The 72089-nt window shown below is 42.9% G+C and overlaps 2 protein-coding genes across 2 annotated transcripts; both read right to left on the reverse strand.

The window, feature by feature from the left end:
• Positions 1 to 1888: 1888 nt before the first annotated feature.
• Positions 1889 to 5186, reverse strand: dipk1ab (divergent protein kinase domain 1Ab). The gene is made up of 4 exons (XM_062996507.1): positions 5049 to 5186; positions 4416 to 4523; positions 3184 to 3360; positions 1889 to 2704 (listed from the first exon to the last, which is right to left on the reverse strand). The coding sequence occupies exons 1-4, from the start codon at positions 5160 to 5162 to the stop codon at positions 1889 to 1891; spliced, it is 1215 nt and encodes a 404-aa protein (XP_062852577.1). The 5' UTR covers positions 5163 to 5186.
• A 44542-nt stretch (positions 5187 to 49728) lies between these two features.
• zbtb11 (zinc finger and BTB domain containing 11) lies at positions 49729 to 69754 on the reverse strand. The gene is made up of 10 exons (XM_062996508.1): positions 69281 to 69754; positions 60661 to 60911; positions 59609 to 59840; positions 58496 to 59487; positions 56128 to 56424; positions 55687 to 56047; positions 54408 to 54525; positions 54152 to 54310; positions 51938 to 52113; positions 49729 to 50643 (listed from the first exon to the last, which is right to left on the reverse strand). Exons 1-10 carry the CDS (start codon positions 69588 to 69590, stop codon positions 50123 to 50125), a joined length of 3417 nt encoding a protein of 1138 aa, XP_062852578.1. The 5' UTR covers positions 69591 to 69754; the 3' UTR covers positions 49729 to 50122.
• Between the last annotated feature and the right edge of the window lie 2335 nt (positions 69755 to 72089).

The raw sequence follows: 72089 nt of genomic DNA on the forward strand, positions 1-72089 counted from the left end.
GTCAGTAATTGTAGAACTACAAAGTGCTTCTCTATGGTAAGTGGAGCTGATAACATGGACAGTGAGTGTAGAAACAAGGAGGTGGTTTTAATGTTATGGCTGATCGGTGTATATTGCTTATGGATTATTCTAATTTTGCAGTAACACTGGACTTAATTATTTGGACACACTGAAGTCAGCAGCTGTAGTCAAACAATCACAACAAAAATTATGATGAAATGACGAGGCCAAACCATAACAGACGTACAGGTATGAGGTTTTATCATCATTGCAAAATCCTTCAAATCCCAAATGACACATGTACAGTATACATGTATGTAAATGTTTACCTTAAACTGAACACATTTAAAACTCTTGATGCTTTGGCAGTGGCACAGGCTATAAAACTATTAAAGTTAAACCAGTAAGATGTGTGTGGTTCGTTCTATAGTGTTAATTTTATCTCTTTATACAATAAAGCACCAATCCTGAACGCTCACAAACACGTGTGTAGCAAACTAATGATGAATTATTCCTGTTTGTGGTTCTCAGTGTCGAGTCAAACACACTTCTAGCAGCATTTCCTTTCACAGCAACAGTAAATCAGACTCGACATGAGAAATCACATCTTGGGTGCCCACAGCTGTTCAAAACTCAACAATGATGGTACTCATCTCGGCCGGTCAGCTGTTGCTGCGTTAAGGCCACTTGCTTAAACGACTCGAGTGTCGCAGTTCGCGTTACGAGGAAACATCCATGGTGGTGTGGTGTGAACATGCAGACCAGGAACTCCTTCAGGAACCGGGCGCGCCGAAGAAGTACAAACCCTGTGTACAGGAAACAAGCTTTCAAGCACCTTTGTGTTATTAAATACAGTATAATATAATATAAATACACTAATCAGCCATAACATAGAAGCACTTTGTAGTTCTACAATTACTGACTGTAGTCCATCTGTTTCTCTACATACTTTTTTTGCCTGATTTCACCCTGTCCTTCAATGGTCAGGACCCCCACAGAGCAGGTATTATTTAGGTGGTGGATGATTCTCAGCACTGCAGTGACACTGACATGGTGGTGGTGTGTTAGTGTGTGTTGTGCTGGTATGAGTGTATCAGACACAGCAGCGCTGCTGGAGTTTTTAAACACCTCACTGTCACTGCCGGACTGAGAATAGTCCACCAACCAAAAAATATCCAGGCGACAGCGCCCCGTGGGCAGCGTCCTGTGACCACCGATGAAGGTCTAGAAGATGAGCGACTCAAACAGCAGCAATAGATGAGCGATCGTCTCTGACTTTACATCTACAAGGTGGACCGACTAGGTAGGAGTGTCTAATAGAGTGGACAGTGAGTGGACATGGTGTTTAAAAACTGATCCACTCATACCAGCACCATGTCAGTGTCACTGCAGTGCTGAGAATGATCCACCACCTAAATAATACCTGCTCTGTGGTGGTCCTGTGGGGGTCCTGACCATTGAAGAACAGCATGAAAGGGGGGTAACAAAGTATGCAGAGAAACAGATGGACTACAGTCAGTAATTGTAGAACTACAAAGTGCTTCTATATAGTAAGTGGAGCTGATAAAATGGACAGTGTGTGTTTTAATGTTATGGCTGATCAGTGTATATGTTTAACACTTCATTTTGCTTTTTTGTTCATTTCCTAAGTCAAAATATGATGTAAATTTGAAGTGATGTAATTATGAACTGGACGTACATTAAAGTGTTTGAACATTTGTTTCCCTGTATATGAGCTATAAGAAGATCAGGATTGGTCAGATTTTGTCTGACTGATGGGAAGAGGAAGCGTGTCGTTCCCACCCTGACAGCAGGACCAATCACGTTCTTCTGAAACTGTCATTATTTGATTTGAACTACCTAAGAGTCTTATACAACAGAATGATCTTCACTTGGAGTCCTTCGTGTGTGAGATCTTCTTCCACAGCAGCGTCTTCAGGTTGTTGAGAATGAGCGAGTGCTCCATCTCCATCTGCTCGCTGTTCCCTCTCAGCGCCATGCAGGCGTACAGCTGCTTCTCCAGCTCGTCCTTCATGTCCAGCGGTGCTCTGTAGAGCAGGTAGTCCTTCAGCGTGCCGCACACCTTGGCCAGGTTGGGCTGCGTCACCTCGGTGGTGCAGCGGTGCTTCGTGAGGTCGCAGGAAGTGTAACAGTCTGCACCGTACACGCAGTCGTCGTCCAACTCGCACCGCTGCTCGCGCATCACCTTGTGAAAGGCGGCTTCGGGAACGATGCGCCGGGCGTCCAGCACCTTCAGGTCGTGCCGCTCGGTGTACCCGAAGTGCCCGGCGCTCACGTCGCACATCAGGAAGCTGCCGAACGGCCCGTGGAAGACGTCCTCTACCAGTTCTAGCAGGCCGATGGAAATCTTGGCCTTGCGAGGCCACGACGGCGCCGCCCACTGATCCACGCTGCGCCGCAGACCCGCCGGGAGCCAGACTTCCACCACCCAGGGCAGGCTGACGCCGTACAGCGGGGCGTATGGCACCTTCTCCACGACGTACAGGTCCCCGCAAAATCCCAGCAGCCGCGGGGTGTGTTCTCGCCCCTGGAGGACGATCGCCAGCAGAAACTCGTTCAGCTGCAGCAGGGCCCAGGACGACCGCGCCTCCGCCAGGGAGATCTCGCCGTCTTTGTTGGCATCAGCCACGCCCAGCACAAGAGTCACCAAATCCTGGAGGTTGGCCTGCTCGCCCACCTTTGCCTAAATTATAGAGAACAGATCAGAATAATTATGACAGATAGATAAACAGACAGACAGACAGATATTATAGATAGATAGATAGATAGATAGATAGATAGATAGATAGATAGATAGATAGATAGACAGACAGTCAGATATTAGAGATAGACAGATACACAGATAGATAAATACAGACAGACAGACAGAATGATTGATAGATAGACATACAGACACAGACAGATATTATAGATAGACATATAGATAGATAGATAGATAGATAGATAGATAGATAGATAGATAGACAGACAGACAGACAGATAGATAGATAGACAGACAAATAGACAGATAGATAGATAGATAGACAGACAGACACAGATAGATAGACAGATACACAGATAGATAGACAGACAGACAGATAAAAATTACTGCACAAAACAATAAAATCACTTGGTTATATGTGAGAGTGAATCAGAATTATAAATGTATTCCTTTATTTTCACCTTTAAATGGTTGAGGATCATCTCCTTAAACTTCTCCACAGACGTTCCTTTAATGGGTCGGTTGAAGGCCGCAGCTTCTCTCCTCGGCTCCAGCTCTGCGTCCAGGTCGTAATGAGGAACGTCCTCCATGTGGCACTTGATGATGCCCTCCAGGTCACCCCACATACCAGAATAAACCTGAAACGTTACGAGGACGCCGTGTTGATCTAGAACATTACTTCTGTACTGTCTTTGTATAAAACATGAGTCTCTATATACCACAGTATTTGTCATTATAGTCTTGCATCAACTGATATGATCTCGTAATGAAAGTGAACTAACGTGTTTGCAAAAACTATCTAAAAGCCCCTCGGTTTCTACACAAACCGCTTTGTGCACAGGAGCACAATCATGCTGAAACATAAAGCGACCTTCCCCAAACTGATGCTGAGGGGTGATCATATGATTTGTGTAGCTTGTTTAGTATTAATTTATATTTATTCATTTTAATTATATATATATATATATATATATATATATATATATATATATATATATATATATATATACATTTTTATTTATTATGTTTTTATATTCATATATATAAATATATGAATAATATATGAATAAATATATTTCATACATGTTTTATATTTATATTATTTATATTATGTATTTTTATTTATATTTTTATATTTTACATATTGTATTCAGTATTTAATTAATTTTTATTTATTTGTATACATTATAAGTTTATATATATTATATATTTTATATTTATTTATTTAATTGATATTTATTAGAATTAATTTAATTTATTAATTAATTAATTTATTTGATATTTATTCATTTAGTATTAATTTAATTGATATTAATTTTTATATTTTATATTTATTTATTCTGTATTTATTTAATATAATTTTTAACATTTTAGATTTTAATAGTTATAGTTATTTATATTATATTTATATATTATTATTAATTCAGTATTTAGTTATGTTATATTTATTTTTAATGTTATTATTTTAATCAGTATTTATTTAATATATACTTATTTTAATATTTTATATTTATTTATTTAGTATGTATATTATTTCTATTCATTGTAATATTTATATTTATTATTTCTGTATTTATCTAATTAGAGAAACACAACCAGCCAGCAATGTTCTGACATGTTAAACTGAACAGAGTAACAGAGTAAAACTCTAATCTGGGTGCAAGAATACGTGGTGATCAGGGTGCAGACTGACCTGGTTACTGGATTTGGCAGACAGGCATTTCCCAAAATACAGGGTGTCCTTCTCACATAAGCTGCTACAGGCTGAACCATCGATAACCCCCTTCTGGAACTGATCACACTGCAATACACACACAAAACCTGAAATAAGCTCTGAAATCCATGTTCACTGTGCAGCACATTTTACTATCACATTGTTTAAACAGGTAAAAAAGCAACTATAAAAAGAAAAGAACGAATAAAAACACTAACTATATATATAATATACATATAGACATGATTTGCTGAGTCTAAAGGGGGGTGGCAATGTTGCTGCACTGCGCCCAGTGATTCCAGCGACCCTGACCAGGACAAAACGACGGTCATTACTCGAATTCTTGAACGAGCACGTTTGTATACAGTCGTGTTCCAGCAGATGGCGCTCTTGTATTATTTACTACCTCAGATTAACACGTGTAAGCATCATGGATGAAGGACGCATGGTGGCATGTCTGATATCCTGGTTAGAACCCTCGTTATGTACAGGGTGGCCACTTCCATAACCCCAAACAGGAGGGCATGACAGTGGTTAGTCAGAATGTTGCTGGGTGGTTTCAGACCAGGATGAAATAAATAAATGAATGAATAAAAACACATCAGGACTCACGATGGCATTTTTGCACTCGTGACCTCGGCACAGCTCGGTGTAGGACGAGTACTCCACGTACACCACCCAGCTCCCCACAAACACCGCCAGCCAGGATAAGAACAGGTACTTCATGTGCAGGTACGAGAACCGGGCCTGTACGTGACACATAATCAACAGGAAAAGGGAAAGGTTATTATGGGATGGCACGGCTAACTTTCATTCTTAATAAGGAGACGTTTTACATCTTGCACATCTTTGCATTTGATACAAACACAAACGTGAAGTTTGCAGATGACACAACAGTGATGAGGCTGATCAGGGCCGCCAGTAATGAAGCAGCATGCAGAGCAGCCGTGCAGTGCAATTTATATTTAGTTATTCAGTATGTATTTAATTTATATTAATTCTTATATTTTATAGTTATTTATTCAGTATTTATGTAATTTGTACTTTTTTATATTTATTTATTTATTTATGTATTCAGTATGTATTTAATTTATATTTATTTAATATTCATTTATCCAATATTTACATATTGTATATATTTATATTTATTTTTTTATACAGTTTGTGTTTAATTGGTATTTATTTTTATATTTATCCTGAATTTGTCATTTATATATTTATATTTATTTATTTATTTATTTATTCAGTATTTATTTATTTTATATTTATTTTATATTGTATATTTATTTATCCAGAGTTTATGTAATTTATATATTTATTTCTTTATTCAGTATGTATTTAATTTATATTTATTATTATGTTTTAGATTTATTTATCCAGTTTTTATGTAATTGATATATTTGTATATTTATTTAATTATTTGATATGCACTTAATATTAATATTAATTTTTATATTTTTTTATATTTGAATATTTACATTTAAAATTTAGTTTTATTTATTCAGTGTTTATTTCATTTATTTTTATATTAAATTTTTTGTATTTACATTCTATATTTTTATATATTTTAAAATGTTTTGTATAAATGATGATTACGCTCCAGTCTTCACCGACGATACAGTGGAGAGGGCATCCAGCTGTATTTTAGAGGACCTCACACGGACTAACACTGCCGTGACACTGAAGAAAGCCGGTCGGCACCAAAGGCTGTTGATGACTAAGTAGCATCGCACTGCAGAGAGAGTCCTAGCTTCCTGTATCTCTGAGGGGTATCGCAGCGGCACGGCGGGTGACCGGAGAGCTTTGCAGTGGGTCGTCCTCGGCTCACAGAAGATTACTGGGATGCAGCTTCTCGCCCTGGAGAAGATTTAGAGCTTACACCGCCTCAGGAAAACAAACAGCATCTGCCGGGACTCCACACACCCTCGTCATCGTCTGTTTGTCCTTCTGCTATCTGGCAGACAGTACAAGGTCATCTGTGTAAGCACCTCAAGACCGAGACCAGACGTTTGTTCCAAGTCTTAATGGCTCTGAACCAGTCCTCCGAGACTCCAGGACTTTATCTTATCTAGCAGAACTGAAACACTGGCCTGTTTACACTTACACACTCATTACACTAAATATGCCAAGCGTAAGGGACCCAGGTGGCACAGCGGGATACTCGGCTAGCACACCAGCGCTGGGATTCTGAATCTCAGCTCTGCTACCGGTCGGCTGGACGCCCATAGTGGGCATGATTGGTGGTGCCTGCAGCAGACAAAATCAGCCACTAGTCTGCTGGGTGGAAAAAGACAGGAGTAATAAAGAGGTGGGGTCTTCGATGCTGTGTAAGGACCCTGGTTAGTAGTCCAAGGCGCCTGTATAGAAGTGAAGGAACATGAAAATCAGCCTTTTAAAGTACGAGTGAATAAGGAGGAGCTGGTGTACTGTGCATGTGTTAGAGGGTGTTATTACCGAGCCGCACAGAAAGAATAAATACGATTTTTTAATCCGTTTTATTGGCGCATGGCTCGGTGGGTCCTGGTCCTTTCTGTGCGGAGTTTACATGTTCTCCCCGTGTCTGCGTGGGTTTCCTCCGAGAGCTCCGGTTTCCTCCCACAGTCCAAAAACATGCAGTCAGGTTAATTGGAGACACTGAATTGCCCTATAGGTGACTGTGTGTGTGTGTGCCCCGTGATGGACTGGCGCCCCGTCCAGGGTGTTACTATGTGCCTTGCGCCCATTGAAAAGCTGGGATAGACTCCAGCACCCCCCCCCCCCCCCCCACACACACACACACGACCCTGATTGGATAAATGGTTAAGAAAGTGAGTGTTTTATTGACAGTTACACTCTGAAAGATGATTTATTTTATAAAACCGGATTCTCTTGATAATAACATCCGTCTGTTCCTCTTGACATGTTTGAGACGTATCTATTTCAGTCATGTGATACTAAAAAATTAAGCCCACAAGTTTGCAAAAATGAGCAAAAAAAGCTCAGGGTTCCCACTGATTTCCCATTATTGGTGAGTAGTATTGTTATGCACTTTGTGTTTTTTATTATGCTGGTCGTATCATTTTATTTTAAATCCTCCCACTTCTGCCTGTCCATGAAATTATATGTTATATGAAACCAATCCGTGGCGCAAAAAAGGTTGGGGAGCGCTGTTCTACCGGACATATGGACACCCCAGCTACGCAGTATCTGTATACGAGACAAATAAATTCAGGACCATTTTCTTAAGCAGAGATTAGATCAAACAAACAGTGAACAGTTTGCGAGACGATTTCCCACATGGCAGAAAAAGCCTCTGTACTCCGAGACGTCCTTATCTGAAAAATCCGAGCTGACAGTCTGTCTCCTCCAGCACAGAGGGAAGGAAGAAAATCCTTAGATGTAGATGTAGATGTAGAGGTGATGATGACCTGATGTGGATGCAGTGTGGCTGGATTGTTTATGTTCCTCGGTGTACACTGTGAGCCGAGATCTCACCGCCACCGGCTGCATTCTCATATTTATGAAAAGGAAATAAATTATAAATCATAACTTTCACATACAGCATCTCGAACTGACACGTGCTCCCTAGAGCTACTTGTTTGATACAAACTCACTGTCCATTTAATCAGCTCCACTTACCATATAGAAGCACATTGTAGTTCTACAATTACTGACTGTAGTCTTTTTTTTAGCCTGATTTCACCCTGTTCTTCAATGGTCAGGACCCCCACAGGACCACCTGGTGTGTTAGTGTGTGTTGTGCTGGTATGAGTTTTTAAATACCATGTCCACTCACTGTCCACTCTATTAGACACTCCTACCTAGTCGGTCCACCTTGTAGATGTAAAGTCAGAGACGATCGCTCATCTATTGCTGCTGTTTGAGTCAGTCGTCTTCTAGACCTTCATCAGTGGTCACAGGACGCTGCCCACGTGGCGCTGTTGGCTGGATGTTTTTGGTTGGTGGACTATTCTCAGTCCAGCAGTGACATTGAGGTGTTTAAAAACTCCAGCAGCGCTGCTGTGTCTGATCCACTCATACCAGCACAACACACACTAACACACCACCACCATGTCAGTGTCACTGCAGTGCTGAGAATGATCCACCACCTAAATAATACCTGCTCTGTGGTGGTCCTGTGGGGGTCCTGACCATTGAAGAACAGGGTGAAAGGGGGCAAACAAAGCATGCAGATAAACAGATGGACTACAGTAAGAACTACAAAGTGCTCCTATATGGTAAGTGGAGCTGATAAAATGGACAGTGAGTGTAGAAACAAGTAGAGACCTTCAACCCAGACCTTCTTGCTGTGCCACCCTGCAAGTATTAATGATTCGAAAAAAAACAGCAACACAAATACAATTTTTTAGATGGAGCTCTATAGTCACTAGTGCTATTTTTAGAACATCTCACATGGTCCCTGCGGGCAACCACATACCCGTGGGCACCGAGTTACCCCTGCTCTAGAGAGACTGAATGCTAAGACATACACTATACGAATGAACGAATCCAGAGGTGTATGTTTTGTGTTGTAGTTTACAAAGCTGAAGTAAATAAACGCTATTATTTATGTAAATCTACTTCTAGTGCACAGTGTAGTGGTTTCAGATTTTGCAGTTTGGTTCAAGTCCAGAAGAAACACTCGGTATTATTACGACTCCTCCTGCTGCATTAAAATCACCGTGTGCTGTAAATGTTCTGCAACAAACGCTCTCAGCCCGAAGGAACCGCGCCTCATTATTACTCGCCTCCCAATTATGCTTCTGACAGAGAAACAACAGACAAATCACAGCCCTGACGGAGCCTCTTTTATTTACCCGTTTACCATGATCCGTCCCAAGTCTGACACTGATGAACAGCTTGTTCTTTTCCTTTGTTCTGGCTTCGTGCTGCATCCGAGGATATTAATCAAGTCCTGGTGCTGCCATTGTATCTGCAGAAACATCGAAGCCTTTTAATCAGGCCCCTGTTTGCGAGGGACGCGTCCGGCTGTGATTTAATTGCCACTCTGTGATAATGTACTTTTCTTGGAGACTCGAGATGCTCGTGTGCTCTCAGCCCTGAGTGATGCCAGATTATTTTAACCCTCGTGTTCTGCTGATTTACTTTACTGCCTCCTTCTTTGGGGTCCAGGAGAGCGCAGTATTAAATATAATCACAATGAGTTGAAAATGAACCAAATTAATTAACTAAATTGAGTGAGGGGAACTAAAACACATGAAAATCTGAAAATGTAGACTGCCTTTAATCAAGTGTATAAATCAGGGGGTGTTTGGATCACGATATCTATATAAAATATTGTTTATTTGCGGTGTCCATAAAATTAGTCATTAAGTATCAAGTAGAAAAGATTAAATATATTTTGTGAGGTGTTAATGAGGCTTTGGGGTCTCAGGGACTGATGTTGCACCATACATTTTTATTGAGAGACAGATATGGACTGCAGACAGGCCAGTCAAGCACATGCACTCTCTTTCTTTGTCTCTGTCTTTGGCACAGAGAACTCAACGTCTTGGAACATGGACTCATCTGACCACATCATGTTTCCACTGTCTTTCAGTTCATCAGAGGTCTGATTGATTTTTTCTCTTTGTTCAATCGAGTTCAGGTTGCATTTCTTGATGCAGCGGCGTACAGTGTTAAATGACGATGGTTTTCCGAAGTGTTCCTGAGCCCATGTGGCTTTATTTATTCAATACCATGCAATACCATATGATGGCTTGAACTTCACACATATTCAACATTGGTTTCCAGTCTTATCCTACATAGACAGAGATTTAACTTTTCACAATATTATGCACGGTAGATGGTGAAAGACCTAAATTATTGTAATCTTGCATTCAAAGATGTTCATTTTGACAGGACTGACAGTTCTCTTATGAAGTTTGGCACAAAGTGGTGAACCACGACCCATCTCTGAGTGCAAAGACTGAGACTAACACACCCAAAAAAATAAAGAAGATTAGGTTAAAGTAAGCAGGTAAACTAAAACATAGAACTAGAAACACAGTTATTAGAACTAAAAGACACCACACAGTATTTCCTGCTTGGTAGTTTCCTTCCCTCTCTGTCAGATCCAGTCAGTCAGTCTGATAATTGAATCAGATCTCCCTCACTTTGTCTCTCGTGGCTCCACTAATGACAGGCCATCGCTCGCTGTCTCCCATAAGCACTCGGAGAGATGCTAATGCAGCTGTCGCTATCCAAGAGTTCATCTTAGTTTCTCTTGTGCTTATTTCCCAAACCCCCCATTAAGCTTCTTTCTGTGTTTCCCCAATCTCTCAGCAGTCACTTCACTTCCTCTCGTACTCCTCTCTGTTTTCTTATTTATTATTATTATTTATTTTGCCGTCGTCATGTGTTGGAACCCTGTGCAGAATTTCTGTCTCACATGTGGACCACTTGGATTTGTAAAATGGAATTTTATGAGTCAAATTTAAGTCTAGCAGAGAGGTTTTACCTCCAGAAGTAAAAGACCTTAATGTTTTAAAAGCTGGCCATGGTCAAGTTGATATTGGAAGTTTTCAGTAGTAGTAAATCATGTCTCATTAGGATTTGATGCAAACAAAGCCTTAAAAATCACTTACATTGCCGCTCAGGTGGCGCAGCGATAAAAAACAACACACACTAGCACACTGGAGCTGGGATCTCAAATACATCGTATCAAATCTCAGCTCTGCCATCCGGCTGGGCTGAGCGGCCACATGAACAACGATTGGCCTGTTGTTCATACAGGGGTGGGGTAGTAGAAAGCCAGATAGGGTCTCTCTCATAACTGATGCAACTACGACCTCTGCTGGCTGATTGATGGCGTCTGCACAGGGGCGGGGAAGGAGTACGTTGATCAGGGTGTGTCTCTCCGTACACAAGGCTGATCCACACTAGCACTCGCCTAGTGCAGGTGAAAAAATGCATACGGCTGCTGACTACGTGTCGGAGGGGGCGCGGGTTAGCTTCATTCTCCTCAATCAGAGCAGGGATCGGCATTAGTGGAGAGGAAGCATGACGCAATTGGGCAATTGGACGAGCTAAAAGTTGGGAGAAAAAGGGAGAAAATGCATAAACAAAATAATAATAATAAAAAAAGTCACTTACATTCATTACCAAGAAATCTATTATTATTTATTTTTATATAATGGTAACAAAACTTAAACTACAAAAACACACAATGCACTAAGATTAAATATTGTTCTTCAATGGTCAGGACCCCCACAGGACCACCACAGAGCAGGTATTATTTAGGTTGTGGATCATTCTCAGCACTGCAGTGACACTGACATGGTGGTGGTGTGTTAGTGTGTTGTGCTGGTATGAGTGGATCAGACACAGCAGCGCTGCTGGAGTTTTTAAACACCTCACTGTCACTGCTGGACTGAGAATAGTCCACCAACCAAAAATATCCAGCCAACAGCGCCCCGTGGGCAGCGTCCTGTGACCACTGATGAAGGTCTAGAAGATGAGCGACTCAAACAGCAGCAATAGATGAGCGATCGTCTCCGACTTTACATCTACAAGGTGGACCAGCTAGGTAGGAGTGTCTAATAGAGTGGACAGTGAGTGGACACGGTATTTAAAAACTCCAGCAGCGCTGCTGTGTCTGATCCACTCATACCAGCACAACACACACTTTCACACCACCACCATGTCAGTGTCACTGCAGTGCTGAGAATCATCCACCACCCAAATAATACCTGCTCTGTAGTTATATGTAATATAATATATAATAATATTATATAATATTATATGTCGATATCAGACCCCAAAAGGCTGATGGTTCTGTTCCCAGCGTTTATGCTGGTCAGTAAATATAAATAAGTGTATTAAAGTGCTCTGCTGTACTTCTGCAGAGTGTTTACTGGCTTGTTGGCTAAGTGAACGTTAGACGTGACAAATAGCTGCACGAAACTGCAGTAACATTCCAGCGAGGACGGTCTGAACTTAACCCTTCATTACAGAAGCTCAGCAGCACAGAGAACTCCATCAGCTTCCTGTGAGGAGCATTAGGACGATGCTTCACCGATACACTCAGTCGCAAATGCAAACGTTTGTAGACAAAAGTGAATTAGCTTTACATTAACCTACACAGCGGCTCAAACTTCCCATTTAAGGGACAAGAACTCGTTTTCAACTCGAATCAGAATCTATTTAGGAGTACTATGCTGTGATACAACGTCGGAACTAATTATACACCGATTTATTTATTTATTAAGATTTAACATCATGTTTTAGTTTAATATCAAACACAGTCATGGATAATTTTGTATCTCCAGTCAACCTGACTGCTTGTCTTTGGACTGTGGGAGGAAACCGAAGCTCCCGGAGGAAACCCACACAGACACGGGGAGAACATGCAAACTCTACACAGAAAGGACGTGGACCGCTCCGCCTGGGAATCGAACCCAGGACCTTCTTGCTGTGAGGCGACAGTGCCCCCAAGTTAACCACTAACAGTAACAGTAAACAGGGCAGTTGTAGCATAGCGGTTAAAGTACTGGACTAGTAAGCAGAAGGTTGCTGGTTCAAACCCCTCCACTTCCAGATTGCCACTGTTGGGCCCTTAAGCATGGCCCTTAATCCTCAATAGCTTGGACTGTATACCGTAAGTCGCTTTGGATAAAAAAAGTGCTTTTATTTTAATACTAAACACAGCGTTGGTTCCTGCCCCCTTTGAACACCTTTAGGATGAATTGGAACATCAGTTGTGTCAAACATCAGTGTCCAACTTCACTCACACAGAAAACTGTGAATGTTAAAACTAATAAAAAAGGGGGGCAACACCGCATTAATATGGTGCTCCCCCCCCCCCCCCCCCCCCCAGGAAGGGCTTTCAACAAGATTTAAGTAGGTCTATGGGAATTTGTGCTCATTTAGTAATAGAAAAAGCAATAATTTTGGACACGATTGATGTTCCAATTCATCCTAAAGATGTTTAAAGAGACCAGAGGAGAGACCAGAGGCAACTTATGGTATACAGTTCAAGCAACTGAGATTTAAGGGCCTTGCTTAAGGGCCCAACAGTGGCAACCTGGAAGTGGTGGGGTTTGAACCAGCAACCTTCTTCTTACTAGTTCAGTACCTTAACCACTAGGCTACAGCTGCCCTGTTTACTGTTGTTAGTTTTTAGTAGCACAGTCGCCTCACGGCAAGAAGTTCCTGGCTTCGATTCCCAGATGGAGAGGTCCGGGTCCTTTCTGTTTAGACTTTGCATGTTCTCCCCGTGTCTGTGTGGGTTTCCTCCGGGAGCTCCGGTTTCCTCCCACAGTCCAAAGACGTGCAGTCTTTCACAAGACGTGCTTTGTCTTTATGGCGCTCCGTACCTGTAATTAGAATAAAAAAGCCATCAAGCTCTAAACCACGTACAGTTCATAAGCAAGGGAGTTGGAAATATGTCAAAATAACATCACGCTCTGATATTTAAAGGCAGTTTTATGATACCCTTAGGCACTGTTTTATCCTTAGCAGGCAGAATCGCTTCTTGGCATCTCCAACCAGTAACAATCAGTAAAACTCTCCCCCTGACAGCTAGCCAACGAGACTAAAAGGAAGCCAAATATTGAGTGCTTTCTTAACATCAGATGTGTACAGACGGATCGGGAGTCCATCTGCCAAATGAAAGTTGAAGTCTGGAAAAGAAAAAGTCGTCAGGCTTCATGTTTCTCAGAGGATAAATGTGCTAGATGTGACCCTCAGTGTATGGTATATAGCTGTCAGCATTAATGAGACTCAGCTAAAAGTTTTAAATCAAAGTAGGTATTATTAGGTATTACTGTCAATTTAATTTAGTCTGGGTTCAATTCCCCAACCAGGCGATCCTTTCTTTGTGGAATTTGTATGTTTTCCAGATTTGTTTCAAGAGTTCACGAGTTCAAGAGTTCAAGAGAGGCTTTACTGTCATTTAAACTCTATACGAGTACATACAGAAACGAAACAACGTTCCTCCAGGACTGGGGTGCAACACAGAACAAAAAGTGCAAGACAGTAAAATACACAGTAAAATAATTAAGGGGGACGAGACTAGAGACAGAATGTGGTACTGAGTAAATGATAGGTGAGGTAAAATACATGCTCTGATGTACACTGATCAGTCATAACATTAAAACCACCTCCTTGTTTCTACACTCACTGTCCATTTTATCAGCTCCACTTACCATATATAAGCACTTTGTAGTTCTACAATTACTGACTGTAGTCCATCTGTTTCTCTACATGCTTTGTTACCCCCCTTTCATGCTGTTCTTCAATGGTCAGGACCCACACAGGACCACCACAGAGCAGGTATTATTTAGGTGGTGGATCATTCTCAGCACTGCAGTGACACTGACATGGTGGTGTGTTAGTGTGTGTTAAGCTGGTATGAGTGGATCAGACACAGCAGTGCTGCTGGAGTTTTTAAACACCTCACTGTCACTGCTGGACTGAGGATAATGCACCAACCAAAAATATCCAGCCAACAGCACCCCATGGGCAGCGTCCTGTGACCACTCATGAAGGTCTAGAAGATGACCGACTCAAACAGCAGCAATAGATGAGCGATCGTCTCTGACTTTACATCTACAAGGTGGACCGACTAGGTAGGAGTGTCTAATAGAGTGGACAGTGAGTGGACACGGTGTTTAAAAACTCCAGCAGCGCTGCTGTGTCTGATCCACTCATACCAGCACAACACACACTAACACACCAGCACCATGTCAGTGTCACTGCAGTGCTGAGAATGATCCACCACCTAAATAGTACCTGCTCTGTAGTGGTCCTGTGGGGGTCCTGACCATTGAAGAACAGCATGAAAGGGGGCTAACAAAGCATGCAGAGAAACAGATGGACTACAGTCAGTAATTGTAGAACTACAAAGTGCTTCTATATGGTAAGTGGAGCTGATAACATGGGCAGTGAGTGTAGAAACAAGGAGGTGGTTTTAATGTTATGGCTGATCGGTGTATGTGTGTGCTTGTGAATGTGTGTATGTTAGTGTATGTGCATGTAAGTGTGTGTGTGTGTGTATGTGAGTAATTATGATCAAATCAGACTGAATAAGGTTCTAATATTTGCAGTTATGCGTCTACGAGTAATAAAGCAGCTTAAGCCTCATGTGACCGGTCTATTTAAACAATAAGTGGTGGTGTTAGACTCGGAGGACAGGCCGTCAGCACGTCCAAACTTCCCACTCGTATCGATTTTGCGAGTAGCTAATCGAAACGGCGTCCATCTGCGCTCCATTATGAGTGTTGCGTTACAAAACAGCAGACGATACGGACACACAGGTTAGCCGACCTTTTCCAATATCGTGCGCGGAAAATTACCTTCAGCGCCGCTAATGTGGACTGTTTATGTGCGCGGTGGCGGTGTTTTCCCGCTGAAGAACGGATCATTAGCGAGCAGTGACGTGATATCGATCTGAGGTTGTTCTTTCTGCTTTTCATTAGCAGGAGTACGAGTGAAGAGGCGGCGTGGTGCGCTAGCGCACCCAGAGCTCGCTGCATCTCACGGGCTTCCATCCATCATTTTAAATGAAACCGTGCTAAAGAGCTGGAGGGAAACGAGCACGCCGGGGCTACGCCAGGCCACGCGAGAGAGGACGTTTAAAGACCGAACGCCAAAACCACGTTCATTCTGCGGTTCTTCTGGATTCACAAATCAAACGTATGATGCTCCACCGACGGCTTAACACTCAGGTTCTGTTTGGGGTCCCTGAGACCCCCAGAGCCCCTAAATATCCCAAACCTTGTTTCGATACTTCATGAATTTTCCTAATTTTATGGACACTGCAAACAAACAATATTTTTATACTGATATTGTGTTCCAACACACCCTAAATTATACACTTCTGTTTGATCTCAGAGACCCCAGAGCTAGAATATAAACTCTATCTCTCTATCTAGAATAACCAGTCAATTAGAACCCTGATCGTGTCTGAGGGGGGTATATTTGTCTGACACATGCTCCCTGCGATGTGTGCGTAGTCCGCCGACCCCTTCTCATTCACCCGGTGGAATTTCGGTGGATTTGCACAGGAGACCAGTCTCGTGTATGGAGAGTCACGCACCAGTCTCCACTTTCCTCCACTTCTGTACAGTAACCCTGAGCTGCTAATCAATCTACACATAGCATCGAAGACCCCACACTCAATTGCTCGATTGTGTCATGCTTCCTCTCCACTAATGCCGATCCCCGCTCTGATCGAGGAGAACGAAGCTAGCCCACGTCCCCTCCGACACGTGGGCAGCAGCCGTATGCATTTTGTCACCTACACTTTGACAAGTGCAGTGCGGATCAGCACTGTGTATGGGGAGACACACCCCGACAGCACTCTTTCCTCGTCTCTGTGCAGGCGGCATCAATCAGCCAGCAGAGGTCGTAATTGCATTAGTCCCTATCCGGCTTAATCCCACCCCTATCTGAACAACAGGCCAATCGTTGTTCATGTGGTCGCTCAGCCTTAGCCGGCAGGCAGAGCTGAGATTCGATACGATGTATTCGAGATCCCAGCTCAGGCCACCTGAGCGGCTAACTCAATGTAATTTAATTTTACCCACACAAAACTGCGGTCTCTGGGATCCTTTAACTGATCTAACAGAGCAGTGCTAGATCTACAATTGAACTCACGTTGACGTTAGGGATAAACTGACATTTCAATTAATTCCGAAAGTGCTCAGTGCTCTACGCAGGTCACTCAAAGTCCATCAGAGCAAACTCATCAAATTTACAGGCCTTGCTTTATGCACATGGATACACTCACGGTCTGGAACAACATTATATATTTAATGTAATTAAACTTTATACACTGGTGGTCCATGTGAATATGATGGCGTACCATCAGTGCTGCTGATTTGTCAGCTGTAACATTATGATTGTGATTTTTCTGTTCAACCACATCTGAAACTTGGTCTGCTAAGATCAAGGTCATGGAACCAATTGGTGACGTGGTACATCATGCTAAAAGTGACCATTATAAGATTTTGACCATCAATGGATAGAAGATCATCAGCAACCTTAATCAATCAATCTGTGACTTTAAACTGCCTGATTGGACACAGCTCTGCTATCAGCCGGACGGGCGTCTACACAGACACACGACTTGCTGGTTGTCTATAAGAGGTGGGACAGTGTCTAAACAGGGATTCCTCATAACTGCTGCAGTTTGGACCTCTGCTGGCTGATCAACGGTGCTGCACAGAGACGGGGGATAATGGAGATCAGTGTGTCTCTCAGTGCACCATACAGATCTCCATATGAACCCGCCTCATGCAGGTGAAAAGAAGCGGTCGGTACTACGTACTGCACATGTGCCGGAGGGGGCGTGTGGCAGTTGCGACCCTTCTAGACTTGATTGGGAGAAAATTGGGGGAAAATGCATCAACAAAAAATACAACTAAATGCTCGATTCGTGATTAACAGGCCCAGTCTGGGATTCGAACCCCTGTAGCTCAGGCACTGCCAGTTCCAGTGGCTCATACCATTACGTCACACCAGGTCACTCACATGGTCAAATAATAATAGATAGATAATAAGTACTTGTGTCAGATATGTTATTTAAATAACACATCGATATACAGGTACACTGCTTAACTAAGCAAATAGGTAAGATAATTGGATAATTACTGCATGGGTGATTATGTTTCAGCTGGCAACAAGTTATTTAACCCTAACTGATGCAGTGAGTAGCTTCTCATTTGTTAAACAACCACATGGAAAGACACCTCCTGTGGTCGTGGAAAATATGGAAAAAAGAAGGGTCAAATTATTGGCATCAAGCAGAGAAAACATCTAAGGAGATTTAGCTGAAACGACTAAAATCGGGTTAAGAACTGTCCAACGCATTATTAAAAAGTGGAAGGACAGTGGGGGGGAAACATCATCTTCCAGGAAGGAATGTGGTCGGAAAAAAATCTTGAATGATCATGATCGGCGATCACTTAAACGTTTGGTAAAATCAAATGGTAGAAAAACTCCAGTAGAACTCAGGGATGTTTAATAGTGACAGTAAGAGCATTTCCACATGCACAATGTGAAGGGAACTCAAGGGATTGGGACTAAACAGCTGTGTAGCCTTAAGAAAACCACTCGTCAGTGAGGCTAACCGGCAAAAACGGCTTCAATTTGCTAGGGAGTATAAAGATTGGACTCTGGAGCAATGGAAGAAGGTCATGTGGTCTGATGGGTCCAGATTTACCCTGTTCCGGAGTGATGGGCGCATCAGTGTAAGAAGAGAGGCGGCTGAAGTGATGCACCCATCATGCCTAGTGCCTACCGTACAAGCCTGTGGGGGCAGTGCTATGATCTGGGGTCGCTGCAGTCGGTCAGGGTCTAGGTTCAGCAACGTTATGTGCCCAAAGAATGAGGTCAGCTGACTACCTGAATATACTAAACGACCAGGTTACTCCATCAATGGATTTTTTCCTCCCTGATGGCACGGGCGTATTCCAAGATGACGATGCCAGGAATCACCGGGCTCAAATTGTGAAAGAGTGCTTCAGGGAGTACGAGACATCATTTTCACACATGGATTGGCCACCACAGAGTCCAGACCTGAACCCCATTGAGAATCTTTGGGATGTGCTGGAGAAGACTTTGCACATTGGTCCGAATCTCCCATCATCAATACAAGATCTTGGGGAAAAATTAATGCAACTCTGGACAGAAATAAATGTTGTGACATTGCAGAAGCTTGTGGAAACGATGCCACAGCGAATGCGTGCCGTAATCAAAGCTAAAGGCGGTCCATATTAAATATTAGAGTGTTTGACCTTTTTTTTGGCCAGGCAGTGTATTTTAAGTTATTATTCTATTAAGTTATTTTCAAGGTAATGAAAAAATACATGTATTATTTGTTCAGTGAGCTGTTTAGTAGGGTAGGAGCTTTCAAAATGAAGCTTCATACAAACCAAGTCTGTTTTTTCTTTCTCTGAATGTCTTAATATTACCCACCTCATATACAAAGACATGGAGGTGAGACGGAAGTGTCCCTAAAGGGATTCGCCGTCAGCCGTGATGTGCAGGCAGGCTGAAACGACTTGTTTATGTTGACAGCAACACGGGGGACCAACATCCTGAGACACACTGGGCTCAGGGAGGGTAATCTACCCCCTGTTGACCCGAAGACGCTCGGGTTTTTTAGGCTGAGCGCGCTCAAAACCCAGCCTGAGATTTCACAACTGCAGGTACGAATGACCGGTCTGTATGATCTCAAACTCCTCTGCAGCTAAGAGGAAGATAAAAAATAAAGGACGATAAAATAAGTTCAGCGTACACGCTCGCTTTCACCATCCCCTTATCAGTCATACATAATTCATAATCATAAAGTGATTCCTCGGAGTGCACTCCTTAATGGCCCCCCATCCACCAGAGTGTCAAATAATAGCTGTGAAGAGAGCCAGACAAAAAGTGCAATATTGCAGGGGGGCGTTAATAGGCAGAAATGGGGTAAAATAGTTTTTTGTGAATGCGTGTGAAGGAAAAATGGGTGTTTTGAGTGTGTGAGGGGTTCAGCTTCAATATGCTGGTGAGAAAAAAGCAATAAAGAGCTGCTGGAGTGTTTAAAGTAATTGGAAAACCAAGCTACAGAACGTACCGTAGATTTGGAGAGGAAATTCGGAATAAAGCAACATGTGCACTGTGCTAGTCAGAGTCTATTCTATCTTCTGTCTAGAATGTGTAACCACCCTATACCCAGTGTTTACAGGCTCTGGATCCACTACGACCCAGATCAGAATATAACACTTGCCAAATGTAGATTTAATAATAAAACCACTCGAAAACAGTCACTGGATTCTCTTTTCTGGTCATTTCCGATCCACATTGCATTTTCCTTTGTAGGCTAGCTCACCCCCTGACCAGTGTGAAGCCACAGATCATTTTTACACCGGTCAGCAGTCAATACTTACAGAAAGCTTTAACACATAGAGAGGATCCTGTCGTACGCTCCATATTCCTTCATTATTCATGCCTCAACCAGATAACCGGAGTCTTTGTAGCAGCAATCATTCATTCGTTGACTGTTTTACCACCGTTATATCCTGGTCAGGGTCAGGATTGGTCACAGGCAAAAGGCAGGAAACACCCAGGACAGGTCACCAGTCCATTACAGGGCAGACAAAGTAGCAAAAAGGGTCAAAACAACCATCGAGTACAATAAAAAATCTTAAAATTGGCCTTTTTATGTGCCGACCAGTACATGGAAGGGAATCCAAAGAACAACTTTGGCTTCGTCCTTCCCAGTAGAACCTAATTTGCTTACCAAGCAGATACAGCAAATCCAGTCTGTATAAGACAACAGTGTCACACAACATCCTAAATTCAGCTCTTTTAAGAATATGTGAACTGCACTAAAGGGCCATGTACGTTAACTGCTGAGATCTTGAGTTTCAGCATTCGAGTGTCAGTGATGCTATCAAGACGGTCTGACATCTGAATGGACGTTAATCAAAAGTACTGGACTGGTAATCAAAAGGTCGCTGGTCCGAGCCCCACCACTGCCAGGTTGCCACTGCCCAGTATATTAAGACAGTATACTGTACTATCACAGTACTGTAAGTCGCTTTGGATAAAAGCGTCTGCTGAATGCCAAAAATGAAAATGTAAATGTAAACAACCTAGTTATTGGGAGGTGGACTTGTCAGTGCGCTCTCAGTGCCGGTCCCAAGCTCAGGTAGAAACAGGAGGGTTGTGGCAGGAAGGTGCCAAGTCTGGTATGGCGCCCCCAGATGGAAAAAAAATCTATAAAAATATGCCAACTTGACCTATGAAGAAATTTCAGGTTTTAATTCTTAATGAATTTACCCTAAAGTCATGTTTTCACTTTGGCACTGTGGGTATAAAACGGTAATTATATCATCATCCATCCAAAATCGAATCCACAAGACAATAAGCAAAAATCAGCAGAAAGTCAAGGGCTGTAATCTAGTCTATGACATAATAATTATGTATAAATTATTGTGAGAACTTCTCACTGTTGTTCCTTTAAATGTTTTGTATTTTTGTAATTAAACCTAAATAAAAGCCACTGATGAAAACATCAAAGGTAACAAGATAAGAAGATTACAAAGACCTTGAACAGTCCCTATTATGGGGAGACACCATGGGGAGTACTGTCCAGAGTTTCCAAACTAATGGCGAAGTAGCAAGCCTGCCTGGCTGTGATATAAAGCCCAAAATTACACCCAGAGGCCTGGGAAATCTCATCAGGATCACAAAGAAAACCCCCCGTGTTGCTGCATAACTTGCATGACTTACAGAATGATCTGATGAAAGCTGGAACGAATGTGTCAACCATAAGAAGATCACTAGATAGCCAGGGACTTCATGGCTGGACTCCACGATGCAAAGAAGAAGCAAAGGAAGGGTCAACTGGAACACACCAGAAGGAATTTGGACAGGACTGCAGTTCTGAGTTCTGAGACCATGTTTTATGGGTCAGTGGTTTGTCTGTTGTTAGAAAGGTGAGGTCGAGCATGGAGGTGGGTCAGGAATGATGTGGCCATGTTTTTACATTTACATTTTCAGCATTTAGCAGACACTTTTATCCAAAGTGACTTACAGTACAGTGACAGTACACTGTCTAAGCAATTGAGGGTTAAGGGCCTTGCTTAAGGACACAACAGTGGCAACCTGGCAGTGGTGGGGCTTAAACTAGTGACCTTTCGATTACTAGTCCAGTACCTTAACCACTAGGCTAGAACTCCCCCATTGCAGTTTTTCTGCTGCAAAAACTGACGACCTTGATTGTGTGACTGGCATCATGGATTGACAGAAATACCAAGGCCTTCCTTTATCTCCCAATCTAGTCATACCCAATTCCCACCTGTGAATCCGCTGCCTCTTTCACAACCCACAATCTAGTCTAGGCCCCTCCAACACGTGTCCAACCTGAGGAAGGTTCTCATCACCTGTCAGTGTTGGGTTCTTATACAGAAGAGCTCCATGTGATGCTCTTAAAATATAATATAATATAATCCTAAATAAACACCATTGTGTATACCATTTCTATAGATTCAGTAAAGCATTTCTAGCTGCTCTGTCTCTGTAACCTCATTCAGCTGGTGACACAGTTCCTTCTGACTTAGTTTTCACTCTCATGGGTATTAAAAGTGGCCGGAGACTGGCGACGCCCGGACTCAGAAAGAACAGCACTAGATCTTCAGCACTTACCAGTATTAATGGAAAAACACCATTCCACCATTCTAATCACCATTTTCAACCTATATAGTGTGATTCCTCGTAGCAGCTGAGGTTGGTTAATACTGCAGGGTTCAAATGGTTAATAAGAAGTGAATTGCAGCAGGAACCAGGGTAGCAGTATCTTTCTAAGACGAGCAATATTGCAAAGATTTGAGTTTTAGTTCCATGACAGAAGTTCTCATGTGGTGATGACTGTAGCAGGAAGCAGATCCCACTATAGCATCACATGATTATTAAACATTATTCAGCCCTGTGAGCCCAACATCCAGTCATGCTAAATTATGCACAGCATGAACTTTGACACAAAGCCTCAACACTTCCTTCGTTAGCTGTAAGTTAATGCATTTGTTAGGTGAAGGGATGAATGACAATCATACTGATCATAAATATACCGAGCAGCTGAATGATTTATGCATTCATATTAATTTCTGAAGGAAATGAATGGACATCCCAATCATCAACGCCTCCGTGCCCCCTCTGTCACATGAGAAGCCGTTCTCCAATGAGACGAACTGTTTGATATGATGCAGTAAAAGCGACTCAAGCCATATGAACAAAACTTAGCGTGACTTACTGTAGTAAAACAGCGAGTGAGGAATGTGATTAGTGGAGGAACTTATGAGCAGTAATAATGAAGAGAAGTTTAGTGCTCCTGTCTCCTTCTTTTACTACATTAAACCACGTTAAGCTTTATTTTTTTTATTTTTTTTTTGTTTATGCATTTTCTCCCCTTTTTCTCCCTTTCAGCTCGTCCAATTGCCCGATTGCGTCATGCTTTCTCTACACCAACACCAATCCCCGCTCTGATTGAGGAGAACGAATTGAGCTAACCCACGCCCCCTCCGACACGTGGGCAGCAGCCGTATGCATCTTATCACCTACACTTTGACGAGTGCAATGCAGCTCAGCGTTGTGTACGGAGAGACACACCCTGAGAGCACTCTTTTCCCATCTCTGTGCAGGCGCCATCAATCGTAATTGCATGGGAGAGAGACCCCATCCGGCTTAGGCCCGCCCATATCTGAACAACAGGCCAATCGTTGTTCATGTTGCCGCTCAGCCTCAGACTGCAGGCAGAGCTGAGATTCGATACGATGTATTCGAGATCCCAGCTCTGGTTCCAGCGTGTGTTTTTACGGCTGCGCCACTTGAGCGGCGTTAAGCTTTATTTTGAACCAGAAGCGTTTTAGACTCTGGGAGAAGCTGATTCTGATTCTCACAATTTCTCAGAAGCTGGAGCTGTAACACAAGTTTAAAAGTGAAACAGGGAGGAGAATCCAGATAAACACAGATACACGTGGAGCTGTAACCCTGGATCTGACGCTTATTCCACACTGATGCAGATTCAGCTCAGATTCACACTTTGATGATGTTTTACCGCTCAAGCCGAGCGGTGAACAAAGTGATAGCTGTGAAAAATAAAATGTGAATTGATAAAAAATGGGGGAATTAAGGGTAGAAAAGTGCTCACCATGCACATAGTTTAGAGAATCTCTATAAATCTCTTTGCTTTTATTTAGAACCCGAGCAAATCTGTGCCAGCACAAGGTCTGGTGTAAGCATCTTTCTTTTACTAGTGCTTAATCTACTCCTAACTGAAATAATGGACAGGTTACGGTTATAAAACAGCAGAGAAAAGAATCCAGGATGAATCACAAAGAAACATTAACACAATGAGAAGGAGACAAATGTTAAAAATAAGTCAAGTGCAAAGACAATAAGCTGAACTTCTATTTTTAGGCACTAAAGAGATGTAGAGAGAGAATGCATAATTTATTAATAGTGTCTACGGGAAGAATTTATGGCACTGTTTTACATTTGCTTAGGTCAATAATACGAGTTTAATCCTAAATATTTTATAATTCTGAGTGTCCTTGGCTGGTGCGTATGCTGAATTCTAATGATTTTAATACTGATAAACCAGTTCAGATAAAGCGAATCTGGATAATTTTTTGGATTCCCTGTTTAACTGTAAGTGGCAACCAACCGTAAGTTATATGAAATGCATAGATCAGCATTAACCGAAAATAGGCTCGTCAGCCCATTTCTAAATGTCAACACTGATAATAGTTGGGAAAAATAGCAGAATAAAAAGTCATACAAGGTACCTCCTCCTTGTTTCAACACTCACTGTCCATTTTATCAGCTCCACTTACCATATAGAAGCACTTTGTAGTTCTACAATTACTGACTGTAGTCCATCTGTTTCTCTACATGCTTTGTTACCCCCCTTTCACCCTGTTCTCCAATGGTCAGGACCACCACAGAGCAGGTATTATTTAGGTGGTGGATCATTCTCAGCACTGCAGTGACACTGACATGGTGGTGGTGTGTTAGTGTGTGTTGTGCTGGTATGAGTGGATCAGACACAGCAGCGCTGCTGGAGATTTTAAACACCGTGTCCACTCACTGTCCACTCTATTAGACACTCCTACCTAGTTGGTCCACCTTGTAGATGTAAAGTCAGAGACGATCGCTCATCTATTGCTGCTGTTTGAGTCGGTCGTCTTCTAGACCTTCATCAGTGGGAACAGGACGCTGCCCACGGGGCACTGCTGGCTGAATGTTTTTGGTTGGTGGACTATTCTCAGTCCACCAGTGACAGTGAGGCGTCTTATCCCCTCATACAGTGTATCACAAAAGTGAGTACACCCCTCACATTTCTGCAAATATTTCATTATATCTTTTCATGGGACAACACTATAGACATGAAACTTGGATATAAGTTAGAGTAGTCAGTGTACAGCTTGTATAGCAGTGTAGATTTACTGTCTTCTGAAAATAACTCAACACACAGCCATTAATGTCTAAATAGCTGGCAACATAAGTGAGTACACCCCACAGTGAACATGTCCAAATTGTGCCCAAATGTGTCGTTGTCCCTCCCTGGTGTCATGTGTCAAGGTCCCAGGTGTAAATGGGGAGCAGGGCTGTTAAATTTGGTGTTTTGGGTACAATTCTCTCATACTGGCCACTGGATATTCAACATGGCACCTCATGGCAAAGAACTCTCTGAGGATGTGAGAAATAGAATTGTTGCTCTCCACAAAGATGGCCTGGGCTATAAGAAGATTGCTAACACCCTGAAACTGAGCTACAGCATGGTGGCCAAGGTCATACAGCGGTTTTCCAGGACAGGTTCCACTCGGAACAGGCTTCGCCAGGGTCGACCAAAGAAGTTGAGTCCACGTGTTCGGCGTCATATCCAGAGGTTGGCTTTAAAAAATAGACACATGAGTGCTGCCAGCATTGCTGCAGAGGTTGAAGACGTTGGAGGTCAGCCTGTCAGTGCTCAGACCATACGCCGCACACTGCATCAACTCGGTCTGCATGGTCGTCATCCCAGAAGGAAGCTGACGCACAAGAAAGCCAGCAAACAGTTTGCTGAAGACAAGCAGTCCAAGAACATGGATTACTGGAATGCCCTGTGGTCTGACGAGACCAAGATAAACTTGTTTGGCTCAGATGGTGTCCAGCATGTGTGGCGGCGCCCTGGTGAGAAGTACCAAGACAACTGTATCTTGCCTACAGTCAAGCATGGTGGTGGTAGCATCATGGTCTTGGGCTGCATGAGTGTTGCTGGCACTGGGGAGCTGCAGTTCATTGAGGGAAACATGAATTCCAACATGTACTGTAACATTCTGAAACAGAGCATGATCCCCTCCCTCGAAAACTGGGCCTCATGGCAGTTTTCCAACAGGATAACGACCCCAAACACAACCTCCAAGATGACAACTGCCTTGCTGAGGAAGCTGAAGGTAAAGGTGATGGACTAAACCCAATTGAGCACCTGTGGCGCATCCTCAAGTGGAAGGTGGAGGAGTTCAAGGTGTCTAACATCCACCAGCTCCGTGATGTCATCATGGAGGAGTGGAAGAGGATTCCAGTAGCAACCTGTGCAGCTCTGGTGAATTCCATGCCCAGGAGGGTTAAGGCAGTGCTGGATAATAATGGTGGTCACACAAAATATTGACACTTTGGGCACAATTTGGACATGTTCACTGTGGGGTGTACTCACTTATGTTGCCAGCTATTTAGACATTAATGGCTGTGTGTTGAGTTATTTTCAGAAGACAGTAAATCTACACTGCTATACAAGTTGTACACTGACTACTCTAAGTTATATCCAAGTTTTATTTCTATAGTGTTGTCCCATGAAAAGATATAATAAAATATTTGCAGAAATGTGAGGGGTGTACTCACTTTTGTGATACACTGTACCAGCACAAAACACACTAACACACCACCACCTGGAGAATGATCCACCACCTAAATAATACCTGCTCTGTGGTGGTCCTGTGGGGGTCCTGACCATTGAAGAACAGCATGAAAGGGCGGTAACAAAGAACGCAGAGAAACAGATGGACTACAGTCAGTAATTGTAGAACTACAAAGTGCTTCTATATGGTAAGTGGAGCTGATAAAACGGACACTGAGTGTAGAAACAAGGAGGTGGTTTTAATGTTATGGCTGATCAGTGTATATGTCAATATTATATTTCTATAAGAGCGGCCATTATCACCAATAAATTTAACAATGATCAAAACTAAGCACAGCACATTAAAAACAAAAATGGAAACAAAACAAAAAAAACAAACAAAAAATGAGTGATTTTCTCATAATTTAAGGCAGAACATACAAACACATTGCACTGGTGAATAACATTAAGCTGCGGTCAGTGTGCAGGATTCTGTTCTTCTGGCAGATTCATACACACCAGCATCCATACACACCAAACAGGAAAACAAATGTTTTAAAGCTGTCAAAGGCAAAACCAAATAAAAATACGAGGGATCCTTAATACGTTTCTGCACTTTTATCTTTTGGTTATAAGCGGTGAGGGTGGAGGAGGAGTAATCGGTCGTGTCTGAGAGACACGTGTTGAAGAAACCACATACATACAGTGTATCACAAAAGTGAGTACACCCCTCACATTTCTGCAGATATTGAAGTATATCTTTTCATGGGACAACACTGACAAAATGACACTTTGACACAATGAAAAGTAGTCTGTGTGCAGCTTATATAACAGTGTAAATTTATTCTTCCCTCAAAATAACTAAATATACAGCCATTAATGTCTAAACCACCGGCAACAAAAGTGAGTACACCCCTAAGAGACTACACCCCTAAATGTCCAAATTGAGCACTGCTTGTCATTTTCCCTCCAAAATGTCATGTGATTTGTTAGTGTTACTAGGTCTCAGGTGTGCATAGGGAGCAGGTGTGTTCAATTTAGTAGTACAGCTCTCACACTCTCTCATACTGGTCACTGAAAGTTCCAACATGGCACCTCATGGCAAAGAACTCTCTGAGGATCTTAAAAGACGAATTGTTGCGCTACATGAAGATGGCCAAGGCTACAAGAAGATTGCCAACACCCTGAAACTGAGCTGCAGCACAGTGGCCAAGATCATCCAGCGTTTTAAAAGAGCAGAGTCCACTCAGAACAGACCTCGCGTTGGTCGTCCAAAGAAGCTGAGTGCACGTGCTCAGCGTCACATCCAACTGCTGTCTTTGAAAGATAGGCGCAGGAGTGCTGTCAGCATTGCTGCAGAGATTGAAAAGGTGGGGGGTCAGCCTGTCAGTGCTCAGACCATACGCCGCACACTACATCAAATTGGTCTGCATGGCTGTCACCCCAGAAGGAAGCCTCTTCTGAAGTCTCTACACAAGAAAGCCCGCAAACAGTTTGCTGAAGACATGTCAACAAAGGACATGGATTACTGGAACCATGTCCTATGGTCTGATGAGACCAAGATTAATTTGTTTGGTTCAGATGGTCTCAAGCATGTGTGGCGGCAATCAGGTGAGGAGTACAAAGATAAGTGTGTCATGCCTACAGTCAAGCATGGTGGTGGGAATGCCATGGTCTGGGGCTGCATGAGTGCAGCAGGTGTTGGGGAGTTACATTTCATTGAGGGACACATGAACTCCAATATGTACTGTGAAATACTGAAGCAGAGCATGATCCCCTCCCTCCGGAAACTGGGTCGCAGGGCAGTGTTCCAGCATGATAATGACCCCAAACACACCTCTAAGACAACCACTGCTTTATTGAAGAGGCTGAGGGTAAAGGTGATGGACTGGCCAAGCATGTCTCCAGACCTAAACCCAATAGAACATCTTTGGGGCATCCTCAAGCGGAAGGTGGAGGAGCGTAAAGTCTCGAATATCCGACAGCTCCGTGATGTCGTCATGGAGGAGTGGAAAAGCATTCCAGTGGCAACCTGTGAAGCTCTGGTAAACTTCATGCCCAGGAGAGTTAAGGCAGTTCTGGGAAATAATGGTGGCCACACAAAATATTGACACTTCAGGAACTTTCACTAAGGGGTGTACTCACTTTTGTTGCCGGTGGTTTAGACATTAATGGCTGTATATTGAGTTATTTTGAGGGAAGAATAAATTTACACTGTTATATAAGCTGCACACAGACTACTTTTCATTGTGTCAAAGTGTCATTTTGTCAGTGTTGTCCCATGAAAAGATATACTTAAATATCTGCAGAAATGTGAGGGGTGTACTCACTTTTGTGATACACTGTAAATATGCACACTGGAAATGCCCCGTCATCCTCTTGTCAGTTTATGAGATATACCTCAATATCCAGTATTTGGCTAAATATTATGGCATATTAGTGCATTGCCAACGGTGGTAGTTTTATATTTTGACTTTTTGATACTATGTGTAGCCTCTTAGCAGTCAATATGGTCCTAGGTACCATTTCAGTCTCAATTTAAAAATCGAAATAAATATTTGCTTTTATTATATAATATTCCATAGTAATGATCATTATTGTATTGCTTACGTTGGTTAGGGGTTGAATTTAGTGGTATTAGAGAACAGAAGTCTAAATTGGTGACAGTCAGTGAGATAATTACACTGCTTGCCTTCGTTATGGTACAAACAAATGGGATTTTAATGTCAAAATCCTAATTGTCATCATTATATTTAGTTTAATAGTAAAAGTAATAGTAGCCAAGTGTCCACATGTGCTATAATTACAATTTTACGTTTACATTTTCAGCATTTAGCAGACGCTCTTATCCAGAGTGACTTACAGAAGAGCTTCCATAGTGAACATTACCTTACTCTAGTTTAAGTAAACAATTAGGATTTTTACTCTAGTTTAAGTAAACAACAGTTCAAGAACACAAATCTGCTGAAACCAAAACTAGTGTTTTTTTTCCCAGGAAATGAATAAGAGCCGAGATCGAGTCCTGGATGGAGGATCAAGTCGGGCGAGACTAGTGGCTCGGAGGTTGCGTGGTACAGAGCGGGGTTTGATTAGACCTTGGAGGTAGCTTGGGGCTGGTTTATTTTTGGCTTTGTAGGCGAGCATCAGTGTTTTAAACTGAATGCGGGCAGCTACAGGAAGCAATTTTAGGTACACTAAAACTAAAAGATCAACCAGTTAGACTAGTTTCTGCTTACTATTACTATTTCCACAGAAACCTATTTATTAAAATCGTCTATCTAAGACGTGTTGGCCATTTTCTGTTACTGAAGAGCTGTAAACATGTTGTATGATGCTGGTGGGTCCAGAAAGGGTCTGAATTCATTTGCCCAAAATGCTTGTTTTTACAGCTACAGAATCTCTGGAATCACAGGGATTGATCACAATGCTTAGGAAGTTCAACAAAATCTGGTTTATCTGGTTTGCTAGAGTCCTTATTTAAAAAACAGGCTTCTGCAGTATCAGCATGGCAAAGGTCAATGTTATAATAGCTGTATTAAAGTAATTATTGAGTGATTCATAATAAATCCATTCATGAATAATAATAAAAAGGTCTTCCTTCAGAACTAAGTGTACGAGGTTTTTTTCCCTGCCCTGCTTCTATTATGAGCAAACTGGGCCAGAAAAGCTCTAAAGCGGTAAAGTCAGTTCCCTAGAAAATGCTGTCTGACACTCGACTCTTAAGATGTCGCTGCTCAGACACCGAGATGTGAGACGATTCAGAGATCTTAAGAAATCCGACAGCACGTCTAGATCGACCGGCTAAGACGAACTGACACGCTAAAGAAACGGTATTGTCACTGTTAGTACAGAGAGGCAACTTTATATCTGCGGAAAAATAAAGTGACGCTTAGTGTACATCATAAAACAAATCAGCTCTTACTGTGTATGTGTATGTACACCGATCTGGCATAGCATTATGACCACCTTCCTAATACGCTCGCCCATTTTTCCTGCTTCTAACATCAACTCTGAGGATAAAATGTTCACTTGCTGCCTAATATATCCCCCCCCACTAACAGGTGCCATGATGAAGAGATAATCAGTGTTATTCACTTCACCTGATCAGTGTATAACTGTATATCAGAATATGTTTTTACCTCACATATTATGAACTCTCTAGACTACTCTAGTCTTTGGTCCCGTACCTCTTAATTTCTTTAGATTAGAAATGTCTCTAGTATTTATTGTACTGTTTTTTATCTGCATTGTTGATCCAAAGCGACTTAAAGAAAGATATCCTTTATTTGTCATATATACATATACAGATGTACAGTACAATGAAATTCTTTCTTCGCATATCCCAGCTGGTGTTGGAAGCTGGGGTCAGAGCGCAGGGTCAGCCAACTTACGGCGCCCCTGGAGCAGACAGGGTTAAGGGCCTTGCTCAAGGACCCAACAGTGGCTACATAGCAGAGCCTGGATTTGAACCGCCAATCTTCCGGTTGATAGCCCAAAGCTCTAGTATACAGTCTAAGCAATTGAGGGTTAAGCACCTTGCTCAAGGGGCCAACAGCAGCAATCTGGCAGTGGTGTGGCTTGAACCGGCAACCTTCTGATTACTGGCCCAGTACCTTAACCACTAAGCTACACTAAGCTACAACTACCCTTGCCACTGTATTGTTTTGCACTTGTGTTCTGTGTAGCACCCTGATCCTGGAGGAACTGGAGGAAAGTTGTTGTCTTTCATCCAGCAATCCCACTACATGCACACTTGACCCATATACCATCCTTAAATACATCTCACAGGACCTAATCCCCATCATCACATCACTCATCAACAACTCCCTGACATCAGGCTCAGGTCATTCCCCTTCTTAAGAAACCTACACTAGACACCACAAACATTAACAACTACAGACCTGTCTCACTCCTCTCTTTTCTATCCAAAATTCTTGAACGTGCGGTCTATAGCCAACTATCTCTCTTTCTAACTCAGAAGCTTCATGCAGCCAAACTGTCATCAGACCTCTCTGCAGCCTTCAACACAGTAAACCACGGCATTCTCTTGTCCACTCTCTCCAACCTTGGAGTAACTGGTTCGGCACGGCAATGTATGGCCTCCTACCTGGAAGGGCGCTCTCTCAACCGGTGTTCCTCAGGGCTCTGTACTTGGTCCACTTCTATTCTCTATCTACACCCGCTCTCTGGGTAAGGTCATAGCCTCCAATGGCTTCTCTTACCACTCCTATGCAGATGATACTCAGCTCATTCTGTCATTTCCTCCTTCAGACAGCATGTCTGCAAGATATCTCACAATGGATGTCGGCTCATCATCTAAAACTCAATCCCAGCAAGACTGAGCTGTTACTCATTCCCGGAGACCATTCTCCAATCCAGCACCTAGTCACGTCTCTTGTTGACTCCCAGATCAGATCGTCTGATAATGTAAGTAGCTTTGGTGTTGTCCTGGATAACCAGCTGACCTTCTCTCCTCATACCGGTTCCTCCTCTACAACATCAGGAAGATTCGGTCATTTCTCTCCATGGAAGCCACTCAGATTCTGGTCCAGTCACTTGTAATCTCACAGTTGGACGAGTGCAACTCCCTCCTGGCTGGTGCTCCTATGTCCACTATTAAATTTTCACGATTAATTCAGTTTCTATTTTGTTTTAATAGCTATATCCTTTTTAAGAATAGCTCACAAACAACTCTCACCTTAAATAAATGTGCCAGCATAACTACTTACATTAAGAAAAGTGCAAAACCACAAAAAGCTCTTTACAGGTTTCTTGAAAGGAACACAAGCCTAGCTACTGTTTCAGGCTTAAGAGATGCCCTCTGGCAGGTAACAATCATCGAGTCCATCCTTACATCGTCTATCACCATCTGGTTTGGTTCCTCCACATCACATGAACGAGTCAAACTCCAGCGTATAATCAGGGCAGCGGAGAGGATCATTGGATGTAGCCTGCCAACTCTTCAGGACATCTACAACAGCAGAGAGCTGAAGCGCGCAGGCAAAATTACAGCAGACCCCTCTCATCCTGGACATCACCTTTTTCAAACTCTTCCATCTGGCAGAAGACTTAGGACAATAAAAACAAACACATCCAGACACGCTGACAGCTTTTTCCCCAGAGCTGTAACACTTCTTAACCACAGTTGTTCTCTTGGGTAAATGTTGGTAAATACTGGTTAACAGTCCGTGTGCTGTCGGGTCTGTTAAATATGTTCTATGTTACATGTCATACATGTGTAATTATCTGTACTATTATGTGTATTGTGTGTACTACTATGTGGACTATTATATGTATCACCAAAGCAAATTCCTCGTATGTGTAACATACCTGGCGAAATAAAGTGATTCTGATTCTGAATCTGATTCTGATTATAAAGTTTGAGTCCCTTGAAAGGATAATTATAGGTGGTCCTGTTACTATTTTTGCACCTCTGCAGTCTTTTAAATTAAAATGCAAAAAAAAGACATTGTGTGTTTTTTCAATGGCATTATACAAAAACAAACAAACAAACAAAATTGCAAACGGAATCGAGAATCAGTAATACATTTGAAAATAATGGAGATTTAATTTTTTTTGCAATATCGCCCAGCCCAAGCTGCTCGTCTGGTCTTCAACCAACCTAAACACTGCCACATCACCTCACTGCTGCCACACCATCACCCCACTGGCTTCCCACAGTCAGTTTAACCTTTGCCTTTGGTTCTATCAGGGTTTCAGCAGATTTGTGTTCTACTTAAACTAGAGTAAGGTAATGTTCACTATGGAAGCACTTTTGTAAGTCACTCTGGATAAGAGCGTCTGCTAAATGCCGCTATTTGCGTGATGAAATCCAGTCCAAGTGTCCCAGTGGTCAAAGCTACTCTAGGCTTTCTGCGGGTTTGAACCTGCAACCTCCTGATTACCAACAAAGCAAATTTACCACTGGCACCATTACCCACCCAACTGTGATCACAAAGGTTTAATTATGCAAATATTAATGACATTCTCTACACAAATACAACCCCAATCCCATTTTTAGGACTGGTGGTAAAATGCAAATTCAAACCAGAAGCACGGCTTGTAAACTGCTTTATTGCAAAGCTAAAAAAACTGTATTGGATTCCAACATGTAAAATAAAACAACATACAAATAAACTCAGTGAGGACTTTAGTAGGCACACCTATCTGGTACATGTACATTATTTGATTCTTTTATAAGCTACACCTATCACACAGATGCTGAAACTATAACCACATGAGCTCGGGAATACTTTGGAAAACCCTTGGTTGTAGTGCTGGGCGGTATGGTGAAAAAAAATAACAACAACAGATGGAGGATGAAGAGAGGAGGACCAAATATGCACCTGAAGAACCTGCCAAAGAAATGAGGCGTGTCTGCAGTTTAGAACAGACTAAGACACGATATACTGCACGGTCTGTCAAGCCACGAACGCAGTAACGATCCACATACGCGAGGACTCGATTCCTCTATAGACAGTCGAGAATGAAGCTTTCAGAGCGATAATTAAAACTCTGGATTCCAGGTCTGTCTTACAGGGTGAAAATACTTCAGGTCAGTCGCTAAACCAACGTTATAAGTGAACTGGAAGCGGAGAGATTTAAAGTCATCCACTTTTCTACAACAGATCTGTGGTCAAGGTGTACAGTGGAGTTCACAAACGTGGTTTTATTTGTTAAAGGGAGAGCTAAGGGTCATTATATAATGCTTAAATATTAAATAAACAATAAAAATTTTATTTATTGCAACTGTTTTACGTGTACTGATTCCATCATACAGTATATTGTGTCATTTTGTGGGGCAGAGCAAAGCTTATAGTCCTCAAAACCTTTATTATATACATGCTGAAATTAAAACCTTTTATATTCTATGTGCTTATGACAGAAGAATCAGCCACAGACGTATAAACAGTCCCAGTCATACCGCGATATACTGTGAAACCGTCAGAATCTTAAAAAATACCGTTATATCCTTATAATACCAAAATACCGTTAAAATAATGTTAAAATACCAATATATATATATTTTAATATATATTTTAATCAATACCTGAATATATTGAACAAATGGTGCTAGTTTTATGTAAGTTTTATATAAGTTTTAAGTAAGTTAATGTGTATATTTTTTGTAAATGTGTATTGCAACTGTGAGGGACTATGCACCTAAGATTTTGATTTAATTATATAATTTTTTGGTCATATCGCCCAGCCCTACTTGGTAGTAAACTCGGCTCATCTCTGCATCTGCAAATGCAAGACTCCACTATGCAAAGCTGAACCTATTTATCAACAACATCCAGAATCACCACCTATCTTAAATGTTCTGATGCATAGTGAAACTGTTGTGGAAGCTATGAATGCTGTGTTCCCCGTGTGAAGGAAAAAGAGCAACACAAAGTTCAAAAATCAGCATCAGTCATGGTACGTGAGTGTTCTATGTAGGTGCCATTAATGCGTAGATGCTTACGTATTTTTTTCCGATGCTTCAGCAGGACATGACAAACTACATTCTGCAAGCGTTACAACAGCATGCCCTCAGAGTACGTACAAAAATGCAGGTGCTGTACTGGCCTGTCTGCATTTTTAAACACGTATGGTACATTATATTGCACAACATACACTGATAATGCATAACATTATGACCACCTTCCTAATATTGTGTTAGTCCCCCTATTTCTGCCAAAACAACCCTGTAACTGTGATGCTCTGTGTATCCTGACACCTTTCTATCAGAACCAGCATTAACTTCTTCAGCACTAACAGCACTAACAGGTGCCGTGATGAAGAGATAATCAGTGTAATTCACTTCACCTGTCAGTGGTCATAATGTTATGCCTGGTCGTGTATGACAATGAAGACCTTGGACTGTTGAGCAGCTGAAGTGCCGACGGGCAGCACATTATTCTGCACCATCAGAGATCTTCATAAGAGTTACAAAACTAGGATCCACCTCAATTCCCATCTAAACCGTTTTGAACCGACACTATAATTGTATTTTATTCCTTTAGGATTCGATTAAGCCGATATGTGAAAGGCAGTCGGACGGCGGTACTGATGGTCTGAAAGCTGATCTGTTTGTGTTGTGTTTCTCCGCTTCAGTATTGATATGAGAGAACATTAGACTCCGAAGGTAATGAGAGTTAGTCGAGCAGCAAATGACACTGTCAGTCATGGTACCCCATTACAGTGCAGTCATGAACTGTCAGTTTAAGATCTGGCACCCAAGGAGGACGGGTTCCTAATGCTGAGTCTGGTTCCTCTCAAGGTTTCTTCCTGTCATTTTAAGGTTTTTCCTTGCCACTGTCGCCGTCGGCTGCTCAACAGGGGTTCTGGATGCTGTAAAGTCGCTTAGAGACGATGTCTATTGTAAAAAACGCTATATCAGGGGTGCCCCTGTGTTTGTGGCTTGAGATCTACTATTTCAGTCGACAGGTCATCGCAATCTCATCATTTTTTAAGAAAGCTTTGAAGCGTTTTTAAATGGGCTTCAGTTCCTTCAGTTCTAGTTTCTGACCTTATTCTGATGATTTACACTGAATTGTGTCAGTCAGGTTTATGTGGTCTGGACAGTAGCTGCTGATCCCAATTCTCATGCAGCTTCCAAGTGTTCATAAGTAAGGGTGGACCCATATTTAGACTTCATTATTTTCATGTAGTAAAAGGCTGATTCACACAAGCAGGTCGATCCAAAAATGCTGTCAAATATGTGGCACATTTTCTTATGTTTGGATATTTTTCCTCAGCCAGCAAGTTCCAAAACTGTCCAGCAGAGGCGCTTGACTTCATATGAATTTCAGATTGAGGGTTAAAATTTCTCTGTCAGCTTCTTCCACGTATGAATAAAACAGCATCTTTGCCATGTTCTTGTCAGAATCGAACAGTTTTTGGTTCCTTTGTGCTCAATTGCTCACTCATCTCACAAACAGTGTAGGTTACAAAAGGAAAAACTGGCTACTGATGAATGAAAACTTTCTAGATTAGCACTGCTTTAGGTGGGTCGCCACATTTAATGTCAATCATGCTGACCTGTTTGAATGAGCCTCGATCTACCACCATGCACTGTGCAATCGACTGGCAGATCGCGATGGACGTATTGGGCACCGCTGCACTATACAAATAAATCTGACTTGACATGGCATTAGCAGTTGTACTGTATACAGCAATGGTTAAAAGTGGCCAAAGACTTGTTTTCTATGTGTAACATTAAATAAAGCACTGTTTTAACTGAGCATGTTCTCCAAATATCTGGTATTACTCTGCACGCAGACTGTTTGTCCTGTTGCCCTGCGGCAGGCGCTTCAGGAGCCTCCGGACCAAGACCAGCAGATTGAGGAAAAGCTTTGTCCCCAGAGCCGTCTCCTTACTGAACTCTGTCCCCCGTTAACCCCCCACATCTTTCCTCCTGGTAAAGGTTGCACTACAAACCTTTTTCTGCTTAATATAATAAACCATTTGTATATACCTCATTTGTACATACCTTATTTGTTCATAATTTCCACATATAACGTATACATCTGTCTATTATGTTCATAGCACCTTAATCTTAATCTGCACCTTAATCTGTATATTATGTCTATAGCACTCCCATCTATATATCATGTTTATAGTACTGTACATTCAATAATATATTCACCTATACAGTGTATCACAAAAGTGAGTACACCCCTCACATTTCTGCAGATATTTAAGTATATCTATTCATGGGACAACACTGACAAAATGACACTTTGACACAATGAAAAGTAGTCTGTGTGCAGCTTATATAACAGTGTAAATTTATTCTTCCCTCAAAATAACTCAATATACAGCCATTAATGTCTAAACCACCGGCAACAAAAGTGAGTACACCCCTAAGAGACTACACCCCTAAATGTCCAAATTGAGCACTGCTTGTCATTTTCCCTCCAAAATGTCATGTGATTTGTTAGTGTTACTAGGTCTCAGGTGTGCATAGGGAGCAGGTGTGTTCAATTTAGTAGTACAGCTCTCACACTCTCTCATACTGGTCACTGAAAGTTCCAACATGGCACCTCATGGCAAAGAACTCTCTGAGGATCTTAAAAGACGAATTGTTGCGCTACATGAAGATGGCCAAGGCTACAAGAAGATTGCCAACACCCTGAAACTGAGCTGCAGCACAGTGGCCAAGATCATCCAGCGTTTTAAAAGAGCAGGGTCCACTCAGAACAGACCTCGCGTTGGTCGTCCAAAGAAGCTGAGTGCACGTGCTCAGCGTCACATCCAACTGCTGTCTTTGAAAGATAGGCGCAGGAGTGCTGTCAGCATTGCTGCAGAGATTGAAAAGGTGGGGGGTCAGCCTGTCAGTGCTCAGACCATACGCCGCACACTACATCAAATTGGTCTGCATGGCTGTCACCCCAGAAGGAAGCCTCTTCTGAAGTCTCTACACAAGAAAGCCCGCAAACAGTTTGCTGAAGACATGTCAACAAAGGACATGGATTACTGGAACCATGTCCTATGGTCTGATGAGACCAAGATTAATTTGTTTGGTTCAGATGGTCTCAAGCATGTGTGGTGGCAATCAGGTGAGGAGTACAAAGATAAGTGTGTCATGCCTACAGTCAAGCATGGTGGTGGGAATGCCATGGTCTGGGGCTGCATGAGTGCAGCAGGTGTTGGGGAGTTACATTTCATTGAGGGACACATGAACTCCAATATGTACTGTGAAATACTGAAGCAGAGCATGATCCCCTCCCTCCAGAAACTGGGTCGCAGGGCAGTGTTCCAGCATGATAATGACCCCAAACACACCTCTAAGACGACCACTGCTTTATTGAAGAGGCTGAGGGTAAAGGTGATGGACTGGCCAAGCATGTCTCCAGACCTAAACCCAATAGAACATCTTTGGGGCATCCTCAAGCGGAAGGTGGAGGAGCGCAAAGTCTCGAATATTCGCCAGCTCCGTGATGTCGTCATGGAGGAGTGGAAAAGCATTCCAGTGGCAACCTGTGAAGCTCTGGTAAACTCCATGCCCAGGAGAGTTAAGGCAGTTCTGGGAAATAATGGTGGCCACACAAAATATTGACCCTTCAGGAACTTTCACTAAGGGGTGTACTCACTTTTGTTGCCGGTGGTTTAGACATTAATGGCTGTATATTGAGTTATTTTGAGGGATGAATAAATTTACACTGTTATATAAGCTGCACACAGACTACTTTTCATTGTGTCAAAGTGTCATTTTGTCAGTGTTGTCCCATGAAAAGATATACTTAAATATCTGCAGAAATGTGAGGGGTGTACTCACTTTTGTGATACACTGTATATCTTGTTCATACTACAGTCCGTATCCTGTAAATAATGTATATCATAGATACTGTACATCCTGCACTTGCTGCTTATTGCACTTCTGGTTAGATGCTAAACTGCATTTCGTTGCCTTGTACTTGTACACGTGTAATGACAATAAAGTTGAATCTAATCTAATCTATTACCTGCAAGATTGTTCTAATGCAGCGGTTTTTCGGTTTTTAACCTTGATGACAGGACCTCAATAATTCCACAATTAAATTAAATGATTTTTTTTTGTAAATGCCTCTTACAATGCAAATGTTTTCTAAGAACACAAAGGCAGTAAACAAATGAATCACTCGAGTCGCTGCAGGGCTGCTGTGTCTACAATTTTAAACCTGTTTCTTTTAAATACTTTCGTGACTACTTGATTAAGAATTAAGTGCTGTTGACCAGACTCAAACACAACACACTGATCACCGGACAAAACCACATTCATCGACACACACGATGCTACAGACAAACATACAACTATCTACATTCTCAGCATTATTTACATGTTATATTATTAGTTTACTGGGTGGCACGGTGCATCCTGGGAGATGCCAGGACAACCCCGTCCCCAGGCTCCCACGAGAGGGATGCACAAGTGATGCGTTTACTGCCTAGTGTCATACATGCATCATGTTTCTATCTAATCACAAGAGACAGTGGTTGCCTAGTGGGTAGAGCTTTGGGCTGTCAATCTAAAGGCCATGCAGCCCCCGTTGGGCTCTTGAGCAAGGCCCCTAACCCTCGGCTCCAGGGGCGCTGTACAACTGATCCAAACAAGCTGAGATACATGAAAAAAGAATTTCGTTGTACTGTACACGAGTATCTGTATATTTGACAAATGAACGCATTCCATTCCACAATAAATAATTACATGTTATTTTTAGTCCACACAATAGAACCACATCATTTAAATTAGGTAAATTAACTCGGCTATGTTGCTTCAAAACACACACACACACACACACACAAAAAAAAACCCAGCAATTAAATCAAAATTTTATAAAAGAATGAGCAAAAAAATACATCTTTATATTAATACTTGAGCGAGAGGAAACCGGAGCTCCTGGAGGAAATCCACACAGACACGGGGAGAACACGCAAACTCCACACAGAAAGGACCCGGACCGCCCCACCTGGGAATCAAACCCAGGACCTTCTTGCTGTAAGGTGACAGTGCTACCCACTGAGCCAGGTCATTTATAAAATAAAACGAACTTACAACCCTAGCAAACAAACAACTAGAGCTGGACAGTACGGTGGTACATTCGGTATACCGTCTTTGATTCGTCATACTGTATGGATTTTTCATATACCGTCATACCGTAACATAGTTAAAACAACAGCTGTAGCTTCAATAGGCAGCAGATCATATAATATTGTTTGCCACTAAAAGCGCTATGGAGCGCAGTGCAGATTAGATACAGCTCACTAGTTGACAGTGTTAACAGATAAGAGATGTTTCTTTGATATGGTGAAAAGAAATAAACAAAAACAGATGGAGGATGAAGAGAGGAAGACCAAATATGCACTGGAAGAACCTGCCAAACAGATGGAGAAATGAGGCGTGTCTGCAATTTAGAACAGACTAAAACACTCTATACCAGTGGTGGGCAAACTACGGCCCGCGGGCCACATACGGCCCGTTAGGCTGTTTAATCCGGCCCGCTGAGTATTTACAAAACTGTCCTAAAACCGCATTAATTTCATCTTTTTCCTGCACTACTTGCAGGAAATTGAAACTAGTGTTTCAATTGATTCCACTAGATGGCGCACGCCAGGCGGTTAGGGTTGGACCTATAAAAAATATACCACACCGTCATAGGAACATTGATTCGGCTGTTTAACATTTATTATTTTTATTCTTTATAATAATAAACGAGAACCATGTTTTAGGCAAAACAACATCCATAAAAAACATCATGTAATCATGTAACAACAGTGCAACAACATTTTTACATAATCCATATAGCGTCGGCCCTGCCTGTGTTACTTTAGTTTGGTCCTAAGTCGGATTCGAACCTAGGGCGGAAAAACATGAGCGACGCGCTCTGCCCACTGCGCTACTCAAACAGTGGTGCAATAAACAGGTTATGCTGATATAACCTGCGCACACACGGCATTACTGAGACTAAACGTGAACACTACTTAGAATAATAACCAAACTAATTCCCACGGTAGCAGCAGTTTCCTTCTGTTTCATAAATATCACCCTGTCTCAGTCTAATCTGCTGCATTTCTCTCCCATTGATAAAAAATACGGAACAAAACGCGTCCAGTATCAGTTCAATATGAAACACCACGTTTAGTTTCCAAACAAGGTACGATTTTGTATTTTACGGGACGGTTGGCAACCCTACTATCACCCCAGCATGATCAAACCACTTGACTGGTTTAAAATGTTACACATAAACCATTAACTTATGTTGAAAGTGCTGCTTTGGTTAAAGGCTGAATTGGTTTTGTTTAGATGGCGATACACCAAGTAGAAACAAAGATAAAAATAATAAAAAATGCATTTAAAAAAATCACATTCACGCATGTGTAAATGTGCACATAAAAGGAGTCTGTCGTTTCATTTATATTCAAAAATTCATCCTTTAATCACGAAAATAAAGGTTTAAATGTGAATTTATGTTAGTTCCAAATCCCCCACCCATCCCCCCGCACCCACCCGGCCCGTCTGTCAATTTTTAAAACCCAGTGTGGCCCTTGAGACGAAAAGTTTGCCCACCCCTGCTCTATACTCTTTACAAACAACAACATTAGGAAGGCAGTAACGATCCACATAATTAAGGACACGATTCCTCTATAGACAGTCGAGAAAGAAGCTTTCAAAGCGATAATTAAAACTCTGGATTCCAGGTCTGTCTTACAGGGTGAAAATACAGCAACGTTATAAGCGAAATGGAAATGGAGATGTTTAAAGTCGTCCAGTTTTCTACAACAGACCTGAGGTCAAGGTGTACAGTGGAGTTTGCAAACATGGTTTTATTAGTTAGAGCGAGAGCTAAGGCATTTGGTTATTATTATAAGTAGTGATAACTTTTAGTGTTAGTAACGCCGTGTGTGCGCAGGTTATATCAGTATAACAACCTAAAAATTATTCCTCTGTTTGAGTAGCGCTGTGGGCAGAGCGCATCGTGCATATTTTTCCGCCCTAGGTTCGAATCCGGCTTAGGGCGAAACTAAAGTAACACATCAGGGCCGGCAATATGAGGGTGCTGGGGTGGGCATTGTCCTCACCCAGATTTTTTCACTGCCCCTTAAGCAACGCAGTCCAGAACCAGGGCTGCATGTCAGTGTGAAGATGGATTATGTTAAAATGTTGTTTGCACTATTGAGGAAAAAATGTTACATCATGTTCTTTATGTTGTTTTGCCTAAAATATGGTTCTGATTTATCATTATAAAGAATGAAAATAATAAATGTTAAACAGCCTAAATAAAACATTTTGATAATGTTCCTATGACGGTGTTAGACCTGTTATATTTTTTATAGGTGCAACCCTACCCGCCTACCCCCCGCTCCCGCTCAGGTAAACAACCGCCATCCCACCGCCACCCTATGCCTTCCGCCAACCCGCCAGCCCAGGGTGTTCCTTAATTCCAGTTCTGAAAGTTGGCAACCCTAGTGACGATCCACATATGCTAGGACACGATTCCACTACAGACAGTCGAGTAAGAACTTCAGGTCAGTCGCTAAACCAGCGTTATAAGTGAACTGGAAGCGGAGATGTTTGAAGTCGTCCAGTTTTCTACAACAGACCTGTGGTCAAGGTGTACAGTGGAGTTCACAAACGGGGTTTTATTTGTTAAAGTGAGAGCTAAGGGTCATTATATAATGCTTAAATATTAAGTAAACAATAAAAATTGTATTTATTGCACCTGTTTCATGCATACTGATTTCATCATGGATCCTCTAGATGGAGTTCTAATACCTCGGCGGTAGTGAAGAGGGCCCAGCAGCGCCTCCACTTTCTGAGGATCCTCAGGAGGCTCAACCTGAGGAAAGATCTGCTGACTGCTTTCTACCGCTGCTCCGTGGAGAGTGTGCTGACCTATTGCATCTCTGTGTGGTTCTCCAGCTGCACCACAGCACACAAGAAGGCCATACAGAGGGTCATCAACACCGCCCAGAAAATCATTGGGCACCCTCTCCCATCACTAAAGGAGCTCTACAGCACCCGCTGTCTCAGGAGGGCACACAAAATTAAAAAAGACAGCACACACCCAGGGTACCGGATGTTTGAACTGATGCCCTCGGGTAGACGGTACAGGCAAATCAAAACAAGGACTAATAGACTGAGAGACAGTTTTTACAACAGGGCCATAGCTCTGTTAAACACAAACATGTGACACATCATGTGTCATTCAACGGGTATTGTGCAATTGCAATTTCATTCACTTTAATGGGACATGTGCAACTTATAATTTAAAAAATTTAATTGGACATTTATTGGACATGTGCAATAGCTTCTTTTCCTGCTTCGGTTTTGTTTAAGTGCTTTTTTTATATTTATATTTGTATATACTAGTACTATTGTTTGCTGTGGTTGTTTGTCCTTGCACCGAGAGGGGGGGGGGGGGGTTGTATTTCAATTTCGTTGTATAAGTGTACAAGTACAATGTGCAATGACAATAAAGGATTCGTATTCGTATTCGTATCATACAGTTTATTGTGTCATTTGACGGGCCGAGCAAAGCTTATAGTACTCAAAACCTATGTACTTATGACAGTAGAATAAGCCACAGACGTACCGTGGCGTGAAAAAATACCGTGATACAAATATTCGGTCATACCGCCCAGCCCTATAAACAAACATATCAATACTTGTCAGATGGGTGTCAGGTGTCTACAAACTTTTGGCAACATGGTGTGTGATTCCAGTTTGTACTTAGACAAAACTAAACCCCGAATTTGATGAACTAATCGACCAAAAAAACGATTTTAAAGACGAAATCAGACTTTTATAGCTGTGTAAACCCGGCTAAGGATAAGATTAGCTGGCAGCGATGTTGCTAGAGCAACCGCGCATGCGCATTCTCAGTACGGGTGCATTTGCGACGTAGCAACCTCAGTCGGGTGACATCTCAGGGGTGATCCCGGCGCAAAACGCACTCGAATCATCGTTTTATGCGTTTATACGGTCAAAATTCGTCAAAATCCGCATGGAAAAAGCGTATTAAATATAGAAGGTGCATCAGGGCACAGAGAAAGCAGCTAAACGGTGCAAAAAAAAGTTCAAAGTCGACATGCTGAGATGTGAATCCGAAATGCACGATCAGATCAGGTGCAAATGATAAACAGATCAGTGCTTCATCTCATATGAACGGTGCGATCATCCTACCTGCACGTAGAGGGGTTTCCTCAGCCAGATCCTCCGAATCAGAGTCCTGGCCATGACTGAAACCGCTCATCTCACACTGCTCACCTAACACACACACACACACTCACAGTTACTGCAATGCACACACGTACACACACCATATATCACCATAATCTCATGCACACACACACACACATGTGGATATAAACAGCAGTAATATCACTCACCCTGCAGGAATCTCTCGCGCCGCGATAAGAACCTGTGCGCGCGCGTGTGCTCGAGTCACAGCGCGAGCTCTCCTGGCTTCAGCTCCGCGTCCACCGCTAGATGAGGCTAAAAGCACGCACGCGCTGCACCCGAGACTGCTGTTGGTCTGACCAGGGGCGCGGTGGATACCGAGCCTAAGCCTAGCGCAAGTGCACACGCTGGATAGATAGTCTATGCATCGTGCACGAACCATGATTCACCCGCTTAACAGAGAGGCCGTTTAGAGTTTCCAATCCACCTACTTGCATGTTTTGATATGCGGGGTGAATCAGAATACGTGTTCAGCAACGTATTACACTCAATTAGATGAGAGTGAAATATTTCGAATAGATTTAGAATACAGTCAGCTTCATAATTCTTGGTAAAATATCTAGCTGATTAGCGTAACAATACACAATGTGGAAGAAAACCCACACACACACAATCAGAGTGGCCAATCCACCTACTTGCATGTTTTGATAGGTGTGGTGAATATGAGTATGTGTTCAGTAACATGTTCCATTAAAATAGATGAGAGTGAAATATTCCGAATAGATTTAGAATACAGGCAGCTTCTTAATTCTTGGTAAAATGTCTAGCTGATTAGCGGAATACGCAATGTGGAAGAAAACCCACCCAACACACACACACACACACACACACACACACAGATCTGGCAACACCACTTGTATTCACCAGTTATTCAAAGTGGCCAAATACTCTTAAATACACAAAGGATCAAATATCAGGTTATTACCTGCAAGATCATCCAATGCAGCTGTTTTTATCCTTGGACCTTAGTCAGGACTTCATGTGGGGGGTCTTCAGGCAAGTGCACACACTTAACATCCTATACATCGCACAGAAACACTGATTTACCCTCACAACCAGGGGTTATTTAGAGTTGCCTACTTTCATGTTTCAAATTACATTAAATAGATGAGAGTGAAATATTCAGAATAGATTTAGAATACAGGCAGCTTGGTAAAATGTCTAGCTGATTAGCGTAACAATACCCCCCCCCCCCCACACACACACACACATCTGGCATCACCACTTGTATTCACCAGTTATTTAAAGTGGCCAAATATGCTTTTAAATACACAACAAAGACTTGTTTGTGAATATGAAACTCCAAATACCAGGTTATTACCGTCAAGATTATCAAATGCAGCAGTTTTTAACCTTGGACCTTAGTCAGGACCTCATGTCGGGGGGTCTTAAGGCAAGTGCACACACTTAACATCCTATACATCACACAGAAACACTGAATTACTCTCACAACCAGGGGTTATTTAGAGTTGCCTACTTTCATGTTTCAATAGACGGAGTGAATCGGAGTACGTGTTCAGCAACGTATTACATTAAAGTAGATGAGAGTGAAATATTCAGAATAGATTTAGAATACAATCAGCTTCATAATTCTTGGTAAAATGTCTAGCTGTAATGTCTAGCATAACAACACACTGAAAATGTGTAAGAAAACCCACACACACAGATCTGGCATCACCACTTGTATTCACTACGGATTAAACTACGGTTAATTTAAATGAAGTAAAATATTATATTATATATAAATATAATAATAACATTATTATCACACGTCCTTACTTGCTTTGAGATGCAAAAGATCCTTAAATTCATGTATTTTTTTAAAGATTCAACCTTATAATAAATTTGCTTTGCTGATAATTGCTGATTATTATCACTAGCAATGTCTTTGTGTGGTCGATCTATACAGTATAGAAAGAATAATCTGCACCTCAGGGTCTGGATGGTTAGCATCACACAGACACCCACACATACATTGTCTATTTAGGTCAGTCGGTGTGCTACACACTGAACTAACCTTTAAACAGCCTTTAAATCAGAATGAAACTGCAAACATGAGCCAATGCTGACCAAACAGCAATGCCCAAGTGTATTAATCCGAGGTCATGATCCAAAATCTAGCGAGAACCCTTGGGTATGGATGTGGGTATGGGTGAAAAATTAGCAGATGGGTGAAAAAAAGCCTACTTGTGATCGCTGCTCTTTCCTTGGAGTCCATCCTCGCTTATCATCCACTTTCAGGTCAAAATCACTCACTAGTTTTTGCAGACTACGTAACCCCACACTTCACAACATGGTTAAGTATGATGGCTGATCTGTGGTATGTAATGTTTGTGTTTTTCTTCCAAATGCCCAGAGAAACATGTTCCATGGCATGATGAAGTACCAGGAGATTTATTGCTAAAATATAACTTAAGTGGTGGTTGGATTATCTAGCAGCACAGTGATTCAAAAGTGGTCAAATTATCAGACAATCCAGCTAACTGTCTTAGTTGTCAAATCCAGCTTCATTCTGGTCAGAAAGTGGATCTTATGCATTTTCAGGTCAAAATCACCCACTAGTGGTACAGTGAGGGACAGTGGTAGCCTAGTGGATAGTAGCTTTGGGCTATCAACCGGAAGATTGGCGGTTCAAATCCAGGCTCTGCTATGCAGCCACTGTTGGGTCCTTGAGCAAGGCCCTTAACCCTGTCTGCTCCAGGGGCGCCGTACAATGGCTGACCTTGCGCTCTGACCCCAGCTTCCAAAAAAAAACAAGCTGGGATATGCGGAAAAAGAATTTCATTGTACTGTATATGTATATATGACAAATAAAGTATATATATCTAATCTAATCTTATCTATCTGTCTATCTGTCTATCTGTCTATCTATCTATCTATCTATCTATCTATCTATCTATCTATCTATCTATCTATCTATCTATCTATCTATCTATCTATCTATCTAATCTATCTATCTAATCTATCTAATCTATCTATCTTTGGTAGAGTACCCAAACCTCTGTAAAAGTGAACTTGGAGAACCTCTCAACAAAATAATGCACGTTGTGATTTTTACAGGTTACTGAGTCATTAATAAAGTGTTCAGTATTAATCTACATAAATACATAAACACATGAACTAAAGTGTCAGCTGCTGTACGGTGAGGAATTCATAATACCCCCTGCAGCCATGTGGTGGAAATCATTAGTTCCAACGATTGCTTTTACACAGTCGCATTACAGCCAACAAATATGATGCAAATACTTTTCCTGATCGTGTTGCCATATTGTGCACTGATTATATCCTCCATCAAAACCAGGATGAATCAAAGTGCCTTCCATGGACTTACAAATCAGCAAAGTTAACCATTAATAAACTTTGCAAAATGTGTACAAGACTTCCCCACACTTCATTTAGGACTCAAGGATTTCAAGGATTGAAGCCGTTCCAGAGGCAGCTACATCAATTTTTCCACTGATATGTAAACAAATCGCTTTTATATTTGATAATATGTATTATATTACTTTTTAAATGTAATTATTTCCCTACTTCTTTATTTCAACTTACTTCTTTATTATATTGTTTGCCCACAAAGAAGCCTCTAAATATGCTCTAAGCCCAAAACTACATGGTGATCCGAGTACGAGCTTGTTGTTGGGGTATCCATTTCAAATCCATGTACAATAATATTAAGCACCACCCCACCCCACCCACCCACACCCACACCCACACCCACACCCACACACCACCCTCTGCAGCTTTAACAGCTTCCACTTTATTTATATCATTTATACAGAATGTCCACATTAATCCCCAAAAATGCCAGGCTTGCAATTAACTAGCTCAGGGGTGTCCAAACTTTTCTTGGTTGGGGCCAGATGGACTTAAAACATGCAAACAAGGCCTACGGACTCTCTGTAATTAAATAAATAAAATATATTAGACCTACTTGATTACTAACAACCATAGGGCCTTTTTATTTGAGTGACTAATTATCTATCTTTGACAGTGTTGTGTAAACTAAGATTTAGCAAATTTCACACACCAGTTTATAACCTAATGGGAAGATTATTATACTTCTTACACACACACACACACACACACACACTCACTCACCCACTCACTCACACAAACTCCCAACGTACCTGAAATCTGAAGAGTGGCACCAAGCGTCCAAACTAGGAACTCATACATTCATTATTTTACCAATGCTTTCACTTACTCAAGGTCGCGGTGAGTCCGATTCACTGGGCGAAAGGTAGGAAACACCTCGGAGAGGTCTCCAGTTCATCATAGGGCACACACACATTCACACACACACACACAGTTAGGGAAATGTAGTAGCTTCATTTGTTTATTATGATTCTAACGCCATGTTTTACACTTTGGTTACATTGACAGGACAGGAACGGTAGTTACTCATTACACAAGACTCGTGGACAATTCTGTATTTCCAATTCACCTCACTTGCATGTATTTGGACTGTGGGAGGAAACCGGAGCACCCGGAGGAGCTCACGCAGACATGAGAAGAACATGCAAACAACACACAGAAAGGACCCAGACCACTCCACCTGGGGATCGAATCCAGGACCTTCTTGCTGTGAGGCGACAGTGCTACCCACCTAGCCACCGTGCCGCCCCAGTAGCTTCATTTAACCTGACCGCACGTCTTTGGACTGTCAGAGGAACCCGGAGCACCCAGAGTAATCCCACACAGACACGGGGAGAACATGCAAACTCCACACAGAAAGGACCCAGACCGCTCCATCTAGGAATTGAACCCAGGACCTTCTTGCTGTGAGATGACAGTGCTACCCACCGAGCCACTGTGCCACCCTTCAAACTAGGAATTTTGTTTTATAAACCTACTTAATAGTGGGCCAACTTTAATTACATTTCTAAAACACCTTGCAGGCCTTTTTCTTTAAAAAATGGTAACGGGCCACAGTTTGGACCCCCCTAAACCAGCTGATTCATGTCAAAAAAATTATAGTGGGCTTGAGATCAGGGCTCTCGGCAAACACCTTGTTTTGTGAACATGGACACAATCATAGATCAGAAAGTAGCCTTCCCCAAACTGTTGCCGTAAAATGTACGTATATTAGTGCCTCCCTACTAACCAGTGCCTTTTTCTACAGCGTTAAGCACCATGTAAGGACATTTATACCAAACCTCTTAAAAAAAAATAAGAAGAGAATAAATCTGGACACTCAGAGTAAGAAGAACTGGGATTGACGCACAGTAAATAGCCCTAAAAAGCTTTATTTGGTCGACACCTTGGCTCAAAATCAGGAGATGTGGAGATACAGCATGTACCAGTCTGTCCAAGACATCATTCTGCATAGAATTTTCAATGTTTATATAAAACGCTAGAGTTTATTTAAGAGCTGACTGGATTGTGTGCTGCATTATAGTGTAAATAATTGCAATCCTGACTATGTACAGTATAAACATAATATGAGAGCGCACACACACACACATCAGAACACACACTCTCCATCTCAGGAGAGACTTGAACCCTCAAACGTTCCACATGTTATTATATTTTACAACAAAAATAAATGTTAAACTTTCGTACAATCCGTTTGTGCCGGTTCTATTGGGCTCAAACACATCTAGAAACGAACCCTCCCGTCCGAGGCGGCCGTCACTCCACCTCGGCCACGTTGGCCACCTCCACCTCCATGGTCTGGATGATCTCGGACGCCTCCACGTCCTCGGTCTTGACCTGCTGTGCCAGGACGTAGTTCACCACCTGCATGATGCTCTGGTCGGACAGCGTGGCGACGCCCCCGTCGCTCATGGCCTGCACCGCCTCCACCGTCTCCTCGGTGATCAGCACCGTCTCGATCTCCTCGGTGACGGACGCCGGCTCCGGGGGCCTCAGTTCGGGCGGCAGCTCGGGGCTCAGGATGCTGACGGCGTGCTCCACCTGCGTCCCCTGGTTGTGGAACTGCAGCGTGTCCTTCTCCAGCATGATCTTGCCGGGCAGCTGGTCGCCGTGATATTTGCTGATGTGCTTGCGCAGGGTGCGGGCGTCGATGTGGGCTTCCTGACACACCGGGCACACGTAGGGCCGCTCGCCCGTGTGCGTGCGCACGTGGCGCTTCAGAGAGCGGGCGTCGGCCCACGCCACGCCGCAGGTCAAGCACTCGAATGGTTTCACGCCTGTGAGGAGAGAGAGAGGACATGGTGGACCATGTTAAGGTAATTAAAGTAATTAAAACATTGCTGGATAAAGCTGCCACTGTTGGGCCCCTGAGCAAGGCCCTTGTCTGAACTTTTGTTGCTTGAACTGTATTCGAACACAACTGTAATTAAATAATAGCACCTGCAAAATGCCCTGAATGTAAATGTAATCAAAAGGTTGTAGGTTTAAGCCTCATCACGACCAAGCTGCCACTGTTGGGCCCCTGAGCAAGGCCCTTAACCCACAATTGCTTAAACTGTGTTTGATCACAACTGTAATTGGATAATGGTGCCTGCTAAATGCCATAAATGTAATCGGAAGGTTGTAGGTTTAAGCCTCATCACGACCAAGCGGCCACTGTTGGGCCCCTGAGCAAGGCCCTTATCTCACAATTACTTGAACTGTATTCAATCACAACTGTAATTGAATAACAGTGTCTGATAAATGCCCTGAATGTAAATGTAATCGCAAGGTCATGAGTTTAAGCCTCATCACGACCAAGCTGCAACTATTGGGCCCCTGTGTAAGGCCCTTAACCCAAATTCACAATTGCTTGAACTGTATTCAATCACAACTGAAACTGGATAACAGCACCTGCTAAATGCCATAAATGTAAATGTAATCAGAAGGTCGTAGGTTTAAGACTCATCACGACCAAGCTGCCACTGTTGGGCCCCTGAGCAAGGCCCTTAATCCACAATTGCTTGAACTGTATGCGGTCACAACTGTAATTGGATAACGGCGTCTGCTAAGTGCCATAAATGTAAATGTAATCGGAAGGTCGGGGGTTTAAGCCTCATCGTGACCAAGCTACCACTGTTGGGCCCCTGAGCAAGGCCCTTATCCCACAATTGCTTGAACTGTATTAGATCACAACTGTCATTAAATAATAACGTCTGCTAAATGCCATAAATGTAAATGTAACTCGAAGGTTGCAGGTTTAAGCCCCGTCACGAACAAGCTACAACTATTGGGCCCCTGATCAAGGCCCTTATCTTATAATTGCTCGCACTGAAATTGACTACAATTGTAATTCTTTTCTGATTTTATTCTTTACATCATTTCTCACAAATTTACCTCCTAAGGAATCAAATGTAAATAAATTATTTTATTAAATAGCTTGGCTGGTGCTGCCACCTAGTGGACTAATCGATGCATTGCAGTGCAATTTAACCAACATGAACTAAAATCATTCAGTATCTGTGCATTCCAACATATCAGTAATTGTGTGTATAAGCGTGTGTGCGTGTGTGTGTGTGTGTGTGTGTGTACCTTGATGGTTATTAACGTGGCGGCGGTACTCGCGGAGCTGAGTGAACTTCCTGCCGCAGTGTTCACACTCTCTCTCCAGGTTCTGCTTCACTCGACCCTTCTTACCGTGAGTGGCCTTCTTCACGTGTCTTCTGAACAGAGCCTTCTCAAAGAACTCCTTCCCACACACATTACACCTACACACACACACACACACACACACACACACACACACAGATAAATACATTTTCAGCATTAAGAAACACTTTTATCCAATGCGACATACAATTGTGATGATTTGTTTGTTTGTTTATTAGGATTTTAACATCATGTTTTACACTTTTGGTTACAATCATGACAGGAACGGTAGTTACTCATTACACAAGATTCATCAAAGGTTACACAGTCATGGACAATTTAGTGTCTCCAGTAGTGATCGACCGATTAATCGGCCGGCCGATTAATCGGGCCGATTTTTGGCATTTTTTAGATAATCGGCATCGGCCGATATATGTGCGCACAAGGCCGATATTTAAACATTGCCTCCGTCAGCTCAGTGACTGTATACAGTCATTGGTCTGGCTGTTGTTAGAGCGCCCCCGTGTGTCCATTTCGCCACTCTCCAGGCAGACATCAGTGAATGCACAAGAACGAGAATTTTTAGTGAGATTGGGACCATTTATGAGAAGAAAAGGAACAGGCTCACTGGAGAAAATGCAGAGAAACTTTATTTCCTGCATTACAACTTGCTGCTTTTAGACTGGGACTACTAAAAAAGAGAGGCTGAGAAAACATTCAGTGAGGATATTGCCATTTTATTTCAAGACTGGAAACTGTTTCCTACAATTTGCTGCTCTTGACTTGGACAGGGTTTACAACCTTTTCCCCCCCCAAATATTTCACTTTAACTTTAACTTCATTATTTTTTTATTCACAAATATTTTTGTTAATATTTTATTTATATTTTGATTACTTATCTAAATGCTCAAACACAATGCACACAGTTTGGTGCTTAAATAATGGCTCCTTAAAAGAAGTTCTTCTATGTGCAACTGTCTTCACTAAGCATGTTTGTTCATTCTTAAAAACAAAAAGATACTGCTATCTGCTTGTGTATGTTAAGTGCACTGAAACCTTTGAAATAATTTGTATTTTATTTAAAGTTTTAATTTTTTGTATTTAATTTTTTGAACGGCCAAAAGAGCAAACAAGAATATACAGTGATAAATAAATGTTGATCATTAATTCTGTTTTGTTGTATTATTATTATTATTATTATTATTATTATAGTATTTTTTAGTTGTAAAAAAATGGTATTATCAGCTTTATATATCGGCCATCGGCCATTAAAAAACCCATATCGGTCGATCACTAGTCTCCAGTTCACCTCACTTGCACGTCTTTGGACTGTGGGAGGAAACCGGAGCTCCCGGAGGAAACCCACACGGACACGGGGAGAACATGCAAACTCCACACAGAAAGGACCCGGACCGCCCCACCTGGGGATCGAACCCAGGACCTTCTTGCTGTGAGGCGACAGTGCTACCCACCGTGCCACCCTACAATTGTGATGAATACAACCTAAGCAAGGGAGGATTGATGGCCTCGCTCAAGGGCCCAACAGTAGCAACTCGGTGGATGTAAGACTCGAACCAGTGACCTTCTGATGACTAGTCCAGTATTTTAACCGAGGCGTCCTAGCAATCCTACGGCAATTCAGTTAGCAATCGCTTAGTCAAAACGTCCAAGATGTCGAAGTCTAAAGCAGCTAAAAACACGACTCGGGTAACTGAGTTTGGAAAACTAACAACTGATTCTTAGGGGGGGTCAAAACACGGACAAGTATTTTGGTATTTGAGACGGAACATGAAGCCTCACGCTGTCGCTGGATGTTCCAGGTTTACGTTCAACTATTAAGGTAGTTGTGCTGTGTATCGTAGCTTTAATTTATTCCATCATTCAGTTTAATGACTGCAATGAAATGTGGCTCTTTTCTTAAAAAATCCTGTGATTTTTGAGGGCGGCTGAAGTTGACAGAGGTTCTTGATCCATAAAGGGGGCGAGTAGGGGCCTGGTCTCCCTTTAGCAGGTTGGTACAAGTGAGTTTGGTGTGTCCTATGTGGCATCTTGTGTAAACATTTGGTTCCCATCGTATTTTGGGGGTATTGAACCCTGTGTGTTTACAGTAGGGTCGATCTCATAGAGTTTATTGGTGGTTTAGGTTTCCGTTCTTACCGGTACGGCTCGGAGACGGTGTGGGATTTGACGTGCGAGTACCAATCCTTCTTCCAGGTGTAGGATTTTCCACACACCTGGCACTGAAAGGGCTTCAAACCCAGGTGCTTGTTCATGTGCTGCTGCAGGTCCTTCGCCTCGTAGAAGCTCTTATCACAGCTGTGGGAACGAAACACAGCCGGGGTCAGAACGAGCGACCGTGTGTGTGTGTGTGTGTGTGTGTGTGTGTGAGATCATAATCAGATGGAATACTCACTGGCTACACTGGAAGGAACGGGTCTCGGGTTTGGGTTTGTGTTTTTTCATGTGCTTGCTCAGACCGGATGCTCGAAAGAATGACAGTCCACATATGGAGCAAAAATATTTAGATTCACCTGTTAAAGAAGAAAAATAAAACAACAATTTGATGCTGATTAAAAGATGTTAATTATTCTTACATCAGAAGTTGACAGCAACATCAACCAAACCTCATTTTGTTTTGGTCTGTATAACACCAAGTTGTCACATTTATGCTAGTCTCGTATTATATATACACCGATCAGCCATAACATTATGACCACCTCCTTGTTTCTACACTCACTGTCCATTTTATCAGCCCCACTTACCATATAGAAGCACTTTGGACCCCCACAGGACCACCACGGAGCAGGTATTATTTAGGTGGTGGATGATTCTCAGCACTGCAGTGACACTGACATGGTGGTGGTGTGTTAGTGTGTGTTGTGCTGGAGTTTTTAAATACCGTGTCCACTCACTGTCCACTCTATTAGACACTCCTACCTAGTCGGTCCACCTCGTAGATGTAAAGTCAGAGACGATCGCTCATCTATTGCTGCTGTTTGAGTCGGTCGTCTTCTAGACCTTCATCGGTGGTCACAGGACGCTGCCCACGGGGCGCCGTTGGCTGGATATTTTTGGTCGGTGGACTATTCTCGGTCCAGCAGTGACGGTACCAGCACAACACACAATAACACACCACCACCATGTCAGTGTCACTGCAGTGCTGAGAATCATCCACCACCTAAATAATACCTGCTCTGTGGTGGTCTACAAAGCATGCAGAGAAACAGATGGACTACAGTCAGTAATTGTAGAACTACAAAGTGCTTCTATATGGTAAGTGGAGCTGATAAAATGGACAGTGAGTGTAGAAACCTCGATTTAACCCAATGTTAATCCAATACTGGTGTAAAACACCGGATCGAATCGTTAAGACTGGAGGACCCGAGTCCAGTCTAGTCTGTCAGGTCAGATTCGCCTTGGACGAAATATTTCTATTTAAGTTTCAGTCATTGTCGTCTTTCAGCCCTGCGTTCAACACCGGCAGAGACACAACAAAGCGACCGGCTGTCATTCATGTTCAACTGGAGCCGGCGAGTATGAAGTTCAAGCATGAACTGGCGCAACATCTACCAGCAACTTTTGAATGCCAGTGAGGAGAAATCGAAACCAACTATTCCATACCCAGGCACACAGTCTGTGGCAGTGTGTGTGTGTGTGTGTGTGTGTGTGTGTGTGTGTGTGTGATAACTTGCCTGTATGGGTGCTGGTGTGCTCGTCCAGCGCCCTCTTGCTGCCGAACGACTTCTCACACATGGTGCACTGGAAGCGCCGGGCCGCGTCGTGCTGCGCTTTGTGCATGTTCAGGTTGTGCTTGGTGGCGAAGCTCTTCCCGCACAGCCTGCACTGGTGCGGCCTCACGCCCGTGTGGTGCAGCATGTGGATCCGCAGCGAGTACAGCTTGGGCAGCGTCTTGCCGCAGATGTCGCAGACGAACTCGCGCTTGGTGCGGCCCCTGTCCCCCGCCGCCTCCGAGGACCTCTGGGTCTTCGAATGCTTGTGGCGCAGCAGGTGGGCGTGCAGCGAGGCGGCGTAGTGGAACTCTTTATTACACAGCTGGAGAGACAGCAGTCACTCGTCAGTACATGAAATAATCACACCGTTAAAAGCGAGCTGAGAGTACGACAGGTACGTACGCTGCACTTGAAGATGCGAGACTTCTCGTGTATGAGGGTGTGCATGATGAGGGCGTAGCGTCTCTGGAACACCATGCCGCACTCGTTGCACGCGTGTTCTCCGTCCACTGCTGATTTCGGTCTTTCCGGGGCGACGCTCTCTTCCACCGGGGTCACCTCCGTTCCATCCGACTCTGACCCCTCGGTGAACGTCTTCCTGTCGTCGGGAGCAGACTCCGGTTCCGCTTCGGAAGGATCAGGCGAAGCTTTCTTCAGCGACTGGGGTGGACGGCCTCGTCTGCCCGGTCTCTGGGGCGTCTAAAGTCCAAACAAAGACGATTCTGTGGTCAGACTGAGACTTTACACAGGACTAATAGATTAAGGTTCTTATTAGATTAGATTAATTCCTTAAATTCATCATGTAAATGAATAAAACTAAGTGTAAAATGATTGTTAAAACCTCTAAATAAAACAAAATAAATAAATAAGCATTAAAACAACAAATGTAATGTTGTTATAAGCCTAATAAACTAAAAGAGCAGTAGTGGCTTAGTTAGCTGATGGTTCTGGACTAGTCAGAAAATTCCCAGTTAAAGCACCACCACCTCAGAGATTTGCATATATTTTAGGCTCATGTAAAACAATGGGGTTGTTTTTGACACTTATACACTGAAAATAACACAAATATAATTTAAAAACAGCTGAAATAAAAAGCTGATTCTTTCTCAGAAGCTGGAGCTGTAACACAAGTTTAAAAGTGAAACAGGGAGGAAAATCCAGATAAACACAGATACATGTGGAGCTGTAACACCGGATCTGATGGTTATTCCACACAAATGCAGATTCGTCTCATATGCACACTTTGATGAGATTTTGAGTTCAGGGGACGTCGAGTTACAAGGTACCGCTGTATTCACAACAGGAATCTGTGTTTTATGCTAGTTGTGTATTAAATATATGTTTTCAGTCTAATATTTAATGATTATTTCTGTATTATCTTCTGTGAGATTTTCAAAACCTCGATTTAACAGCATGTTAATCCAATACTGGTGTAAAACACCGGATCGAATCGTTAAGACTGGAGGACCCGAGTCCAGTCTAGTCTGTCTGGTCAGATTTGCCTTGGACTAAATATTTCTATTTAAGGTTCAGTCATTGTCGTCTTTTACGCCTTGCGTTGAACACCAGAGACACAACAAAGCGACCGGCTATCATTAGTTTTCAATTGGAGCCGGTGATTTCCAGCAACAGGAGGCGGAGGGAACGTTTGTGACATGAAATGGGCGGAGTCGACAGCATGAAAAAGTTTAAAGTTTAAAGCAAAGTTTAACTTTATGCAAATTAGGAGCAAAGTGATGTGGTGAATACCGGTAGGAATTGAGCCTTAAGCAGAGAGGTATACGCTTCATCTCCACCACTGTGAAACACGCTCTGTACAAACTAGCCAGTAAAGTACACTGTTCTACCATGGTGTCTGCTTTTTTGGCTTAGCGGCTTAAATCATGGCAACCAAATGCGATAACCACAGGCGATAGATGCCACTGTTGGGCCTCTGAGCACGGCCTTTATCCTTCAATGGCTTGAACTGTGTAAAGACAATTTAAAGAAGTCAATTTAGATCATTTTATTTATTTAACTAAACGTGTATTGGCGTTTTTAATTATAGGCTACATATAATATAACATATACTTATAATATTTATTAGGATTTAAAAAATATATATTTTCTTTATGCATTTTCTCCCTTTTAGCGCGTCCAATTGCCCGACTGCATCACGCTTCCTCTCCACCGATGCCGATCCCCGCTCTGATTGAGGAGAACGAAGCTAACCCACGCCCCCTCCGACACGTATACAGCAGCCGTGTGCATCTTATCGCCTACACTTTGACGAGTGCAGTGCAGCTCAGCGTCGTGTACGGAGAGACACACCCTGACAGCACTCTTTTCTCATCTCTGTGCAGGCGTTATCAATCAGCCAGCAGAATCGTAATCGCACCGGTCATGAGAGAGAGACCCCGTCCGGCTTAGTCCCGCCCATATCTGAACAGCAGGCCGATCGTCGCTCACGTGGCCGCTCAGCCTCAGCCGGCAGGCAGAGCCGAGATTCGATACGATGTATTCGAGATCCCAGCCCTGGTTCCAGCGTGCGTTTTTACCGCTGCGCCACCTGAGCGGCCTTCATTTATTAGGATTTTAACGTCATGTTTTACACTCTTGGTTACATTCATGACAGGACAGGTAGTTACTGGTTTCACAAGATTCATCCCGGTGGAAACCCACACAGATATTTATTCTTCGGGTGATCATTTATATTAGTTCATCCCCAAAAAGTTTGCCCACCCCTGATTCAGACCAGTACTAATGAGCTGTCGAAGGTTAGACCTAGTACCTTTGCGGTGTCCGTTTCATCCTCGGTGGTTTCGATCCCCATGTGCAGACGGGCGTATCCTCCCTCCCGCACCGAGCGCTTTCTCAGGAAGCGTTTATTAGGATCGAGCCTCTCTTGCTCCTCTTTCTTTTCCTCTTCTGCTCCCGCTGCGTCCATCTTCTCTTCCTTCTGTTCTGTCTGAGGAGGGGGAACTTGCTTTACCTTTGGGGGTCTCCCTGGCCTCCTTTTCTGAGGCGTGGGGGTCGGTGGTGGAGCAGCTTTGCTTGAAGGCTCTTCAGCTTGAGATACCGGCTCCTCCTGGGCAGGCACAGCTTCTGCAGTGATGTGGATGTTCTGAGTGGACGCTACCTTTCCGGGATCGACGCTGATGATGAACGTGTCCGGTTCCATGCTGGTTGCTACGGGGGCGTCCTCCACCTGGGGCTCCTCGACCGTCCAGCAGGCCCGAACGACAGCCAGGGATTCGCTCGAGCCCGCTTGCCCAGAGTGTGTGACCACGGTCATGCCCTCACTCGGATCGGGTCGCCCACCGTGGCCGACGATGGCCAGAGACTCGGCCGAGCCAGCCTGACCGCCGTGAGTGACCACGGTCATCGTCTCGCCGTTCACGGTCGCCCCAGCGAGCAAAGCGAGGGACTCGGCGCTTCCAGCTTCATCTGTGATGAGGGTGATGGCGTGCCCCATGTGTCCGTCGGGCTGTTCGGCGTGGGTCACCACAGCCCGCCCGTCGCTCTCCATGGCCACCACGAAGGTGCCGGACTCGGAAGGATCCGCCGCCTGTCTGGCCATCACGGTGTGCACGTCCCCTCGCTGGTACACCGTCAGCTTCTGCTCCTCCACTTTCTTGTGCACCCTCTCGCAAATCTGGAGCACTTCGGGCATCAGGAGGTGCCGCGCCAGCATGACCACGTCGGCCATGACGCAGAAGTTGAACGTCAGCTGGGACGTGTAGGCGAACTCCAGCAGAGGCAGAAAACTCGCCTTGCTAAAGCCTAGAAACCGAAAAAACAACGAATAAATAAAGGTTGACGTATCAAGAAACATCCAGAGCTCATATTCAGGCATGGGACCAGCATTGAGAGTGCACAGACAGCCGATCACGTCTGTGCTTACCCGAGAGGTCCACCACGGCTTCGTGACTGGACGCAGCGCCCTTCTCGATGAAGAGCTCGTTGAAGTACTCGCTACAGGAAGCCAGAACGGCCTTGTGGGCCCGATGCTCCTCGCCCTCGATCAGCAAGGTGATGTCACAGAACTGGTTATTGAGACGCTGCCGGTTTAGGTTGTCCAGCATGGTCTGTCCGTGTTTAGGGAGGAACTGCTTTACTATCCCCTTACTGTCCACCTGCAGGACCAAATACAGGACAATCAACACCTTATTTATATATGCCGATCAGCCTTAACATTAAAACCACCTCCTTGATCTACAATTACTGACTGTAGTCCATCTGTATCTCTGCATGCTTTGTTAGCCCCCTTTCATGCTGTTCTTCAATGGTCAGGACCCCCACAGGACCCCCACAGGACAGGTATTATTTAGGTGGTGGATCATTCTCAGCACTGCAGTGACACTGACATGGTGGTGGTGTGTTAGTGTGTGTTGTGCTGGTACGAGTGGATCAGACACAGCAGCGCTGCTGGAGTTTTTAAACACCTCACTGTCACTGCTGGACTGAGAATGGTCCACCAACCGAATATATCCAGCCAACAGCGCCCCGTGGGCAGCGTCTAGAAGATGACCGACTCAAACAGCAGCAATAGATGAGCGATCGTCTCCGACTTCACATCTACAAGGTGGACCGACTAGGTAGGAGTGGACAGTGAGTGGACACGGGATTTAAAAACTCCAGCAGCGCTGCTGTGTCTGGTCCACTCGTACCAGCACAACACACACTAACACACCACCACCATGTCAGTGTCACTGCAGTGCTGAGAATGATCCACCACCTAAATAATACCTGCTCTGTGGTGGTCCTGTGGGGGTCCTGACCATCGAAGAACAGCATGAAAAGAGGCTAACAAAGCATGCAGAGAAACAGATGGACTACAGTCAGTAATTGTAGAACTACAAAGTGGACAGTGAGTGTAGAAACAAGTAGGTGGTCATAATGTTATGGTTGATCAGTATATTACAAATAAAGAAGCTCCTAAAACGTTGCACTTACGAAGACCAGCTCATGTTTGTCGATGTTGGATCCCTTCTGCTTGACGGGAAGATCACGAAACTCATCAGTGATGAATTCCTCCTCGTCCTCATCCTCACCCTCATCCTCACTCACGTGGACGGAGGTTTTTCGTCGACCTAACGGACGCGACGCCGTCTGTCCTGTTCCGTCTTCAGCGCTGCCTCGTGCACGATCCGATTTAGGGTGGCAACCGCAGTCACTAATGTAATCCTTAATCTGCTTCAGGATCCCTGCAACACAGACACAGTGTATAGAGTGCAGTACCAGTATATTTGGGACAGTGTATAGAGTGCAGTACCAGTATATTTGGGACAGTGTATAGGGTGCAGTACCAGTATATTTGGGACAGTGTATAGAGTGCAGTACCAGTATATTTGGGACAGTGTATAGGGTGCAGTACCAGTATATTTGGGACAGTGTATAGGGTGCAGTACCAGTATATTTGGGACAGTGTATAGGGTGCAGTACCAGTATATTTGGGACAGTGTATAGAGTGCAGTACCAGTATATTTGGGACAGTGTATAGGGTGCAGTACCAGTATATTTGGGACAGTGTATGGGGTGCAGTACCAGTATATTTGGGACAGTGTATAGGGTGCAGTACCAGTATATTTGGGACAGTGTATAGGGTGCAGTACCAGTATATTTGGGACAGTGTATAGGGTGCAGTACCAGTATATTTGGGACAGTGTATAAGGTGCAGTACCAGTATATCTGGGACAGTGTATAGGGTGCAGTACCAGTATATCTGGGACAGTGTATAGAGTGCAGTACCAGTATATTTGGGACAGTGTATAGGGTGCAGTACCAGTATATTTGGGACAGTGTATAGGGTGCAGTACCAGTATATTTGGGACAGTGTATAGAGTGCAGTACCAGTATATTTGGGACAGTGTATAGGGTGCAGTACCAGTATATTTGGGACAGTGTATAGAGTGCAGTACCAGTATATTTGGGACAGTGTATAGGGTGCAGTACCAGTATATTTGGGACAGTGTATGGGGTGCAGTACCAGTATATTTGGGACAGTGTATAGGGTGCAGTACCAGTATATTTGGGACAGTGTATAGGGTGCAGTACCAGTATATTTGGGACAGTGTATAGGGTGCAGTACCAGTATATTTGGGACAGTGTATAAGGTGCAGTACCAGTATATCTGGGACAGTGTATAGGGTGCAGTACCAGTATATCTGGGACAGTGTATAGAGTGCAGTACCAGTATATTTGGGACAGTGTATAGGGTGCAGTACCAGTATATTTGGGACAGTGTATAGGGTGCAGTACCAGTATATTTGGGACAGTGTATAGAGTGCAGTACCAGTATATTTGGGACAGTGTATAGGGTGCAGTACCAGTATATTTGGGACAGTGTATAGAGTGCAGTACCAGTATATTTGGGACAGTGTATAGAGTGCAGTACCAGTATATTTGGGACAGTGTATAGGGTGCAGTACCAGTATATTTGGGACAGTGTATAGAGTGCAGTACCAGTATATTTGGGACAGTGTATAGGGTGCAGTACCAGTATATTTGGGACAGTGTATAGGGTGCAGTACCAGTATATTTGGGACAGTGTATAGGGTGCAGTACCAGTATATTTGGGACAGTGTATAGAGTGCAGTACCAGTATATTTGGGACAGTGTATAGGGTGCAGTACCAGTATATTTGGGACAGTGTATGGGGTGCAGTACCAGTATATTTGGGACAGTGTATAGGGTGCAGTACCAGTATATTTGGGACAGTGTATAGGGTGCAGTACCAGTATATTTGGGACAGTGTATAGGGTGCAGTACCAGTATATTTGGGACAGTGTATAAGGTGCAGTACCAGTATATCTGGGACAGTGTATAGGGTGCAGTACCAGTATATCTGGGACAGTGTATAGAGTGCAGTACCAGTATATTTGGGACAGTGTATAGGGTGCAGTACCAGTATATTTGGGACAGTGTATAGGGTGCAGTACCAGTATATTTGGGACAGTGTATAGAGTGCAGTACCAGTATATTTGGGACAGTGTATAGGGTGCAGTACCAGTATATTTGGGACAGTGTATAGAGTGCAGTACCAGTATATTTGGGACAGTGTATAGGGTGCAGTACCAGTATATTTGGGACAGTGTATAGAGTGCAGTACCAGTATATCTGGGACAGTGTATAGGGTGCAGTACCAGTATATTTGGGACAGTGTATAGGGTGCAGTACCAGTATATTTGGGACAGTGTATAGGGTGCAGTACCAGTATATTTGGGACAGTGTATAAGGTGCAGTACCAGTATATCTGGGACAGTGTATAGGGTGCAGTACCAGTATATCTGGGACAGTGTATAGGGTGCAGTACCAGTATATTTGGGACAGTGTATAGAGTGCAGTACCAGTATATTTGGGACAGTGTATAGGGTGCAGTACCAGTATATCTGGGACAGTGTATAGAGTGCAGTACCAGTATATTTGGGACAGTGTATAGGGTGCAGTACCAGTATATTTGGGACAGTGTATAGGGTGCAGTACCAGTATATCTGGGACAGTGTATAGGGTGCAGTACCAGTATATTTGGGACAGTGTATAGGGTGCAGTACCAGTATATTTGGGACAGTGTATAGGGTGCAGTACCAGTATATTTGGGACAGTGTATAGGGTGCAGTACCAGTATATTTGGGACAGTGTATAGGGTGCAGTACCAGTATATTTGGGACAGTGTATAGAGTGCAGTACCAGTATATTTGGGACAGTGTATAGGGTGCAGTACCAGTATATTTGGGACAGTGTATGGGGTGCAGTACCAGTATATTTGGGACAGTGTATAGGGTGCAGTACCAGTATATTTGGGACAGTGTATAGGGTGCAGTACCAGTATATTTGGGACAGTGTATAGGGTGCAGTACCAGTATATTTGGGACAGTGTATAAGGTGCAGTACCAGTATATTTGGGACAGTGTATGGGGTGCAGTACCAGTATATTTGGGACAGTGTATAGGGTGCAGTACCAGTATATTTGGGACAGTGTATAGGGTGCAGTACCAGTATATTTGGGACAGTGTATAGGGTGCAGTACCAGTATATTTGGGACAGTGTATAAGGTGCAGTACCAGTATATCTGGGACAGTGTATAGGGTGCAGTACCAGTATATCTGGGACAGTGTATAGAGTGCAGTACCAGTATATTTGGGACAGTGTATAGGGTGCAGTACCAGTATATTTGGGACAGTGTATAGGGTGCAGTACCAGTATATTTGGGACAGTGTATAGAGTGCAGTACCAGTATATTTGGGACAGTGTATAGGGTGCAGTACCAGTATATTTGGGACAGTGTATAGAGTGCAGTACCAGTATATTTGGGACAGTGTATAGGGTGCAGTACCAGTATATTTGGGACAGTGTATAGAGTGCAGTACCAGTATATCTGGGACAGTGTATAGGGTGCAGTACCAGTATATTTGGGACAGTGTATAGGGTGCAGTACCAGTATATTTGGGACAGTGTATAGGGTGCAGTACCAGTATATTTGGGACAGTGTATAAGGTGCAGTACCAGTATATCTGGGACAGTGTATAGGGTGCAGTACCAGTATATCTGGGACAGTGTATAGGGTGCAGTACCAGTATATTTGGGACAGTGTATAGAGTGCAGTACCAGTATATTTGGGACAGTGTATAGGGTGCAGTACCAGTATATCTGGGACAGTGTATAGAGTGCAGTACCAGTATATTTGGGACAGTGTATAGGGTGCAGTACCAGTATATTTGGGACAGTGTATAGGGTGCAGTACCAGTATATCTGGGACAGTGTATAGGGTGCAGTACCAGTATATTTGGGACAGTGTATAGGGTGCAGTACCAGTATATTTGGGACAGTGTATAGGGTGCAGTACCAGTATATTTGGGACAGTGTATAGGGTGCAGTACCAGTATATTTGGGACAGTGTATAGGGTGCAGTACCAGTATATTTGGGACAGTGTATAGAGTGCAGTACCAGTATATTTGGGACAGTGTATAGGGTGCAGTACCAGTATATTTGGGACAGTGTATGGGGTGCAGTACCAGTATATTTGGGACAGTGTATAGGGTGCAGTACCAGTATATTTGGGACAGTGTATAGGGTGCAGTACCAGTATATTTGGGACAGTGTATAGGGTGCAGTACCAGTATATTTGGGACAGTGTATAAGGTGCAGTACCAGTATATCTGGGACAGTGTATAGGGTGCAGTACCAGTATATCTGGGACAGTGTATAGAGTGCAGTACCAGTATATTTGGGACAGTGTATAGGGTGCAGTACCAGTATATTTGGGACAGTGTATAGGGTGCAGTACCAGTATATTTGGGACAGTGTATAGAGTGCAGTACCAGTATATTTGGGACAGTGTATAGGGTGCAGTACCAGTATATTTGGGACAGTGTATAGAGTGCAGTACCAGTATATTTGGGACAGTGTATAGGGTGCAGTACCAGTATATTTGGGACAGTGTATAGGGTGCAGTACCAGTATATTTGGGACAGTGTATAGGGTGCAGTACCAGTATATTTGGGACAGTGTATAAGGTGCAGTACCAGTATATCTGGGACAGTGTATAGGGTGCAGTACCAGTATATCTGGGACAGTGTATAGGGTGCAGTACCAGTATATTTGGGACAGTGTATAGAGTGCAGTACCAGTATATTTGGGACAGTGTATAGGGTGCAGTACCAGTATATTTGGGACAGTGTATAGGGTGCAGTGCCAGTATATTTGGGACAGTGTATAGAGTGCAGTACCAGTATATTTGGGACAGTGTATAGAGTGCAGTACCAGTATATTTGGGACAGTGTATAGGGTGCAGTGCCAGTATATTTGGGACAGTGTATAGAGTGCAGTACCAGTATATTTGGGACAGTGTATAGGGTGCAGTACCAGTATGTTTGGGACAGTGTATAGGGTGCAGTACCAGTATATCTGGGACAGTGTATAGGGTGCAGTACCAGTATGTTTGGGACAGTGTATAGGGTGCAGTACCAGTATGTTTGGGACAGTGTATAGGGTGCAGTACCAGTATATCTGGGACAGTGTATAGGGTGCAGTACCAGTATATTTGGGACAGTGTATAGGGTGCAGTACCAGTATATTTGGGACAGTGTATAGGGTGCAGTACCAGTATATCTGGGACAGTGTATAGGGTGTAGTACCAGTATATCTGGGACAGTGTATAGGGTGCAGTACCAGTATGTTTGGGACAGTGTATAGGGTGCAGTACCAGTATATCTGGGACAGTGTATAGGGTGCAGTACCAGTATATTTGGGACAGTGTATAGAGTGCAGTACCAGTATATTTGGGACAGTGTATAGAGTGCAGTACCAGTATATTTGGGACAGTGTATAGAGTGCAGTACCAGTATATCTGGGACAGTGTATAGGGTGCAGTACCAGTATATCTGGGACAGTGTATAGAGTGCAGTACCAGTATATCTGGGACAGTGTATAGAGTGCAGTACCAGTATATTTGGGACAGTGTATAGGGTGCAGTACCAGTATATTTGGGACAGTGTATAGGGTGCAGTACCAGTATATTTGGGACAGTGTATAGAGTGCAGTACCAGTATGTTTGGGACAGTGTATAGAGTACAGTACCAGTATATCTGGGACAGTGTATAAGGTGCAGTACCAGTATATCTGGGACAGTGTATAGGGTGCAGTACCAGTATATTTGGGACAGTGTATAGGGTGCAGTACCAGTATATCTGGGACAGTGTATAGAGTGCAGTACCAGTATGTTTGGGACAGTGTATAGGGTGCAGTACCAGTATATTTGGGACAGTGTATAGAGTGCAGTACCAGTATATTTGGGACAGTGTATAGAGTGCAGTACCAGTATATTTGGGACAGTGTATAGGGTACAGTACCAGTATATCTGGGACAGTGTATAGAGTGCAGTACCAGTATATCTGGGACAGTGTATAGGGTGCAGTACCAGTATATCTGGGACAGTGTATAGAGTGCAGTACCAGTATATTTGAGACAGTGTATAGAGTGCAGTACCAGTATATTTGGGACAGTGTATAGAGTGCAGTACCAGTATATTTGGGACAGTGTATAGGGTGCAGTACCAGTATATTTGGGACAGTGTATAGAGTGCAGTACCAGTATGTTTGGGACAGTGTATAGGGTGCAGTACCAGTATATCTGGGACAGTGTATAGGGTGCAGTACCAGTATATTTGGGACAGTGTATAGGGTGCAGTACCAGTATATTTGGGACAGTGTATAGGGTGCAGTACCAGTATATCTGGGACAGTGTATAGGGTGTAGTACCAGTATATCTGGGACAGTGTATAGGGTGCAGTACCAGTATGTTTGGGACAGTGTATAGGGTGCAGTACCAGTATATCTGGGACAGTGTATAGGGTGCAGTACCAGTATGTTTGGGACAGTGTATAGGGTGCAGTACCAGTATGTTTGGGACAGTGTATAGGGTGCAGTACCAGTATATCTGGGACAGTGTATAGGGTGCAGTACCAGTATATCTGGGACAGTGTATAGGGTGCAGTACCAGTATATTTGGGACAGTGTATAGAGTGCAGTACCAGTATATTTGGGACAGTGTATAGAGTGCAGTACCAGTATATTTGGGACAGTGTATAGAGTGCAGTACCAGTATATTTGGGACAGTGTATAGAGTGCAGTACCAGTATATCTGGGACAGTGTATAGGGTGCAGTACCAGTATGTTTGGGACAGTGTATAGGGTGCAGTACCAGTATGTTTGGGACAGTGTATAGGGTGCAGTACCAGTATATCTGGGACAGTGTATAGAGTGCAGTACCAGTATATCTGGGACAGTGTATAGAGTGCAGTACCAGTATATTTGGGACAGTGTATAGGGTGCAGTACCAGTATATTTGGGACAGTGTATAGGGTGCAGTACCAGTATATTTGGGACAGTGTATAGAGTGCAGTACCAGTATGTTTGGGACAGTGTATAGAGTACAGTACCAGTATATCTGGGACAGTGTATAGGGTGCAGTACCAGTATATCTGGGACAGTGTATAGGGTGCAGTACCAGTATATCTGGGACAGTGTATAAGGTGCAGTACCAGTATATCTGGGACAGTGTATAGGGTGCAGTACCAGTATATTTGGGACAGTGTATAGGGTGCAGTACCAGTATATCTGGGACAGTGTATAGAGTGCAGTACCAGTATGTTTGGGACAGTGTATAGGGTGCAGTACCAGTATATTTGGGACAGTGTATAGAGTGCAGTACCAGTATATTTGGGACAGTGTATAGAGTGCAGTACCAGTATATTTGGGACAGTGTATAGGGTACAGTACCAGTATATCTGGGACAGTGTATAGAGTGCAGTACCAGTATATCTGGGACAGTGTATAGGGTGCAGTACCAGTATATCTGGGACAGTGTATAGAGTGCAGTACCAGTATATTTGAGACAGTGTATAGAGTGCAGTACCAGTATATTTGGGACAGTGTATAGAGTGCAGTACCAGTATATTTGGGACAGTGTATAGGGTGCAGTACCAGTATATTTGGGACAGTGTATAGAGTGCAGTACCAGTATGTTTGGGACAGTGTATAGGGTACAGTACCAGTATATTTGGGACAGTGTATAGAGTGCAGTACCAGTATATTTGGGACAGTGTATAGAGTGCAGTACCAGTATATTTGGGACAGTGTATAGAGTGCAGTACCAGTATGTTTGGGACAGTGTATAGGGTGCAGTGCCAGTATATTTGGGACAGTGTATAGAGTGCAGTACCAGTATATTTGGGACAGTGTATAGAGTGCAGTCCCAGTATATTTGGGACAGTGTATAGAGTGCAGTACCAGTATGTTTGGGACAGTGTATAGGGTGCAGTACCAGTATATTTGGGACAGTGTATAGAGTGCAGTACCAGTATATTTGGGACAGTGTATAGAGTGCAGTACCAGTATATTTGGGACAGTGTATAGAGTGCAGTACCAGTATATTTGGGACAGTGTATAGGGTGCAGTACCAGTATATTTGGGACAGTGTATAGAGTGCAGTACCAGTATGTTTGGGACAGTGTATAGGGTACAGTACCAGTATATTTGGGACAGTGTATAGAGTGCAGTACCAGTATATTTGGGACAGTGTATAGAGTGCAGTACCAGTATATTTGGGACAGTGTATAGAGTGCAGTACCAGTATGTTTGGGACAGTGTATAGGGTGCAGTGCCAGTATATTTGGGACAGTGTATAGAGTGCAGTACCAGTATATTTGGGACAGTGTATAGAGTGCAGTCCCAGTATATTTGGGACAGTGTATAGAGTGCAGTACCAGTATGTTTGGGACAGTGTATAGGGTGCAGTACCAGTATATTTGGGACAGTGTATAGAGTGCAGTACCAGTATATTTGGGACAGTGTATAGAGTGCAGTACCAGTATGTTTGGGACAGTGTATAGAGTGCAGTACCAGTATATTTGGGACAGTGTATAGAGTGCAGTACCAGTATGTTTGGGACAGTGTATAGGGTACAGTACCAGTATATTTGGGACAGTGTATAGAGTGCAGTACCAGTATATTTGGGACAGTGTATAGAGTGCAGTACCAGTATATCTGGGACAGTGTATAGGGTGTAATCCATTACCTCTCCACCAGTATTTTTGGGACAGGTTCTCCCAGGTGAGCTGAACGTTGAGATGTAGTCCCTCGGAGGTGATGTGCGCCTCAGTGATGAGTCCCCTCCTGCGTTCGGTCTGCATGATCACCTCCAGCTCGTTAAACGCGTCCTGCCCTTTCTGCCGGCGCTGGTAATAAAGGACTCCATCCCGGACGATGTAACAGGCGGCCGCTTTGCGGATCCTCCGCTTCTCGTTACCGGGGATCCCCGGCGCGTACGGCTCGTATTCATTCGTTAAATAGCGCTGGATGGCCCGGTAACTCTCCTCTGTCGACATAACACCCCACGTAAACAATCACGCATAAACACGATATAACAAGTCGCGGCTTTGATTAAAATTCTCAATCGGATCATTCAAACCTAAACTGATTTCTGTAAAAGATTTAGGAAGCGATCTGGCTAGAAAATATTGAATATTTTTCAAGGGGGAACTGCTCTTCATGGCCGTGTTGGTGCATGAACAGACAAAATGGCTGCTGCACAACCGGATGTTGCGTTTAAAATGGCAGGAGACGGAATTACTCGACGTGACTCTTTTTGGCATAACACTAGAGGTCGCCCAAAGCCATGTAGAGAACTTACAAAACAAGAAACTGCACTTATAAAATCGCTTTAATGCATTTAGTTTGGACTTTATCTTATAAATTCTTCATTAATAATAAAAGAAGATATGTCGTTTTCAAAATACTGCACAAATGTTACCCAGTTAATGCCAGACTGACCCGATTTATTAGCATCTCTGATTGGTGTGTCCTCTATAAAAGCTTTATTAAATCGATAGATCATTAATTTTTTTATTGTGTATACATCTTCTCCTTTTTGGGTGGATGTATTCTTGGACTGGCCAATACTCAATATATTTTGTATTTGTATTATCATCCTTTTCAGCATAACGAATCTTTTATTATTAACCTAATTATAATACCAGCCAAATATATTACCAGCTAAAAACTCAATTTCTCTTTTCTTTTATGAATTTAGACCTGAATATATATCTTTAATTTCCTTCAGGATCAATAAAGTATCTATCTATCTATCTATCTATCTATCTATCTATCTATCTATCTATCTATCTATCTATCTATCTATCTATCTGTCTGTCTGTCTGTCTGTCTGTCTGTCTATCTGTCTGTCTGTCTGTCTGTCTGTCTGTCTGTTTGTCTGCCTGTCTTTCTGTCTGTCTATCTATTTGCAGACAGTAAATTCCTTTGAACAAGAAATTATGTAGATTATTAACTGTCTTAAAGCACTATAGTTTTATATAAAGGGCAGTTTTAGCCTAGTGGTTAAGGTACTGGACTAGTAATCAGAAGGTCTCTGGTTCAAGCCCCCTCACTGCCAGGTTGCCACTGTTGGGCCCTTGAGCAAGGCTGTCACAATACTCTAAGTTGCTTTGGATGACGGTGTCGACTTAATGCTGACAAGGTAAATATAAATATAAAGAGAACACATCTTGTTGTCTCCTTTTTATTTTATATGTTAAATATTTCTCATGCTTCTTGCATGGTTTTACGATTCCACTGACTTTGTTTTGCTTTTCTTCTTTATCTTTTCTTTTTTTGCAGGTATGTACATATATTTGTATCCGTATATATTATGTATATATCCGTATATATATTAAAAAAAGAGGTTTACTTTCAAGCGACTAGATAACAGACTAGAAAGATAGCTTTAAGTGTAATTAATAACATTTTATTTATAGCAGTTTGACTGGCGCCTATACAGACAATGACAGACTGGTCCGAGGGAGGAAGGCTGTAGGGATTTGCTGTAGGGATTGCTGGCTGATCGATGGCGCCTATACAATCAGACAGGGAATAATAGAGATCAGTGCCGGACTGTCCGTGCGCAATATGGATCTCCATAAGAAGCTGTAGGCAGCTGTACAGGCGGAAATACAATCTGGATAATTGGATATGAATAGACTGGGAGGAAAATTGTGGGGGAAATGCATTTAAAAAATAATAATCCCCTAATAAATAATCATAATTCAACATTTGGGTTATTTAAGAGTCAAATTTGAATCCTTGAAGTTTGATTTTAATGAACTGCTTTGTTCATTAAGCTGTTTGGTGAGTCACGGCTTTGTTAATGAGGGATAAATGTCTGTATGTGAACGTACGATGAACTAACGTCACTGTCTGATGGAGAGGACCAGCCGCCTCTTGCAGACGGTTGCCAGGCAACTGACGTGACTTACATCACTTCTCTTTTTAGCTTTATTAGCCCGTGTACTTGATGTGTGTCCTTATCTTCCATGCACAGCTTTGATTTCAGCTACTGAAATGCTCCTCTGTGGAATCGTTACGTGTGCAATTGTCTGCGGAAATTGGATCGATGTATTAATCCTAATTAGATGTGGCTGATGACAAAAATTATGCTAATAACGTTAGCAGTGCTTTGCAGATGCATTTAGAGCTGTGTATGAGTCAGGCTGAGTCTAAACTTTAAATACAAGTAGGATTTGATTTCAAATTAACCCCATGACAAAAATTCAGGCAATTAGGAGCTATGCGCATCATTGGCAACCCAATTGCAGTTAGCTTTAGCTTCACATGAGCTTTAGCCAGTCAAGCTGGGCCAGAGCAGTTAAAGTCAGAAATAAAGCACCACTACAGAGCAAAAAAGTACATTATGTTCTGACTCTGCATTTTAGCTAAGACTAACAATTATTAATTATTGATTCTGCTTTTGTAAAGCTTGTAAACACAAATTAAAGTATTCATCAAATTGCTTCAAAACAAGTTGTATTTTATCAAGTGTAACCCACTTTACA

This window comes from Trichomycterus rosablanca, chromosome 6 (genome assembly GCF_030014385.1).
Source record: "Trichomycterus rosablanca isolate fTriRos1 chromosome 6, fTriRos1.hap1, whole genome shotgun sequence".
Lineage (NCBI taxonomy): Eukaryota > Metazoa > Chordata > Actinopteri > Siluriformes > Trichomycteridae > Trichomycterus > Trichomycterus rosablanca.

Coding starts and splice junctions, on each gene's coding strand:
- dipk1ab (XM_062996507.1), bottom strand. CDS start 5,162: ATGAAGTACCTGTTCTTATCCTGGCTGGCGGTGTTTGTGGGGAGCTGG. Junction 4,524..5,048: donor ACGAGTGCAAAAATGCCATC/GTGAGTCCTGAT, acceptor TGTGTATTGCAG/TGTGATCAGTTCCAGAAGGG. Junction 3,361..4,415: donor CTGCCAAATCCAGTAACCAG/GTCAGTCTGCAC, acceptor GTAACGTTTCAG/GTTTATTCTGGTATGTGGGG.
- zbtb11 (XM_062996508.1), bottom strand. CDS start 69,590: ATGTCGACAGAGGAGAGTTACCGGGCCATCCAGCGCTATTTAACGAAT. Junction 56,425..58,495: donor ATGAAACGGACACCGCAAAG/GTACTAGGTCTA, acceptor TTTGGACTTTAG/ACGCCCCAGAGACCGGGCAG. Junction 52,114..54,151: donor ACCGTCTCCGAGCCGTACCG/GTAAGAACGGAA, acceptor GTGTGTGTGTAG/GTGTAATGTGTGTGGGAAGG.